This window comes from Gastrolobium bilobum, unplaced genomic scaffold (genome assembly GCF_033153095.1).
Source record: "Gastrolobium bilobum isolate Gb01-03AN ecotype WA unplaced genomic scaffold, APGP_CSIRO_Gbil_v1 utg6608, whole genome shotgun sequence".
NCBI classification, from domain to species: Eukaryota; Viridiplantae; Streptophyta; class Magnoliopsida; order Fabales; family Fabaceae; genus Gastrolobium; species Gastrolobium bilobum.
The window spans coordinates 6209-74362 of record NW_026899137.1 but is presented as its reverse complement, the minus strand read 5'-3'; the positions used below and the strand labels follow the sequence as shown (position 1 = coordinate 74362).

Genomic DNA, 68154 nt, shown 5'->3' with positions numbered 1-68154 from the left:
ACAACATTTAGGATTCGAAAGCGTCCTTCCGTTTTCCTATGCCTCGACTAGAAGCCACAGTCCTGCAGTGTGCTTTTTATTTTTAACTTGTTTTCTATCCAGGTTCTTGCACGTTGCTAGACGTAGGTTTCCAATACCTTGGCTTTATAATATTTGACGTAGGTGTCATTTTTTGACTTCGTCTTGTTTCGTCGTTTTGACTTGTGAGCCATTTCAGATTGAGGTGTGATCCTTTTTCTAGGATCCCATCTCTCCAAACCCGTCTTCATTCTTTACCCCAGATTTTTATCATGGGTCTCTATCCCGGATTGGGGTGTGATCTTTTTTCTAGGATCACATCTCTCCAAACCCGTCTTCATTTTATCGCGGATTGGGGCGTGATCTTTTTTCCCAGGATCCCGTCTCTCCAAATCTGTCTTCATTCCATCGCGGATTGGGGTGTGATCCTATTTCTAGGATCACATCTCTCCAAACCCGTCTTCATTTTATCGCGGGTTGGAGTGTGATCCTTTTTTCCAGGACCCTTTCTCTCCAAACCCATCTTCATATTATCTCGGGTTGGAGTGTGATCCTTTATTCTAGGACCACTTATCTCCAAATTCGTCTTCATTCTATCACGGGTTGGGGTGTGATCCTTTTTTCCAAGATCACATCTCTCCAAATCCTTCTTCATATTATCGCGGGTTGTAGTGTGATTCTTTTTTCCAGGACCCCTTCTCTCCAAACCCGTCTTCATTCTATCGCGGGTAGGGGTGTGATCCTTTTTTCCAGGATCACATCTCTCTAAACCCGTCTTCATTTTATCGCGGTATAGAGTGTGATCCTTTTTTCCAGGACCCCTTCTCTCCAAACCTGTCTTCATTCTATCGCGGGTTGGGGTGTGATCCTTTTTTCCAGGATCACATCTCTCCAAACCCGTCTTCATTTTATCGCGGGATAGAGTGTGATCCTTTTTTCCAGGACCCCTTTTCTCCAAACTCGTCTTCATATTATCGCGGGTTGGAGTGTGATTCTTTTTTCCAGGACCCTTTCTCTCCAAACCCGTCTTCATTCTATCGCGGGTTGGGGTGTGATCCTTTTTCTAGGATCATATCTATCCAAACCCGTCTTCATTTCGTCGCGGGTTGGGGTGTGATCCTTTTTCTAGGATCCCATCTCTCTAAACCCGTTTTCATTCTTTATCCAAATTTTTATCCTGGGTTGTTGCCCCTCAGTCCGAAAGTCTGGGTGTTCGGGATATAGGGTTTCTGTGCGTTACTCTTTATCTCAATTGCGAATATTTTATTATCAATGTCTGGAAGTCGGCCATGTTCATTGTCCGAGCCTTTGTTTTGTGATGTATGGCTTCAACTTTATGTCAAATTCTTTCCTCAGACATCCTTTTTTGCTTTCCTACCCGGTAGTTAGGGTGTCCAAAGCGAAGTCTGTTGAACCATAATCTTGTTGGTCAAACTTCCGTGATCGAGGTCTCTATTGGAAGTAGGAAAGTTTTTCCCTTTGACTTCTTTGCCGAAGTTTTATTGCTGTCGTCGGGATCGTGGCGGTTCATTGATCCATGTTCTGAATTCATGGATTCTTGTCGATCCATTTTTTGGATTTATTTTTTTTATTTCGTTCTTTCTACGGTGTTGGGCCTCATGAGCCGAGTACCGTGTATGCTGTTTCAACATTCCTCCCTCAACCTTTTTAGTCAAGGTACGTAGCTCGGACTAGTTGACCAGTCTTTTTGAATGTCGTATCGAGATCTTGACTTATGAGGATTGTTGCTTTCTTCTTTTAATTTTGGTTGTATTCCTGCACTTGCCCCCCAGTCCGGCAGTCGGGAAATCCGGGTTGTCGGGTTGTATTTCTTTAATTCAAGTTTTTGTATGTCGAAATACTGACTTGCTTTTGGAATTGGCCTTTTTTGCTGATCTGAGGATCTTTGAGATCCCTTTTCACTGATGTTGCGGGGTTTTGTTTCCGGTTCTCTGCATGTTTCGTTTGCAGAGTTGAATTTAGCCCAGTTTTATATACTGTAGCTTTATTCACTTGAGCTCGACTTTTTCAGAATCTCGTTGTGATATCGTCTTCTATTTCAACCCGGCTGTACATACCGTGTGTTTCATAGATTTTGATTTGATCAAAATCATTCACCTTTTTGAGTCCGGCTTGCATTGCTGTGACGTTCAGATAGAACGGGGTGAGACTCCCGCTGAATGATTTTGCCTTTATACTTGCATCTTGAGTTTTATGCCTCCCTGATAACTTGGATATATTTTTCTAAGTATTTCGAGGTTGATAAGATTCCAGAGTTGCCTGAAGTATTCGTTAAATACTTCTAAGGACTTAGCATTCTCTCGATTTTGATAAACAAGCTTGTATACTTGTTATCTAGGTTTTGTAACTTAGGCAATTTTCTAAGAATATCAAACCTTACCCGAGTTGTCCCTCATCCGAGACGGGTTATTTTTACAACTCGAATAAATTCTTATTTTTGCAACTCGTGTATTTTACAAGTTCCGGTATATTGACCTGGCCGAGGTCAAAGTATTATATGGATTCCGCTTTTTGTCACTCTCCATGATGCATGTTTGTTTTAACTTAACGTTTTGTTAAGTCAGCATTGGTGAAGGTGATCATTGTCGCCTTCAATCATGACCTGAGCTTCATAACCCGGTACTATCCAAGGTAAAGGCAGTATTGTCATATGTCTCACTTGGGTCTTTCGACCTTAGTACGGAGCATTTCAACTTGATCAGAGTCAGCATGACAACTTGCGCTTGTATCTCAGATTTATGTTTGATGCATCTGAAATGCAAGGATCCATATTTACGAAGGTATCTACTCGTTCCTTTGATTTACTTTAACCCAGATTCGTATACCGTGGTTTCGTAATATTCAACTCGGCTTCTTGCCTGAGTTTCAATTTCAAAGGTGTCATGATGACTTGATTAGTGTCTCTTCAATCTGCCCTCTTGAATCTTAGTTCAGTTTGGATTACGGAAGTGTCCTCCCTCTTTCCCTGTACCAGGCTTGATGACGTATGCATGCATGATTCTTATATTTGAACCCGGATTGGATCTGTCTTCCAGTTTATATCCTGGATTTATATTTATCACGGATTGGATCTCGCCATATCCTTCTTCATTTTATCTCCGATTTGTATCTCAGATCTTTATTTCTATCTCGGATTGGATCTCGCCATATCCATCTTCGTTTTATTTCTGATTTGTACCTCAGATCTTTATTTCGATCCCGGATTGGATCTCGCCATATCCGTCTTCATTTTATTTCCGATTTGTACCTCAGATCTTTTATTTAACCATTTCTATCCCAGAGGGTCGGTCTTTATTTAATAACCATTTATATCCCGGAGGGCCGGCCTTTATCTCGGATTTAAATGCCATCCTGTCGTAAGGATTGCAATCCGTCTTCATATTTACATTTCATATTGGGGTGTGATCTTTTTGCCAAGATCTCATCTCTCCAATCCAGTCTTTATTCTTTATCTCGGGTCCCGATGTTGTGATCGGAATGCTTTTGATCTTTGAATTTAGTGTCAAAAGCTTTTGGAATTCGACTGTATGGCCAGTTTGCTTATTTATTGGGGGCTATGGCCCTATTGCTGTTTATTTGCTAGAACATCTCAAGGAGGAAAAGAATTTGTTGGATCATCATTTTATGATCTCTATACATAAGGCATGCTGACTGCCCAAATTTCCTTTAGATGTCCTGAAATTATAGAGATAATGCACTTACAAATGGGCTTCGCCCGTTAATTGTTAGTGTGCTCATATCATACATTAATGTATCAATTATGCTGATAAGAATTTAAATGTTGACTATCTGACCGTTGGTGCAAGTTTTTGTTCACCTGGCCTATAATTTTCTACTGGTCAACTTTGTATTTGCTAGCCATCACTTCTGTTTGAATGTTGGTTGGTTGGCCTTGCAGATACCAGGGCCCTTGGTCGGGTTCTTTCTCAATTTATATTTTGAGTATTTGAACTCGGCTCTGTGGTTGAATTGCTTTATTTCTTTCTTTCTTCAACTTTTATCTCGGACTGGGTCTCTCTACATCTGTCTTCACCCTTTATGATGGATTGGCTCCATTTAGTAAACCATTTATATCCCGGAGGGCCGGTCTTCATTCTGACTTGGCATCTTTTGTTGAAGCCTTATATTTAAGGAGACACATTTTGCCTCTTTGAATTGCATTGCTTCTTCTTCTTGCATGGATTTTTAATTTGGGCCCCACTTCTTTTGCGGTGCCATTTTATCTGAACCCGGCTTCATTTGCCGTGGTCTTTTCATTTTTTCGAGCCTAGCTTCTTGTGCCTCGGCTCTTCTCTCAGCTTGGCTTCTTTCGCCCAAGTCTTGCATTCATCTAGGTGGATTTCCTTCTTTATTTGAGTGGATCTGGATCTCCTTCCTTTTTTTAGAGGGGATCTCCACACCACCTATTTGGTTATTCTTTGTAAAAATAAATGCAACATAGTAAAGCATGAAGTAGGCTATTAGCAATAATTTTGCTTCAATCAATAATCAGTAATTATCCGTGTGTAATCAGATAATAATTATAATCAACAAGTAATAGTTGATCAGCATCAATCGATAATTAATATTAGTTGACCGTATTTCATGATATCGGATTTGATTGAGCATCTATCATAAAGTCACGTGTATAAGGCTGTATTAAATACATTATGCTAATCAAGACAAATCTTTGATTTGTCCACAGATTACTCCCAAAGCATTCAATTTAATCAGGTTTTATCAAAAGGTTGTATTAAATATATTATGCCAATCAAGACAAATCTTTTATTTGTACACAGATTACTCCCAAAGCATTCAATTTAATCACGTTTTAATCAAAGGCTGTATTAAATACATTATGCCAATCAAGACAAATCTTTGATCAATTTTATCAGATATCGATATAAAATATTAAAAAGGTAAATCCTTTTATCAGATATCAATATGAAATATCAAAAAGGTGGATCCTTTTTTCCTTTTTCATGCAAATTTAGAATTTAATAGGAAGGAGACTTAGCTTTTGCTCTTTGCTTGATTTGCCCCTTTCTTTTTAACCTCGATCTCGGCCACGATCTTGTCTGGATCTCAGCCACGATTCCGATGACAACGGTGGTCACGACCTTGATCTCGGTTTCATCATGCTCGTTGAGATTGGCTTTCATATCTCGGATTACGAACTCTGGTCCGCCTTGAGCTGTCGATGAACTTCATTTTTGTCTTTTGCGTCCATCGTATTAGGATTTGGTTGGTCAGCAACTTTTACGCCTTTACCACATTTGGGTGGGAATCGAAGTTTATCGTTCCCCACAGACGGCGCCAATGTTACGATTTGATATATCGATATGTCCAATCAGAGATTGGTACGTTAATATAGGATCTGTTTGCCCTCCCTCAAGTACCTATAGGAGAGGTACCCTAAAGATAAGCGGATCACTGTGCACTATAGCATAACGACATAGTCAAGGCGTGGGGGTGTGTGCACAATGACGAGCTAAGAGAAAGGGTTTAGAGAGTGTGTACCTTATTGGTTTAACCCCTTATTTATATATGGGTTACCTGGCAAGAGTGGACTTTTGGGCCTCTCAGGAGCATTGGGGGTCCAATTGTTGATCTATTGCTGCCGTAGTAAGATTAGCATAATTAAAAAATGTTTCCTTAATTCTCTCTTAGCTGTTAGTCCTATTTGGGTCTTCTAGAATGTAGGCCTTTGTCAGGTCCATAACAATAATAAAATAGACTAAAAGTGAGAAAAATAGAAATAGAAAAAAGATCAAACATATCTAAATAAAAAATAATAAATAGATCAAGGACAAAAATAAAACCAAATATTTTTTATTATTTTTTTTGGAGTTACCCAACCCTAATTATCTCTTTGAGACGAGTTGGCTCCCTCCGGTATCCCCACGAGCTTCGACTCTTTGAGCCGGCTATGGGACTAATCCGGAGTGCGGGGGAACAGTGATGGCTAAAGGTTCAGCCCCCTCCCCAAGAATGCATTCAGCGGAAATCGAACACATATCTAACCTCACTAACTCAGCGCCAAGTTACCAACTGTTTTGTTTCATTTTGAAAGCTCGTAATTGTGATTTCTTTTTGTTTCATTTTTTTATTTTATCTTTATCTTAATTTTTGCTTCTATTTTTCGTCTTTAGTGTTTTTTTTTTCATTGGACTATTTTTATTTTTTTGAATTTTAGCTTTTTTTATCACTGTTGTGATTTTTAACATATTTGACCTTATTTTTCTTCTATTTTTTTATTTAGTAACATTTGATTTTTTTTCTATTTTTTCTTTTAGTTTTTTATTAAGTGTTGTAAGTTTTCATAATATTTGGTCTTTTTTCTTTTTTTAGTCACTTTATTTTCTTGAGGGTAAAATATGTATACTTAATTAAGTTTTTAACAGTGTTAAGCATGGATGTGGATGAAAAAAATCATAGGAAATTAAGTGACTAAAACAAAGCATAAGGGTATAAATGATTCAAAGCAATACCATAGGGTGGATTTTTGAACTTTTCCCTATAATTTATTAGGTCACACTTATTAATTAATTATTAATTCTCAATAAATTATAACCGTCAAATTGACAGAAATCAACGGTTAAAATTTGGTATTAAACTAATTTGATACCGGTATCAAATGATCATGTCTCTATATATGTATATAGCTGTAAATTATGACAAAATTGAATTTTAGAAGACTAGAGAGGGATTTAATCAGCACATAATTGAATGACAATATAAAAGAAATAATAAACTCCTAACTTGATATCAATTTAATTCCTGAATCATGGAAAATAACAATGAAACCATTACTTCTGTGCATAATATGCACACGCGCGATTGAAGGACTAAATTGTTGCCATTTCTTAGTATTGGGGTATTATATTGATGTCAAAATTATAGATTAAAGGAAACAATAAAGATGACATAAAACGGTGACCCATCATAATTGAGGGTCCAACTATTGACTGTGTTTTGGGCTTGTTTATTGCTATTCCATATGGTGAATTGTTCCTTCTTCCTATCTATCTTGGTACAAATGGTGGATGACTTCTTGTCTAGGAGCATATGTAGGACCAGGTTACCTTGATTTTATCTTGGGCTATGTTGGGCCTAGTTTTAATCACTACTCAGCTAGCTTAATCGTAAGCACCAAATTTTCTAACAATAGTATTATAATATTTAGGGGAGGTTATATTTATTATTTTTTTTTCTTACTACTTCTTACTATTAAATTTTAACCGTTGATTTTCGTTAATCTAACAATTATAATTTATTAAAAATTAATAGTTAATTAATAAATGTGATCTAATAAATTATAACTGTTAGATTACTCAGAAATCAAGGGTTAAGATTTAATAGTAAGAAATAGTAAGAAAAAAAGGTAGAAAGTATAACATTTCTTTAATATTTAACCTTTTGAAGTATTTTTAAGTAATTAAATAAATTTCAGGTAAAAAGGTTATACTTTTTTTTTCACTTTGGGCTTGTTTATTGCTATTCCATATGGTGAATTGTTCCTTCTTCCTATCTATCTTGGTACAAATGGTGGATGACTTCTTGTCTAGGAGCATATGTAGGACCAGGTTACCTTGATTTTATCTTGGGCTATGTTGGGCCTAGTTTTAATCACTACTCAGCTAGCTTAATCGTAAGCACCAAATTTTCTAACAATAGTATTATAATATTTAGGGGAGGTTATATTTATTTTTTTTTTCTTACTACTTCTTACTATTAAATTTTAACCGTTGATTTTCGTTAATCTAACAATTATAATTTATTAAAAATTAATAGTTAATTAATAAATGTGATCTAATAAATTATAACTGTTAGATTACTCAGAAATCAAGGGTTAAGATTTAATAGTAAGAAATAGTAAGAAAAAAAGGTAGAAAGTATAACCTTTCTTTAATATTTAACCATTTGAAGTATTTTTAAGTAATTAAATAAATTTCAGGTAAAAAGGTTATACTTTTTTTTTCACTTTGGGCTTGTTTATTGCTATTCCATATGGTGAATTGTTCCTTCTTCCTATCTATCTTGGTACAAATGGTGGATGACTTCTTGTCTAGGAGCATATGTAGGACCAGGTTACCTTGATTTTATCTTGGGCTATGTTGGGCCTAGTTTTAATCACTACTCAGCTAGCTTAATCGTAAGCACCAAATTTTCTAACAATAGTATTATAATATTTAGGGGAGGTTATATTTATTATTTTTTTTCTTACTACTTCTTACTATTAAATTTTAACCGTTGATTTTCGTTAATCTAACAATTATAATTTATTAAAAATTAATAGTTAATTAATAAATGTGATCTAATAAATTATAACTGTTAGATTACTCAGAAATCAAGGGTTAAGATTTAATAGTAAGAAATAGTAAGAAAAAAAGGTAGAAAGTATAACCTTTCTTTAATATTTAACCTTTTGAAGTATTTTTAAGTAATTAAATAAATTTCAGGTAAAAAGGTTATACTTTTTTTTCACTTTGGGGTCAATTGGCTTGCCAACAACTCTCGTATATGTTCTAGATTGTAGACTTGTCAAATATATATGTTTAGATTTAAATTTCACAATAAATTTCCTTTCTTCTTTTTCCTTTCAGTGTAGTTTTCTATAGGCTTCTTGTAGAACCCACATCAATGGTGGATCTTTCTTTTTTTTTCTTTTAACTGATACATTTATTTATTTTGTTAAAAAAATTAAATTTTCATAAATAATCGGGTCCAATACCCATCTCCATTCTCAAGTCAAATCCAAACCAAGTTAATTTTGGGCTTTTGTACAGGCAATACGTGCTGGTCACATGACCCCAAGAAAAGATAAAACCAAGAGGATAAGCGAAATATAACCACACGTTACCCTCGGCCATATTCTGCGAAGCCATGGGCACTACCTCGTTCTCTTCAAACTCACCTTCCCTCATCATTCTCACTAGACGTTCACTACCATCAACGAAGCACAACCAAATCTTCCTGCCCCAACGTCATGGTTCTCTCAGTTTCAACATAATCAGCTGCAGTAGTAGGAGTAGTAACACAAACAATGATGAAGCAGACTCGGTTCAAGCACCAACTGCAACACCACCTGGTGCTGGAGAAGTAAGGTTCAGGAGAAGGTCAAGAAAGCAATACAGACAACAGAGAGAGAATGGAGCTGTCTCAAATAGTGTGCAATCCACAAAGGCAAAAAAGGTATCTACTCCTAAGAAATGGGAGGACATGACTTTAACTGAGAAGGCAATAGAACTGTACATGGGAGAAAAGGGTGCTCTCTTTTGGCTCAACAAATTTGCATATGCCTCAATCTTCATCATGATTGGTGCTTGGATAATTTTCAGGTTTGTGGGTCCTGCACTCAATCTTTACCAGCTGGATTCTCCTCCACTCTCCCCTTCTGATGTATTAAAGGGATCTTCATGATCTCAAGTTTTGAACTTGATGAATCATCATCAGTCAAACTTTTAGCTTATGAGATCAGATGCTCACGAATTATGTTACCCTGCTTCCTCAACAAAGAATTCGATTTGCCTTCTTACCATGGTGCTTACAACGATTCTGTGAAATTTGAACGAATATTATATGTATAATTATCCAGGAGCACATAAATCAATCATTTTTGTTAAAAGAGTTGAATGATAGCGCCTTTAAACAACAATTCTTGGGACAGAGGTACTTTTTATGTCGAGGCGGAGCCAGCAAAGTATATACTTTTAGCCGGTGCCAAAAATTTCAGCCGGTGTCAAAATAGCTACGGTTATATAGTTACATGCAAAATGTGGCTGATTTTCACTAAATTTGAAACATGATTTGTTACGTTTATTTAGCTACGCTTGAAACGTTGTTAAATTAGCCCGTGTCAAAGTACCTGCTGGCACCAACGCACAAGGAGTCTTTTTATGACTTATGAAGTACCGGTACTTATGAAGTATAACATGAGTACAACCTAGTAAAGCCCTAGTTACATAAACATGGAAGTTATATTAGTGTTTACGAATTTCATGTAAGATATGCTAACTCTCCAGTTTGCAGTTATTGACAGATGGCATTGAAACTCAGCACACCAATGACTAAATTTGAGCACATGAACTGAGGGGCATCAAGTCAAGAGTACCATCAATATACTAGTGAACCAAAAGGTTATATTAATATTATTGAAATTTCTATTTCAATATATATATATATATATATATATATATATATATATATATATATATATATATGGGCAGGATCCATCGACACCGGTGTCAAATTTTGAAATTTGACACCAAATCTCAACCGTTGATTTCTGCCAATCAACGGTTATCATTTATTAGAGATTGATTGTAATTAATAAGTTTAATTCCCAATAAATGCTAACCGTTGATTGGCAGAAATCAACGGTTGAGATTTGGTGTCAAATTTCAAAATTTAAGGAGAAGAATGAATGACCAAATGAGCTATAGCCTATTGGCGAATAGAATAATCACATCTTACCCAAAATCTATTAAGCATACACCTTTCAGAAACAAAAAAAAAATACAATGCCAGTGAGTATAAATAAATATGTCTTATGCAAATATAATGAGCCTGTCTAGAGTCTCAACTTTTTGCTGGCAAAATACACGCTAGAAGGTCAAGTCAAAACTCAACAAAACTAGGGTAAGCGTCAACAATTTAACTATTGAATTCAACATTACACGACATTGACGGGTTGCATGGATGCTATTCTTTGAGTTTTACACCTGCAAATGATAAGCATTGGTCATTCAGTGAAAGTGTGTAACCGCAAACGTGCACGTGTTTGATGGCTTCATAATAATTAGCATAATTTTGTTTTCAGTTGCAGGGCATTAATTTGTTTTCTCAAAACATAGAGAAAACCATACGAAAGAGAGAATGACCTGTTGCACTGCAGTCTGGAAGCATAATTATGATTGTTGCAATTTGTGCACATCCAATCTCCGCTACGCCATTGCTTTGCTCTAATAGGTAAATGGGTAAAAGTATTTAAATTGTGAGCCTAGGAAACTATAATAAAACCAATCAATATATATGAAGCTCAGGGTAGAGGAATTAGTTACCCTTTTCCAAGGAGTGCAGAAACTTGAGGCGGAAACAGTGTGGGCATTGGTAAACTTGGAGCCGTACTTGAGTTTATGCTGGGATAAGAGGGGAAGACTCCAGGTTTTGGATCTGCACTGGTCCCAACCACTTCCTCTAAACTTGTATATGTTTGCTGCTGATCATTTGTCTGTAAAATAAGTAAGAGTGTAAGACTGTAAGAGCAGGAATTAAAAAAAAAGAAAGAAAAAGAAGAAAGAAAGTTAGCGCAGGTATACAGAACAAAATTTCAAAATAACAGCAGTGGATTAGAAATTAACAAAAAATCCTTACAGGTCCTACATTCAGTCTCTTGTTGTCCCAGTCATAAACCAACTCTTCAGAAGCTAACCGTTTTGTCCCAAGTGCTTTACACCAAAAAAGTCGAATAGGCATGAAGTTTACAATCAATTGCTAAAGAAAATAAATATAAAATATTCTGAATATTAAATAACCACAAATATTCATATGAGTGCAATGAGTCTCAGGAAGATTGGGGATTAACAATAGGACAACAGAGCAACCACAAGAGGGTATATTCTGAGACTTGTGCGCACATAGTATCTGTTGATAGAAGACAGTGCTTATGCATTTTGCACCTAAAATCTATACCAAGGAAGGAAACCATACCAGGTGGAAAAGCATTACATTTTTTGCACTGCAAATAATTTCGACATTGAATCAGAAAAATAATGAATACTTCAATGCTTGTATAGCTCAACATCATTTAGAAGTAGCATTCAAGAGCATACCTGTGAGCGTGATGAGTAATTATGGAAGCCGCAGTTACAGAGCCAGTCCCCATTACGCCATCCCTTTGGAACAGATAAGTTCTGGCTGGTGGGATTTTCATAAGGATGTCCAGAACTATAATTTCCACCTGGTATCCACATGGAAACTGGCTGGACGCCATACTTATCTGCTCCTGTAACAGGCCAATTGGAGTTCAAATGCAGTGTCTGTGGCGGCACACCATTACCAATCAACCCAATATTCATCTTTTGTTCCGGTCCTCCTGGAGCCCTGGAAAAATAATGTGAATAAGTGGGGAAAGATGCTCCAGTCATTGCAATAGCCGGCATGGCTGCTACCTCCTTTGGTTGTCCGCACTTCTTGCACTTCTCTCTTGATGCATAATTGTTGTTAGTGCAACCTATTGTTCCATTGCATACACAAACCCAGCCCCACAAAGCAGCCAGAGGGAAAGGAAGCCAAGCATACGCACACCAACACGTCCCACGCACACCAACCCGTCCATCCCACACAAAATACACATACAAAAAGCACAAACATCTCAACCTAGTTGATATCAAGTTCTTCATCTCAATTTGAAACAGAAGACCACAAACCAAAATCAAATGCCACGCTTAAGTTGACAGTCGTTTTATTATCAACAAATGGGAAAACCAATACATGTATGAAATAAATAGAGCACAATGCATAGCAGCATACCCGTCCTTGAGAGTAATTAGGTTTTAAAACAAAATACATAAAGCTGGAATACTAATGAAATTACAACAAACAAACTTTCACTATGTCGTAGTAAACAGCCCTGAACCACACGGAGCATGTGAATATGTGGCTGTCTCAGAGGCACGCTAGGAACTAGTATCTATCCCTTTTGCAAAAGAATGCTCATTGTGAGTTCGACATATGAGCCAAAAGGAAAGAACCATATTGGGGTCATCTGGGAAGATATGACTCAAGGCTAACTTCGTAATTCCATTTTATTCCTTCATTTTTTCACACATACCAGCTTAACATTGAATATAAATATACCTCAAGTCAAGATTATGAAAAACTAAACCACCCTTTTCTTGTTAAATAAATAAATAAACACCCATTTCACAAACATGACCTAATACCCAATTCACAAACAATATCCATAAGCATGAAGAACTAATCCAAAGAATTATACCAAAAAATTAAAACAAAAACAGAGAATTGATGAGAGAGGTGGGAGGGGGCTAACCGGTGCAGATCCAATCGCCGATACGAGGGAGCCACTTGGAATCAGCAGGGGTTTTGGTATCGACGAGAAGACGAGGTTGCTTGCATCGATTGCAGAATGATCTGAAAGCATAGTTCCTGTTGTTGCAGCTACTACACTCCCAATCCCCTTCTCTCCCTTCCCCCATTCTTGTTCTTCTTCTCTCAATTGGGTTTATATATGGATAAAGAAGGGGTTTCAGAGTCAATTGGGTTTGTGTGTAGGGATGAAGAGAACACAGACTCTGGTTTTGATTTTGGGGATATGTATATAAGAGAGGCAGGGGACGACGAAGAAGGGAAAATGAAAGTTGCTGAAAGTGGGCCTCAACCTATTGTTTTTTGATTGGAAACCCAAACTAATGTTTCTCTTTCTCCACTTATTTACCATTTTACCATGGGTAATATATATGTTATGTTACACGAAAACAAAAATGGTTACCAAAATTGATGTGGGGCCCAATGATAGCTTTTCTCTCTTTCAATTTTTTGTTTCTGCAAGAACTTCTTTCATTTTTATGTGACATTACACATGTATTACCCATTTACTATTTAGTTTAAGGGATTGGTATTTGTTATTTTCATTTAAATGACATAAAAGTTATATTATTTTAAAGGGGATTTCATATGTCATTTTTGAAATGGGTTTAAATATTTTTATTTTTGACCCACATTGCATTCTAGATTAGTCTCAAAATCGATTCAAAGAATCGAAACTTGTGGAGATATTGGGAGAGCCAACTCATCTCAAAAAAGTAATTAGGATTGAGTTAACTAAAAAAAAAAGATAGACAATGAAAATCATGGGACAGAGAGTGAGAGTTTATTTTAATTTAAATTTTAAATAAAAAATATTACTTTTAACTAAAATGATCATCCTTTAAAAGGACAAATATTTTTTCTTTAGTTTAACGTTTGCTTTATTAAAGTAGGGTTCGGTTTTTCTACAGTTAATGTAGATAAGTTATTTACATTGAGCCCAAAATGACGTCGTTTTGAGACGAAAATCATGATATTTTTGTTATTATAATTTATTTTAGGGTTATAATAGTCTTTTTCATTATAATTTTTTAATTTTTCAACCCAAAACGATGTCGTTTTGGGAGCGAATGTAGATAACTTATCTACATTCACGGTAGAAACATTAAAGCCTTTAAAGTATTATGAAATATGTTTAGTTTATTTTGATATTTATTGTTTATTCTTTTTGGGAAAAAATAAATATTAAAAAATAATATTATATTCATTACATTATTTATTAAAAAAATAGGATGTGAATATAAAATGATTTCTATTTGTTAAATACAACTAAAACCGTAAAATAAAAAGATGGGATTAATGTTTCTCTGGTAAGATAACTCATATGGAAGTAGGTGAGATCCACTGTTTCACTTTCTTTATCCTCTTCTTATAAGTAAAGTGTAACAGCCCGTTACTTATCGGTATTGTTAACATTGATTATGATATTAGGCACAGCTACAATCACAGCAATTCATTTATAAAAATACGAGTAAACTTTTTCCTTTTTATTACGCGAGCATTTAAAATAATAATAAAGCGTAATAAATAAAAGTTGTGACCGTAACTGATAACTCTTTGCGGAATAATAATTTAACATGCCTAGACATCCTACAACACTCCTCTCAAGTCACTAAGGGGTTCCCATAAACCCACTTAGCCTAAATTTCACTTTTACGTTTTCTACCTATCTGAACATGGTTCGGTATTTTAATTACTGCGGAAAATCTGCAAGTCGCGCACTTCTCATCTTTTAGTATGATATTCTACACTTAATTATATTTCTAAAAAGTTATCACATGAGTCATAAAGTTCTCGTTTGCTCCGGTTATCACCGTTTGAAGTTGGACAAGCAAATCTGTCAGCCAACCTCAAACAGGGCTCTAAACAGCCCACTCTCTCTCAGCGATTATGGAAAATCCACTCAATAAATTGCACTCAAATTCTTATAAAGTAAACTAGACACCTCAAGCTTTAATTTTACATATCATGCACCTAATTTGACCAAGAAACGATGCGGGAATAAATTTCCCAAAAACTGCCAGAGACAGCCCCATGTGCAGGGGCGTATTGAGCAGTTCGTGCTCTCTGGATTCTACAGGGCAGCGTGATGTTCCTTTGGTTCTCAAATTTTGACACGAGGTAGTTGACATCCCAATCTTTACAATGGCGTATGACATGTCCCTATTGGACTTTTGTGGAGGGAGATATGCTCTCCCAAAGTTCACCTAAATTATGTCAATTTCTAAAAATTTCGTCAGAGTCTCTTTTGTTTTTCCAACATATCCCACCTTTGAAGGTGTGTTATCTAATCTCAATTTGTATCTAATAAACATGGGTGGCACTCAAGGACCAGCAATGCCTTGGTGCTTTACAATTTATATCAATGAGTTCACTTTACAACTTAGCAATTACATTATCAACTCTTAAACTATTTCAATCACATTAATTCCTTTGCATACATTTCTTCGAATAAAACATAAATCAAATCCTAGAATAGACCTATTGTCCTTTCATCATATACATGCTTCAATATTACACAATGTCTCCAAATTACAAATTACCAACTTCTTTTCAACTATTACAATTGTCCTTCATAGATACATAATAAATTCTCCAAAATAAATCATGACAATAAAAGACTAAACTTATATAAAATACATCATGAACAAAGATGACAACAATAATCCTGAATCACATGCATTGTTCATGACCTAAGTCTAGCCTAGGCCCAACGGCCACAAAATGCAAAACAAGCCTATGTCCAAGCTCATCCTACGGGCCTCTTGCCCGCCGCTCCAACACCATTGGCACTACCTGAAATAAAATCCCCAAAGCGGGGTGGGATATACGAATATATCTCAGTAACCCAGAGGTTCTACAGATTACTTCGCCCAATGGCTCACTTCGATGCATATCAATAATATAATACAACATTAAAACCTATGAAGCACCGACACTTCAAAAACCCTGACGTGTCGTGTTCGACACTTTCTGACACTCTCTGACACTTCGACACTCTAACACGCGTTATAGAAATTCAAAAAAAGGTTGCGTTGCGTTGAGTTTTTAGTTCCAACTATTAGATTCATTGGATTACGATTACCATTTTATTGAGTTTAATATAAATATTTGGAATATCTTATGTTTCTTTGCAAAATTGATGAATATTATAAGTTTAGTTTCATTTTTTGTTAAATTATTGAACATTAAATATAATATACACTACATAAATTAAAATATTATTTAATATCAAAATGTGTCCTAACGTGTCGAAATCTAACATTTTTTAGAATTGACGTGTCGGAGTGTCGTGTCGTATCGTGTCACGTGTTCCGTGTCAGTATCGGTGCTGCATAGATTAAAACAAGATAAAGCAAGGAATTTAGTGAAGTAGGGAAGCATAGGGAACAAAATACGATGAAGCTGGAATGGTCGATGCCAATACCACGCAACATCCGGCCTAGTGGCCTCAGCATATAGCCTGCGAGTTCCAAAGCAAAAAAGTATTCCCGGAACATCAACCAAGGCACCCTTCATCCATATACACCCGAGACTTCCTAGTGTGCTCCTCTACGGATGACACACCATGATCCCAGGTCAACTGGAACTCCCTCATGGAGACCTATCCAGTGGAAGTCCGTAACGCCCGAAGGCAGACTATCTACTGGTCAGAGACTCGATACATCCTATGTACCACTATACATACAATATGCATGATCATGTTATACTATACTACTAATATACACCTTCAACCACTACCTTCAAGAGGCATGGTGGAGCACACACAGGGATCAAACCCCAGTACCAAGGGATTACCTGAATAATCTCCTTCGCTTGATAGCTCCAATTCACTGTATCACCGAGCTTGGTTCACACGAAATGCCTAAACATATGCCATTTCCATTTCAATTACAACCAACCAAGATATATGCAAGTTTTTCAATTATACATGCATAGGTTCAAGCCAACTTACCAAAATCCCTTTGGTCAGGGACCAAAGGCGACCCACCAAGCTCAAGGTTTCGAGTTCAATTCCGCGGGAGGCAACCTACAATGATCACACAAGGATCATCAATATAAGGTGCAATCAACATGATTACAAAGCACCAAAATCCCCCCTTCCACTATCTAGGTTCAGCCACCATAGGCAAATTTTACAAAATATTTTTCTTAATTTTATTTTAATTTTTCCTTAGCATCCTAAGGCTACCACAACCCCATTTCAAGTCTCATTTTCCATCCTACACCATCACAACACCATTTTTCCCATTATTACGTTCTAGGCTCAAATGCACATCACACACACTCCAAGTATTTTTTCTTTAATTTTCCATGCATCAATTCATCACACAACGCCTCCAAATACCATTTAACACTACAACACGTCAATTACATAATTTTTTTTCATCATCCAACCCCTATATCCCTCTCTTGGCCGAATGTATCATGCTCCCCAACCAAAGGTTATTCAATTCAATTCAACATTTCCACACATCATACAATCCTACTATTAACTCATACAAACTCTCAACAACTCAATTACACAATCACATAACATCTCAATTCCACAAAGTCATGGCATTTCAACCCAAATTTTCCTAAGTTATAACTCAAATTTCACCAATAATTTTTATAACATCAATCACTCTAAAATATCATTCTAAGCCACTTTTATCTAATACACAATTTCAATTTGAGCTCTCTAACTACATCAATCACACAACACATGCTCTAGGTTTCAAAATTAAAATTCATGATTCACTCCATGAAATGTGTTGAAATATACTCACAAGCTTGGCCTAGGACTCCTCCAAGTGCTCCCCAAGCAATGGCTTGAACACACAACTCCAAAAACCTTGAAAACCTCCTCAAATTCGCGGCTTAAATTGCCCCTTTTCTCCCAATCTAGCAAGTTTCAAGACTCAATAATACCATGTTGTGTTTGGATGATGATTTCCAACAACTTTGATGATAAACTTTGTTGAATTTGAGTGAGTATGGATGAAGTTATGAGGAAAGGAAGATTTGGAAGCAAATTTCCCCTTCCATGGAGGTAGGGCTCGGTTTTTGTGAGGGAGTAGGAGAGAGAAAGAGGTTGATTGGTGATGTGGTGCAAGGTGGCAAGTCCACTTAAGTGAGGTGGGCCCCACCGCCACCTCACGCGATTTCAAACTAATTCAAATCTCTCGCCTATTCCACTAAACGTCCATAATTTCATAAACTATTTAGAAACTCTAATTTTAACATAACCATTTTCCTTTAATTTCCCTTGATCAGATGAATCTAGAGTTTTCCGGTCGTTCGGAGAAATCACAGTTTTAAGTTGTTATGCGCGTCGTGGACACGCTTCCCTAAACACACTAATTTTCATCAATTTTCACCAGAAATCATATTTCCTAGTCCTAAGTACCATTTATAACTTATAACCAACTGTAGAGCTCAAAATTCATTCGACACGTTTTACGGTACAACTATACCGCAATATTTTACCCGATAAAAATACTACTCACCAAATTTTCAAAAAATTGCCTAACCACTCAATTTTTCGTTCTAAATCCATTTTCAGGGTTAGTTTCCTCATTCGAGACCTCCTACTCAATTTTACCTTCCTAGGGTTACGTGGTTGGCTAATTATCGTTTTACCCTTTCTTTGTATTTTAACCCTAATTTCAGGATTTTCACTAAGCCTACCCTTTAATTCTTATTTTCATATATAATTATATGTTTTAGAAATATGAGGTGTTATATAAAGAGTTGAAGGTTAGAGAAATTGTAAACAAGATGTATCCTGATTCGGTCATCACAACCGTGACCTACGTCCAGACTGAAGTCGCTCGATCAATCTTTCACTAACTATCAAATTTGAGGTTGCTTGACAAATCACTATAATCTTCCAAGACTTCAAGCTCTTGGATGCCTTTACACTTAACTCCAAATTTCTTAAGGTATTTGGTAACCTCTTAACTACCAAGGGTTCACTCCCCTCTCTATTCAAGAAATTAATTGCAGGCGTTTAATAATGGCTAAGTACTCTCAAAGTACAGATTATACAAGTTGAAGAACAATAGGTGTTGACACTTTCACAAGAATAAAGCTCAAAGAGTGTATATGATCAAGATGAATGAGAATTAGCAAGTAATGTGTTTCGAATCAAGAATGATGATCAAGTTTTGTTTTAAGATCCATGTAACAGAGATCCCAATCAAGAATCGATTCCCTTGTTGTGGGAATTGATTCCCAACTTTTCCAGAGAGGGGGAATCAATTTTCATATGGAGGGAACTGATTCTCAACCTGTTGGAAAGGCTGGAATTTCGTTCTAAAGTGACTTTCTTAGTTTCAAATCAATTTCAATCACTTTTAATTATTTGAAAAATATTTAAAAATATGCTTTCATGAATGACAGATGCTGAGAATGTTTCTCAACAATAAATGATGGTTTAATGCATGTGTTTTGGAAAAATCCTTTGAGCTTTTTCATGCAAGTTATCAATCACCCTCACATTTAACTCTAAGTCCTGAAATAAATTACTTATGGACACTTTGGACTTAGATTCTTTTCTTGAAGCTTGAGGCTTGATCTTCTTTAAGCTTTGTCAATTTTCATGATGGACTTCATAATTCTTGGTTGATTCTTTAGACTTTTTTTTATTGTTGCAGGTTGTAAAGCTTGAAGTCTTCTTTCTATGTTTGTTTGTAATCATCAAAATCCTTGAATCTCTATATTCTTCGTTTTGAGTGCATTGATTCCACAATCTCCCTCTTTTTGATGATGACAAACATAAATTGAGAAAAAAATTAGCACAACATGTATTTTGTCAAAAATGGTATTAGGACTCCCCCTAAATTCATGAATGATATAAAAAGTAGAAAAAGTGGAGCTCTAGGATTTATATATGTACCATATGTCCCATTTTTACTGTAAAGAAGGAATGGCTGAATCATAACCAAGAGGGGGTGAATTGTGTTTTAAACTTTTTTTTCGAAAGAAACAAAGAAAAACAAAATCCCTTTTTCAAAAACATATGCAAGAGTGAATTTTAACAATTAACAAAAATTCTCAACATTTAAACAGATTCAAAACATCATAAACAATGAATCAAAAAGAGTTATATGTAACGAAAAATAAAAATGATAGGGAAAAGAGAAGTTAACACCAAAATTTATTCTGGTTCACTCTCTAACCACTTGAGAGCTACATTTAGACTGACATCGATCGTTCCACTATCATCAAGCTTCCAACCGGTGCTTGAAGAAACCATTTTATAAGAGAAATTTTACAAGACCAGCGATCTCCCTAGATCATGCTTAACCCAAAGCCCCTTGGGATCACTCAACTCGTACACAAACCAATCACAATTACTCAATCTGTCTAGAACCTGTACAGCAACCTCCATACGTATACAATTACACAGAAAATCAAAAGAAAACAGAAGAAGAAGAAGATTAAAGAGCTTTCTCTCTCCAAATATCAAAATATAGCATAATCCTTAATCTTAGGTGTTTTTCTCTCTAATGTATGTATTCCTACGCTTTCTTCTATTTTAAAAGATATGCTTATATAACAATTTAAGTCAATTTTTAGAAGATATAAAGAGATTTGACTAAGAATTTAAAAAATATCACGTGATTCTCGATAAATATCCGAATATTTGGATTTATATATCCGGACATTCTGGGTTCAATATCCGGATATCATATCTGGATATTCAATATTCATACTCGGATACTTGGTGACAACAACCCAAAATATATCCGAATTTGATCCAATTGACTTTTAATTGATTTTTTCTTTCTTCTCACACGTGAATGCATGATTATAGCATTAATGTAACAGTGGTCCACGTGTGTGAGACTTGTATGTCATGATATTATCAATGCATGAGTTTATGCTTCAAAATGTAATGTAGAGAGATATGGCTCAATAAATTCAACTTCAAAACTTCCTAGGACTCTAAAAGTACAAGACACACAATATAAACATAAGTCTTCATTTATCTTCAAGTGTCTTCATGATTTGAGTCTTTTAGGTCCTTTCTTCACTTGTATCTTTGACTTTGGTGTTGAATTTGCACTTCTAAGTTAATCTTTCACTTTTGCAAATTGTCTTGGTCTTCTAGTGTCATGTGGGACTTGTTGCACTGTCTTCTAAGTTGTGCATCCATGTTGAGCTTGTCGGTGCTTTGTAATCATGAAAACTTCAAATGCATAGTCTCCAAAACCTATGGTTCAACAATCTCCCCCATTTTGATGATGACAAACACTTCATTGAGAAATTTGATTAGTAGCATTGTGGAATGGTGTAGAGAGCTCCAAGATCACTTATTTTCTCTATTTTGGAAGCTTGGGTATATGCTTCAACTTTTCCTCTTGAGTTTCTATGTAAAAGATCGAGTCTTGGCATGTTAAATGAGGAAACTAAATAACCAAGATGGTCACTAGCTTAAATATGTTTAAAAATACATGCTTGGACCTCTGTAAGTGTTAAAAATGGAACCTTGAATAGATATCTTCACGAAAATGTAAAACTGCATTCTGTCGTGAAATTTTTGGATATAATATCAGGATATGGATATCCGGATATTGGGTCTGGGATATCTGGATATGGATATCCGGATATTGATCCTGGAATATCCAGATATTGATATCCGGATATGTCCCCAAGGAATATTCGAATATTCTGGAAAATTCATGTTTTGAGCTTTCTGTCCAAACAGAAGCGTGGGTTAAGTTCTGGACCCTTAATTGGTTAGATAGAACCTCTATAATAAATTAACTAAGTTAGAACCCTTGATATTGAATGCTTATGGCTTTGAGAGAAGCCTACGGTCATTAAACGAAAAAAGGAAACATTGTCCTAATGCAATGAGATTCTAGACTTTGAATATTGATAATATTTCTGGTATAAACAGACTGTGACTGTGCTGTTTGGTGACCCTCGGGCTTTGTGTGGACTTCTAGTTGATATTACTAGCATGACAGGTAAGCTTTCGTGTCTTCGATTTTACCATTGATGGTTCCACCTTACCTCATGGAGGGATAGTTTATATGCATGATGTATTCTCTGAAAATATGTGAAGAATATTTGATATGCTATTGAGCTATTTTGTGAGTGCAGATGCCATATGTTATGTATGTGGGGTGTTCCACCCTAGACGGTAATTCCTGAGTATGTGAGGCACGTACAAGATGGTAACTTCATGCGTGATGTACAGGGGAAGAGCCTCATACTATGGGCTGCAAATGTGCGTAATCCCTACTTTTATTCTCTGGCCAGTAGGATGCATACACATATGACATAGACATATGTTACATTGCATGGATATTTTCCATCATACTACTACTATCTTTTTGAACTTATATTGCACATGTAAGTGAGCTTGGGGTGGAGAGATTCTTAAGGACCCTTGTCTTACTGAGATTTCTTGTTAGAGAAATCACCTCGTGTGGGGCACATTTTCAGGTACAGGTACTTTTGAGGTTGAGACCTCTGGTGGCAGGAGGCCGGAGTTGAGCTTATATTATGCATGCTTCTTTATTACCTGATTTGGATATGATTCTGCCTAGTAATTATTATATGGCTATTGTACTTGAGACATGATATGACTATTGTCTTATTTGGTGAGTATGGGGATTGTCCATGCCATATTGAATAAGCTGCGTTTATTTCAGACTGGAGTTGTATTATTGTATCAGGATTTGTCTGGTCTACGTGTTGTAGTTCCATGACTTGATACTTATTTATGTTATGAGGTTATTCGGTGTAGTTACCTATTGCAATTTACATACAGGCGATTATTGAAAAAGATTCACTGAGTTAATATGATAAGGTACGTAATTGGAAATATTAGCTTCCGCATTTATTGAGCTACACTTATTACCATTATATGTTTAATACATCGGGTGCACACAGGGTGTTACAATTTAGGCTACCAAACGTATGCTCTCCAGTAAGTTTGACATGAAAGTCATCTATGTTGTAGATGTTATTCTTAGATTAAAATCCATAGAACATATGAAGGATTAGCACTATTGCAATCTTATTACATCACCAAGATACTTGAAATTTTATTGAAAAATTTCAAGAATCTAAGTGTCATGTTGGGAAAGACTCTTTGCAAATTGGATAGTAGACCAAGCTAATGAACATATGGAGTGTGCTAGTATACTCAAGAATTCAATGTATGAAATGAACTGCAACAAACAAGCAACCCAAATGGGAATTATTAGAAAGAAATGATTTGTATTTCGGGTCACATGAAATTACAAGAAATAGAGGGCCGCTTCTACGATAATATTCCAAGGCCGTATTCTCTAACACACTCACAGAATTAGGTGTTCAGGGTCAAAATGGACACATACAAAGGACCAACCATGTCTGAGGAATAATTGTATGTTTCCTACTATCCTGGTTTACACCCAAGGTTAACGATTACAAGTCATCATGTTCACTGAATGATATAGTAAATCTGATAAGTTTTAATAGGGATGGTTACAAGGCATTGCATCTATAACAACCCTAAATATTGTATCATGATTAATGAAGAATTATGATAATTAATAAACGAGACATTTCAGATGAAATAGTTTATGATTAAGTAAATTAGAAGTATGGGTCCAATGGACCAAAGACATAGGCATTAGGGATCCAATGAATTCATGGATCAAAGTATAACCCAACAAAGGAAGTTTTAATTCCATTTAATGTGGACAAGTCCAAGTGATACAAAGAAAGCTCTATATGATAAAGTAAAGTCCAATAAGGTAAATGAAACCCAAATCAAGTTAAAGCCCAAAGTAAGGCCATGACATAATAAACCTAAAGAAGTACTATATGACTAGGAATTAAATTAGAATTCTTTCCCTACAAGCAAGAAGCCCACGGTTTTACTAGAGAAAACAAGCTCTAAGAAGTCAATTTAAAGTGTCATAAAATCATGGAAAAATAGGCACAAATTAGATCAGGTTAATAGGTTAAAGGTCCATAATCTTAAGGAATAAATCATGGTCCAAAATTAAAGGAAATCTTTTCCTTCCAAGCATTTAAAATCCGCGGCCTAGGTGTAGGAAATGAATTTGATTTTATTTGATTTTCAAGCCATTAAATGCAAATCGAATTTCCTTAAGTCAAGCCAGTCAAATTCCTTTAAACAAGGAAGTTAGGATTATGATGATTAGTAGTCAATCACTTTCCCTAAATCAAGCAAATTGATGACAATATGTCAATCAATCAAATAATTCTGTTTCTTAAATCAAGGAAGCAACCTTTATGACGATTAGTCACACCTCATCAATCCCTTAAATCAAGGGAGCAACTTTTAATGACGATTAGTCACACATCATCAATTCCTTAAATCAAGCAATCACTAAATTTCCTTAATCAAGGAAATTGACATCATGTTCTTGTCCCTAAATTAAGCAATCTAACCTATGACAACAAATCACCACCTTACTCTCATTTAATGTGATCGAAACCTACCAGCAATCAAGTAATGGCAAGGCTTCTAGGTTGCCTATTTGAACAAGCTTTAGTCTCTCCTTTTTCCCTCTATAGCCGCGGCACTACCAAAGGAAAGAACAAAGAGTTTAGTTCATTTTGTGAAGTCCATGAATGCTTCGAAATGGTGAGTGTGTTAGTGAGAAATACCTAATTGTTCCAAGATCAAATACAAGCCTGGATCTTAGTCCTTCTTCCTAATAATTCCACCAAAGAACCCTTCATCTCTAAGCAAGAAAATCCCTCTTCTCCTCTCTTTAAGCTTGCGGCCTTGTATGTTCAAGGAGGAAGGAAGTTCATTCAAGAAGATTCAAAGTAGTCAAAGGTCAAGAAGTGTTTCCTTAAGTCGTTGATCATCATCAAAGGTAAGCCTATGAACCTTCTTGGTTAGGAATGACATGTAAAAGCATGAAAGTGATATCCTAAGTATATGATCCCTAGAAGGCCGAACCATGTATGATAATTATAAGCATGAAGAGATGTTTAAATGATATGAAAGATGATGAAATGATGATGTTAGATTAGCATGTTTAGTAGCCTAGGTTCTAAATCAATTTTGCATGATCATAACCTTAGTTGGCCGAATATATAAGATGATGTTTTGAATGATGCTCTAGGATTTAAATATGATAAATTATCAATAATGTTAGAAGCATGTTTTAGAAGTAATCCCTTAGGTATTTTAGGGCAATAAGGCCGAATGGTATGTAGCTAAAAGAGGTTTTATTTGATTAATGTTGAAAGGATCTAACCATGTTAAGTTAATAATATAATTGAAAGCATGTTTTAAAAATTATATTCCTAGATGTTTATCTATGGTGGCCGAACCTATACATGCCTAGAATGAAATCTTTAATAATTCTATTAAGTGTTATGATGACCTAGTAATGTCCTAAAACCTACACAAGTGGGTAAGTAAGCAAAACAACTCCTCTAGGTAATTAAACCTGCAAAGCCGAGACCTATACATGGATAAAACACAAATGTTGAATGTTATATAAGTTACTAAAAGATGATATGATGATGTTAGGGAGTCAAGGGAGCAAACAGGCAAGTAAAGAGATCAAAAGTTGAAAGTATACAAGTAAAGAACGACAAGTACTGTAAGTGTTTACAGTTGTTGAAGTAATCTCTCTATGTATGCCACCATTATGAAACTATGATAAGTTATGGTCTGACTGCAATATGTTTATAGTGCTTTACATTATGTGATTATGATATTTTTGAAACTTAAAACCATGCTATTAAATGTTGGCCTGTGCACTGATACTCCAGTTGCAACCTGACGAGGACTCTGGGTATCTCCGTAAGTCCGTAAAAGCCGGCAAGAATATGATGATGATGATGATGATGGCATGATATTTTTATATGATGATGTTAAATGTTCCATTTTGTATTGTTATTATAAACTGTTGCAGGAGTAAGCGTCATAGTTGGAGAATGCTCCAGCTGTGAAAGAGATTTTCCCCAAAATCTCACCCCCCTTGACCACCCATTTCAGGAAAAGATGAAAGAAAGTAATAAGAAAGTTATGTGGGAAAGAAAGGGTAAGAGACTGGTACGTAAAGAAGAAGAAACTCCACCTACCTGGGAAGAGAAACTAAAGGATCTAACAGATAGAGGCCTACGGACTGAGGCTATGAAATTATTAATAGAAGCTTTTCCACATTATGATTTCGATGAAGCACTAAGTACACAATGGCTAGAGGAACCACAACCACATTATGACTGGGCTTATGATGCGGCATAAATTATGTTTTTATTTACGATTAGTTAATCTTTTTGGGATTACATTAAATAATGTTTAGTGTTATTTATTTTGTATTGACGTTTTAACGCTTTTAATTTTATATGGAATAAGTATGGTTATGTGTTTCCATTCCGCACTCTGATATTTGCATTCGTAAAGTTTAAATTTAGACTTCCGCGCGTTGAATGCATGATGAAGGTGCACCCTATATGTATTTACATTTGGGGTGTTACAGCATCCACCGAACCCAATTCAATTGTGTTTCATTAAACAATATCACATTGCATTGAGTCTTATATGCACATGGTCATGATAGTTGAACTTCTTATTCATGTGGGCATTTATTAAAATTAATTTTGAATCTATTATGTTTATGAATAAGAAATTTGATTTGGAAAAGATGTGTCATTTCATCGCTGAACACATATGTTGTTTTGCTATTGAACGAGTGTTGTTCAAATTGTGACCTTTTGTTTTTAATAAATAAATGGGGAATCAAAATTTTAGTACACAAGTTTTTCCCTTTGTACATTCTTTTTCATTTGCATCCTTTATCTCCATTGCGATTGGTCAAACATAGGTTGAGTTTGATGAGGTTGTTCTATGTGGAAGTGCCACCACTAGGACAGAGTAATCTGTCCTATCCCGGTAGACAACTGTCCACGAATCTTAGGCACCATAAAGAGGAAAAATTATCTTAAGGACATAATATCAAACATTATACTCAAATTTTTCTTTTTTGCATTCATTTGATTTTGTATGTTACTCTTTAACTTGGTTTTATTGCATATTTCTATTTCTTCCATGCATTTCGTGGAATTGCATTTGTTATTGAAGGAATTTCTCTAACATTGATTATCCTTTCATAATTATTTGACAATATTTTTTCCAACACATTCACTAGGTGAAGATGCTTGCTTCACACCTAGTGGGACCTATAAAGGCGGAAATGGTTATTGTAACGCGCCAATTTAATAATCGGATTGTTAACTAACACATGGTCACGCTATTGCATATCTAACTAAATTAAAGTAGCGGAAACTTAATAAAATTTCTAATAACCCGATGTAATTTCACTGTATAACTTTTCTTTTCAATTAATTTCTTCTATTTATAATAATTAGTCTAATCAACTTCCAATGGATAGGAACACAATTAACCAATAAAACAGTCCATGGAAACATCAATTTTCCAGCATGAATAGTTTGTACTAATAAATACACGAAAAATTCATTTCTGATTCAATTGCCTTGAATTTTTTTATGTGTTATACTAGACATATGTAGTTTTAATTAACAACAAAACACACTCAATTTGGAGTTATATAACTCCAGATATAAATTTTGCAAAAAGAGGTCTGATTTGCCTCTCTAGGGTTTCACGAATTTTATGCAACTTTCATTGATTCAACCTTAATTCAATCAACTACATAAACATCAAAGACCATAATTACACATCAAAATTAAACACATGATTTAACATCATCCATGTTCAGCCATATTCAACAAGAAAATCTAAAATTATAACTTAAAAACTAACCGTTTAAACTTGAGTTTCTTGACACCAATGAACTCCAAATTACCTAGAGATCCTTCTCCAAGCTTCAATCCATGAAAAAACTCATCTTTATACCCATTAACAGTATATAGGTCGCAACCTTCATGAAGAGAAATCAGGAGATTGAAGATTTCAAAGAAGAATCTAAAACCATAGAAAGGTTCCTAAGGTATCAAAGAAGATTTCTTGTGAAATAGTCTTGATATTTTTGTGAGGTTTTCTAAGAGATATGAGCTTTCAATGCTCTTGAGTGGTGGCTGGTCTATGAGGAAGAAAATGTTCAGAATTTTAGTGCAAGATGAAGAGAATAAGAAAGAAAACAACCTAGAAACACTTAAAAGATATTCTAGCCACTTTTGTTGAATTTTGAACCTAAAGATTAATTCCTATTGGTTCTTTTTCTTCACACTCACCTTGTCATCACTTATACAACATTCTAAAATCCTTCCAAGTAACTTAGCCACCTCACATGAATGAAAATGACTAGGATTTCTTACTTGGACATTTAACAACTTTTGAATATTCAAACTTAACATCCATTGGTCCATTCTATCAAGACTTGTCAAACTTAATTCTAATTGGTTGGTCTTCATCCAACTTTGACCTTCTTGAATATAAATCATTCAAGGTTACATAGAATCACTTACACATAAAAAATTATGCAAAGAATTCACAAAGTTAAGTTATGTTACTAACTTGACAACTTTGTATACATCTTTGACTTAAACCAATTTCCATTGGTTTCTAATTAATCTTTCTTTGACACAATTTTAGAAATTAATCTAACTATTATTTGATCATAATAAGATCACTTTAAACCCATAAAATTTCCTATAGAATTCAATTACATCATCTAATTAAAGTTTAGACTAAGTTTTTGCTTATTTGCAAAATGGTCCCTATACTTATACATATTTGTACTTTGACCCATAAACTTTTAAATATCCCCCTTTGAATCCTAATTGACTTGCTTGGCATGAATTGTATCCTTGTATATCTTATCATCTCAATTTCATGATCAATTGATCATTATTTGACACAACTTGTCACAATTCCCTTGAACATACACTACTTGATTCCTTGTAACTTGACTTGATCTTTCGAACACTTGCTTGATTTTCTTGTTTAACCTAACTTGATATTGAGGGTTGTTATAGTTATGATTCTTCTCTTACTCATGATTGATGTTGCGATCATGACAAGTATATCAGTAGTACAAGTAATAAAATGATCGTTACCACGAGGATTGATCTATCAAGCACTAATTTTACTACTCTACCAAATTTGGATCAACCGAAATAAATTTTAAGAATATGATTCAAATATAAAAACAGATTCTAAGACTACCAAATAATTATTATCAAAAACAAGAACAAGAACTCAAACTAAAAACAAGAATAAAGATTGATGACTTAAAGCACAACTAGGGTTTTGACTTTCCCAATTTCCTTCTAATCAATCTACCCATTTCCCTCAATTAATACTCAAAATCATGTTGTTGAACAGTTCATTACAAATTGATTAAAACCTAATCCCTTGGTATTTCAATTCTTTGACCTATTAAGAATCCTAATCCCTTAGTGATCCCGCTTAGGGCAAGCATTAAGAACGATGAATTAACACAGTCATAGATTTCATTAGTCTATCGTTAGATCAAACAAAACCTAACAATTAATCAAATCGAAATTTCACACCAACATCCCGAGTGTCATGCAAAATTCATGTGCTTATTTAAGATTGGCCAAATCATAAACGAAACTAGGAATGAATAACATATTAATTGCATAACATGAAAGATTGAACATTAGATTAAAAGGAAAGAGTAAATAACATCAATAATCCGTTGGTTCAATCTAGCCTTAACTATAAAAGAACCTAGCCTGACACAGTCAAGAAAACTAAGACAATATATCAGAAACTAGTGAAATCCATAAAAAGAACTAAGTTGTCGATCTCCACGGTGAAACTTTGATCCTTTCCTCCGCTCCTCAGGTCCATAAAATAGCTTTTCTCCTCTCCAAGTTGCGAAAAATTGAATACCAATTGCCCCCTTTTGTTCTCTTTTTAATAACAAGATCCATGGGCTTTTTTTACGAAAAGCTCACCAGTGAGCAGAATACTGAAAATTACGTAATTCTGGTGCCCTTCTTACTAGGTTGCTCGCTGAAGCGAGCAATATAGCGAGAAAAAACTATATGCTCACTGGACAAGCCAACGAGGAGGCTTGAAAAACAACACATCTATGATGTTTGCTAGCTAAAGCGAGCAACTCAGTGAGATGCAGCATGAAATAACATTTATTTGGCTTTTTCTTGACTCGAGTCTTGTCTTCCTCCGGCTCTTTTGATCCATTAATGCTCTATCATAGCAATTTTAATCTGAAACCGATATGATTTTAAGTCCGTAGCATATCAAGCATGAAAACTCCAAAATATTTTGCATTTGATAATATTTTCCATGTCTTTGATCGTATTAAACAATATTCAGCATATTTTTGGCCCTAAAGCATGATTTAATTGACACTTAACAATTGAAGAATCTTTTTCACTTATACATACATTTCTTCTTTATTGAAGAGACACCTTTGACACACCAATTCGCTCTGTTGTTACATTATAGAAATATAGAGCCATCATGTCAAACATTTACCCTTGATTATGAGTCTTCGCCTGAGATACACCTACAGTAACTCACCATTAATTGAACTTAAATTCTTACTTCTACCTCACTAGATCACTGTTATATCAACATACTATACCCCTAAAGAAAAATCGATTCATTTCCACCACGTAAAAAATTCACAGCTTATTAATGCTTAGGACCATTTTCGAAGCTCTCAAATTTCTGTATAGCTCGTATAATTAAGTGGTGTTTCTCACTTTTAATCCCACATAACATTTTTTTATCATTTACTCTTGTTATCCCTTTTACTTTCCTATTTATTTCAATAGAATTTCTTTTCAAAATCATTTTCTAACTTAAATTGTCTACAGAGAGCTCAAACTCAGTGGCAGAGCCAATTGTTTTTTGTTTTCTTTAAAAATTGGTATTGGTTAGGTTTTTATTGGTACTAACTAGATTTTATTAGTTGGTTATTTTGGCACTAGTTGAGTCTTTTCCCTCCCTCCGCCACTCCTCATTAATTAGTTTATAGTGATTTTCTTCGTATGAATTCTCACTTTCTCGGTATTTCACTCGGTCTTTGAGCATTGATCCAGCTAATTGCATCAACATAACAAAACTACCAGAAAAAAAAGAAAAGAAAGGAGGTCGTGGCTTGCTTAATTTTATGGCCTGGTTGTAAAACTATTTGTGTGTCATGTGTAACGCGTGTCAATTGATTTAATTAATAATAAAAGAGGTTTTATGGTAATTGACGTTTTGCATTAATGGTAATTGACGTTTTGACGTTTCGCACTAATGGAAAGTTACAGGGAGTTATTTGAAACTCTGTAACTGGTGACATGGTTCAGTTATATAAAAAGAAAAATGGTGAGTCTCTGATTATGATTATCTCTCAGAATTCTCTCCTTCATAGTCTGCCCATAAAAGTTGTATCAGATCCCTGTCATAGACGATACATAGTCTGCCCATAAAAGTTGTATCAGACCCCTGTCATAGACGATACAAGGAAAGCAGAGGGTAAAGACTCTGAGAAACAATCTCTGAGAAACAATCTTAGATCATCAAAGTTCTTCCGCACTAATGGAGAAAGGTACGCTCTTATGTGAAAATCATGATCTCTAAAGATCCTGTATCATGTTCTTGCATATAAAATATTGAACATGAATTATTGAATTGTTGATGATTAACTTACGGTGGTTGCCATAGTATTAAGAAATGAAGGTAAAACAAGGGACAAGGGTAAAACCAAAATCTCCGCTGCAGTTGCATCATTGTTACTGTTGGCCATGCCACGCCACACACAGAAACAAGCAGCAAACGGTGAACACGAGACAACGGCACAAAACTTCCGCACTAGTCTTCCATTCACCCGCCTTAAGATAAAACAAGAAGCCGTCTAATGCATTTTGTCTTTTTATAGTTTACATGCCAACAGTATTTTTTATTTTTTATTTTTTAAATTATCTTATGAAAGTGTATCAAACTTATATAAAAAGAAGAGAGAGAAAAAAATATAGACCCTATACATTTTTATGTGTATATAGAAAATAAAATTCTCCTACAACATGATAAACATTAAATCATTTTTATTTAGTATAAAACATGAACATAACATTTAATTTTATGATTATAAATATAATCAAGGGCAGATGATGATAGTTACGTTTGGAGTGGTGCTCACAATTTTATCGAACATGACAGTTTTATATAAATGTGGCTCCCTTGAGAAAAATCTTTTAGCTAGGTTCATGTATATAATAAACTGATCGTTTTCTATTTGAAAATAATTTGGACTAAAATTTTTATTTTATTTTTAAAAGACATTTTTTTCTACACCTTTCATACATGAATAAATGGTAGATGATGGATTAATAACATATATAATTTAGTTAGTAAAATAATAAAGTTTACTATAAGTTGAAAATAAATTACACATTTAGTAAAGAATTATTACGAGTTAACTAATAATTTAATTTTTATTTACCGATGTATAAGGAGCGTGGAATCTAAGTTTAAGAATAATCGAGCTGATAAATAATTTTTAGATATGTTTATATGTTTATTGTTAAAATTACATTCAACACTAAAAAAAAAAAAAAATTACATTAATTCAACACTTTTTATATGAAACAAATATTTGTTAAGTTTACTTTTGTAATATATGAATCGAATATTAAAAAAATCTTTTCAAGAATTTAAGTGAAGAACAATCTTATAAAAATCGGACCGACCCGGCCGGGTCGACTCGACTCGAAAACCGATGAATCGATCATGTAACCGATCCGATTTTCATATTGGACCGGCCATGTTATAGATCTGGTATACGACCCGGCCGGTTTTCGTAAAAACAGGCGACTCGGTCGGTTCAACTGGTGACCCGACCTGGTCTATAAAAAAAATTAATTTATTTTCATAAATTAATGTCTTCTTCTTTTTTTTACTCTCAAACACAAATGATTTGTTTTCTTTTGAAATATTTGAGTGATTTGTAACTTATTAACTTACATAGATTATGTACCTACATCACTAATATTATCTTGATTATGCAATATGTAGGAAATTTTGATTTGATTTATAGTTAGAGATGTCGTTCACTGAACCTGAAATGCCAGTATCACAAATATTATATGTTTGAATGATCTTTTGTTGGACAATGATGTGTAATTTATTATTTTCATATTAAAATATGTGAAATTGGTATATTTTTTTACAAGTATTTAAGTATATTTATAGTTTTTTTAATATAAATTATAGATTTACGTATACTTACCGGGTCAAGCGGTTGAACCAGTGACCCATGACCCAGTACTTCGACCGGGTCAATAATCGGGCCTAATTTAATAACATTGGTTAAGAAAATATTTATTAATATGATTTACAAACCTTAAAATCAACTCGCATTACATTTTTTTTGGTAAACAGCTCGTATTACATTTTAAAAACTACTAATATCATTTATATATATATATATATATATATATATATATATATATATATATATATATATATATATAGGTAGAGGTTTTAATAACTTTATATATCTAATTAATAATTAGAATATACCAAATAAAATATTTAATTTCCTTTTTATAGGTAGAGGTTTTATACAGCTCGTAATTTCCTTTTTATATTTTTTTTTTTGAATAAGAATATTAAAAAATAAAATAAATATCATATTTATGGAGTGTAAATTAATAACTAATGCAAAAGATTAATACGTTTTAGATATAACAGTTTTATATAACTTTTTTCTTAATGGATAAAAAAGATGTTTGCTTCATTTTAAGTTATATTGAAAAAAATATAATTAATAAATTAAATAGATATTTTAATTTAAGAATTTAATATTTTTCCTATAAATACAAGATAATTTATCTCTTGCACACATTCATGAAATTGGTGTGGAGCTTTAGAGAAGAAGAAAGAGAAATAAAAAATTAGATTCCACGTATAACCCCTAATATTTAATATTTCTAATACAAACAAGCATTTAAAAATTTAAAAAATTATTAAAAAGTAAGAATAAATTATTAAACCCACAATTTTAAAGTAAATTATTGAACAACTAAATTATTAAAAAATCATTTAAAGCAATCAAAGTCCTACATAGTAACATGCTAACAGCATCGTCCAAAAAGAAATATATATTTCAAGCAGAGGAAAAGAACATAGCTTACCTACCAAAAGCAGAACCTCAAATTCTTGTCTGGATCTTCTCAGTGGCACCATTCTCCGGCGCAATAATCACCAACTGCTATTGCGCCTTGGATTTTCCTATTATTTAATAATTTACAATTGCTACTTATGTTGTATCACTATCGTGATTACAAAAACAAAGTAGTAATTAACATTCCCTCTAATTTGTTTCCCTCTCCACTATCCCTTACCTTCCAAACACCACCATTTTCCAATTGCCCCTGACCTTAAAAAAAAGGGGGTTATTTAATCAACGTGACTTTAACTTACAAATCATAATTACCTTATTTCCAGTTTCCCAGTTGCACTAAGAATTGAATGGAGCTCAAGGTTGGTGAACCCAACAAAAAGTACTACGTTGGTGCCTTGTGTTGTAGGTTAACAGTGTCCTTTATCGCAATCCTCTTACTAGGTGGTGTTGTTTTTTCTATACTAACTAAGTTTCGTCACTCTGATTCGGCTCAACCCTCTACTCGCCCCACCAACGTTGTTCAGAAATATGCCTCTTCTCTTGAATTGGCTCTGCAATTTTTTGACGTCCAGAAATGTAATCTAATAGATTAGTACTACTTCTCTTCATTTACCCTTTAAGCTTATTTGATTTTTGTTGTGGTGAATTCTATGCGTTTGATTGAAAAATAACGTGCATGGGGTGTTGCATGCAGCTGGTAAGCTGAATAATAACAGGGTTTCATGGAGAGGGGATTCAGGGCTACGAGATGGGAGTGAAGCGAATTTGGATTTATCCAAAGGAATGTATGATGCTGGTGACCTCATGAAATTTGGGTTTCCCATGGCTTTCACTGCTACTGTGTTGTCTTGGGCGATTCTTGAATATGGAGATCACATGGATGCGGTGCAGCAGTTACAATATGCATTGGACTCGCTTAAGTGGATCACAGATTATCTTATTAATGCACACCCTTTTGAAGATGTGCTCTACATTCAGGTGAACTATTTGTTTCGACTTTGTCCTTCCCGTTATTTTTGGTTCAGAGTTATAATATTCTAGCATGAAATAGGAAGATGCATAATGGGAAACAATAACAAAGTCTTAGATTTAATTTTAATCCTTATTCATCTACTTATATCTAGGGATGTAAATAAGTTAAATTAAAGGATCTACTGCTTGACTTATGTTATGTTGGCCTTAGCATATTCTGTAAATTAAATCAAGTTAATTTTTTTTGAAAAAGCTCATTTAAAAAATAGGTCATATACTTCCTTTTACACGACCTGAACTATAAATTTATACATCGACTTATATGATACTATTTATTTTAATTAAAATAAAATAAAATAATTATTTAAATAATTTTAATTAATAAAATAATATTATTTGATTTTTTTTTTAATTCTTGACAAATATAGAAGATTTAATAGGTTGAAATAGTCTAATAGACCTAAGTCATGCCTTTTATTTTTAAATATACATCATATCATACCTATAATTTAAGTTACCCTAAACTAGTATATTAGGTTAGTTTCAAAATATTTGTATTCCAATATATATATATATATATATATATATATATATATATATATATATATATATATATATATATATATATTACGTAATCCTTGTTGGGCAAGTGGCTTCTTACCCAGGATGCTTACAGAACACCTAGAGGGAGGTGAATAGGTGATCTAAATTTTTTCAAAAACTTTTTACATTCAGTAAACAATTACACAATTTTTCTTCAGTCCCTATATGCCCAAAATAATTTTTCACAATGCTAAGAACAATGTAGTAACAGAATGCGTACCTTAGCAATTTATAGAGTATAAACGCAGCAATGTAATTTTCTTAAACAAAACAGAAAATGATTAATTTCCAAATACCAGAAAACAGTTTAAGTGCTACAACAATTATAATAGAATCAGTAAGGTGCTACAACACTCTAAAACCAGAATCAATGTAACTGTCAGTCTCTAAAAAAATTATTCAGAAATTAAATCAGAGAGACAAGGGACACACGATATATCTTGGTTCACACTCACCAAGCCTAAGTAGGGTGCTACGTCCAGACTGAAGTAGCTGCAGATATTTTATTTATCACAAGTGTACCTGTTTTACAAACACGCGTCACACAGGCAATCAAACAAAATATCAAAAACAATTCCTACTGCCTACACTGCTCCAAGCTCTGAGAATACTCTCAAGTCGAACCTACGGAGTTCACCAACTCCTCTCACACAAGACCTCCACTCTCCCTAGTGGATTCTTGAGGCTCCAGGCCTTGAGACACACTCTCAAGCCAAGCACAAGGTCGCCAACCCACACGTTTGCACTCACACACCTAGGACAAATTTACAGCACACAACTACTCCACTTTAACAATCAATACAAAACTTTTCAGAACTGTAACAAGTGAAATAATCCAAAAATACAGTGTCCTATCACACCAAATATATCAAGGTAATATCAAACTAAGCACCACAAATTTGTGCCGTATGCAGAAAATTAAACCAATGAGATATGTATCAAAATCTCTAAAATTAATGTACCAAGGAGCTTGGATATTACACAATTAATTTTCTAAACAATGGACACCAAGAAATCTGATTTAAAAGAAAATATAACAATTTGAATAGAAAAATCAGATTCCAATTTTAACAGAAAATCTCTAAATCAATGAACAACTCAAGAGATTTAATATTCAGATTATACCACTCAAAATCCTTAAAGCATAGGAATAATAGATCTGGAAATTTCAGATTAAATGCTTCAAATCAAAAATTCATAAAAGATTTGAGTTTCTTGAATATACCGTAAAAAGACCCAAAATATGATATGTTTTGTTCTTACAAGAACCCCAAATATTCAGCATGCGCGTGCAAGAAATACCAGTGTAGTGCGCATCTAAGGAACAAAATCAGAATAGAGCGCATCTAGAAATTCAGCAATAATCGCATAAAAAGAGCCAGCAGTAAGCGCATCCAAAGAACCCAATCTACCTAAAATGGTTTTCTTTAATGTCTTGTGTGCGAGATTGTGTGAGATAGAATCTTGAAACACTTGCAACTCACTAAGAAGACATCTCACTAAGAAAAAAAAAAAAAAAAAAATATATATATATATATATATATATATATATATATATATATATATATATATATATATATATATATATATATATATATTTTTACGTAATCCTGAACTATTTAGACCAAAATCTAGTTTGGGTTGGCTACACCCCTACTTACATCTAATAAATCTTATTTATTAGTTACACAAGATATAACAACGAATAAGATTAAAAATGTAATTTGCCATGATAAAATGATGCTGCCCGTTATACAACTTTTTGCTATTTGTTTCTTGTTTAAACGAGGAATAAGAACTTGATATTTAGGTTTTTGAGATAGTGGCTTTTTGTGATTGAAGGTGGGGGATCCCGAGGTGGACCACAATTGCTGGGAAAGGCCTGAAGACATGACTGAGGAAAGGCCACTCATTCAAGTTAACTCATCCTTTCCAGGAACAGAAGTTGCTGCAGAAACTGCTGCTGCTTTGGCCTCAGCATCTCTAGTTTTTAAGGAGATCAATCTCACTTATTCTCAGATTCTCTTAGGACATGCTAAGCAGCTATTTACATTTGCTGATACTTACAGAGCTTCCTACAGTGTCAGCATCCCTCAAGTGGCGAAATATTATAACTCATCTGGTTATGGGGATGAACTCTTATGGGCAAGTACCTGGCTCTATCATGCAACTAAGGATCCATCATACCTAAGTTATGTGACAGAGCAGAATGAGAATGCATTTGGTGATTTAGGAAGTTTATCATGGTTTAGTTGGGATGATAAGCATGCTGCAACTCAGGTATGAAGTATGATGAAGTGTTTTATTTTTACATCTCAAGGTGATCCTTTACTTTTTTGCTCTTTATTATATGTTCAATTTGGTAGTTCTTGAATGGACTGGGCATATCCATTTTTAATTGTGATGGATCTTCTCATGCATTTTGTGATGTTGAACTAGGTTCTTTTATCCAGAGTAAATTTCTTTGGTGCAAGAGACATCCCAGATGCGGAGAACCTTGACCTTCAAATGTATAGAGAAACTGCTGAAATCCTCATCTGCAAGTTTCTACCAGATTCACCAACAGCCACAACCAACAGGACTGAAAGTAGGATTGATTTTTTTCCCTGCAGCATTTCTATAGTCTCTCTGTGTGTGTTCTTTTTGTTATTTCAGGCAAAAAGGCCTGCATTTTATGTTTATTATGCTAAAAAATATGATTTAAAAAAGAAAGATATATATTAAATTGAAATATTCCCTTTGGTTGCATATTAGCTGTTACTTATATACATGACTATCATTACAAAACAGGTGGGCTGATATGGGTGGTGCCATGGAACTCTTTGCAACATTCAGTGGCTTCTGCATTCTTAGCTGTTCTTTATAGTGATTACATGCTTACATCTCAAACTGAAACTCTATATTGTAGTGGGAAATTGTATAAGCCAGTAGATCTTCGCAAATTTTCCATTTCTCAGGTATGCATGTCTTTTTTTCTTGGAGTTACTCAACCTTAATTACCTCTTTGAGGCGAGTTGACTCCCTCCGGTATCCCCACAAGCTTTGACTCTTTGAGCCGGCTATGGGACTAATCCAGGTATGCATGTCTTAGAAAATGAGATCAATAACTTTCCATCCTTACTAGTTGGAGTTATTTCAACTTCAAAATTTCTTTGTCAAATCAGCTACCATACATTTTTTAGGACAATTTTTGATCCACTCATGTATTGGGGTGGGCATGGTTTTATTTTTCTCGATCCGGTTCATTGTTCAAAACCAGTTTATGATTTATACCAGGTTTTGAATCAGTTCGGGTATGCAAATCAATTGTGAACTGGTTTTCCAAATCTATTCTTTTGGTTCAGTTCAATTTTTAATTGTTTATAAAACCGGTTTGATTCTCAAAACTATTTCAAAAAAATGCTATTTCGTTCTTTGCACTAATGTGATTATATAAATAGCAGTTTGGCTTTGCATTTATGCTTGAATTGCTTCTAATATTATTGTGTTTTCTTTCCTCCTGACAACGGCTAATACAAACAATTTTAGGCAGAGTATGTGTTGGGAGAAAATCCTATGATGATGAGCTATGTTGTTGGATATGGAAGTAATTACCCAAAATATGTACATCATAGAGGATCTTCCATTCCAGTTGATGCTAAAACAGGATGCAGGAATGGATTCATCAAGTGGTTTGACTCACCTCAACCAAATCCTAACATAGCATTTGGAGCTCTAGTTGGTGGCCCCTTCTTTAATGAGACATATAATGATTTTCGGAACAACTCAATGCAGGCTGAACCAACTACTTATAGTAGTGCCCTTCTGGTTGCTCTCCTCTCTGGCTTGCTTGCAAGTTCCTCCCTAGAATGGTCTTTCTAGAATCCATATATATATATATATACGATCATATATACATATATGATCCAATTTTGTAAATACTACCTCATTTTCCCTTCCCATGTACCAATAATTTTGCTATAGCCCTTTCAAAAAGCTTTTCTATATTTGGCATCAACAACTCTTTTATCAGTGTCTGTTTCGATTTTTTTTTTTTTTTTTTAACTTCTCTTCTCTTTTATAAGCAGAAGTTAAACTAATTAGATTTTTACAAAAGCTATTATGATAAAAAGAACCTTTTTTATAATAAAAAAAAAAAGTCAAAAGTCAAAAGCTTCTAGGAGGAATTTTTTTATAAGCTCTTATCAATTTTTTTTGAAATGAAGTTTGAACTTTTAGGTAACTTTTAATTTAAAATTTTTATGTAATCACCAAATAACTTTTAATTTTTTTTAAACTCTTTTTTTTAGTTTTAGCTTAAAATTAATTTTTAGCTTAAAAAAGAAAATATCCAAATAGACTTAATGAGATGCGCTTAGTATATCAAAAAAAGCAAGAGATTGTGTCTTAAGAAAAGCAAGAAATCCAACAAAAGCTTGTAAAATAACTTTTTATTTTTAACTTTTCTTTATTTTATTTTTATAATGAAACATACAAATGATAAGTTTTAGTTGTGAATACACGGTAGATACGGGTACCTTTTTATATCTTTAAGCTTCATTTTTATTTTAGCTTTCGAACCGATAAAAAATTATTATTACTATTATTATTATTTTGGAGTTGTTACAGAACTTGTCAACTTGATATGATCATTATTCATTGCTAAATAATTTTATGAAAATCCAATTAATAAATAATAAATAATTAATAACTCACGTTTACTGTTACTTTTTTCAAGATGTGTACACAAATCATATTTATTTTTCTATATTTTATTAAAAAGTAGATATTTGACAAGCTAGCAAAAAGACAATAAAAAATGAATTTGAATTGTTAAAAACTGTTACAGTGAAAATTAATTATAGTACGATTTGAAGACATGTTGAACAAAAACTATTCAAATTAAGGGGTGTATTGGATTGAAATTTCAAAGGATTTTAATGGATTATTTTTGGACAAAAAAATCCGTTGGTATTCAATTAGAATTTTAATGGAATGAAAAAAAGTCTCGTGGACCGTGGTATTCGATTAGGATTTTAAAAGATTATTTTAGAATCCGTCCAAATCCGTTGATTTTCAATCAGGATTTTAAATAATGGAATCACAATCTCATGGTATTCAAAAATCTGACAATTTTAATGGATTTTCTATTGGTGTGGATTTCGTGAGACTTTTTAGTGAAAAATATAAATAGGATGCCTCTCTCACAATCTTACCCTAACTCCTAGGATTTCTTGAGATTCTTCTATTGCAGTATTTTCTTCTTCCTTTGGCAGGTTGACTGCTCGAAATTGGGTTCTGCCATGGGAGCTTCGTAGAAACTAAAAAAAGACATATTTTTAAGCGATTTTTATCACAAAACAACCCAAGAACAACAAACCAACAAGATTTTAATATAATTTATCTAAAAAATAACATATGTTTGAGCCATTTTTTAAGAAATTTTAGAAGTTTAAAAAGTAATTTTTCAAGCTATGGGTCGCGGTTTTTCTTGACACGAAAACATGTGATTTTTGTATTAAAAACAGCATAAAACAGTGAAAAAATAACAGGGAAACTAAAACCCTCAAACCAATTTTCGTTTTACATCAATGAAATAATATCAATTTAAAGAAAGATTGAAACTTTCATAATACGAACCCTATATTTCGTAACAATACATTTATGAACGAAATTCCTTCACTATAGAAAATGATTTCAAACAATTTTTTATGTAAATAGATAACTAAAAGCTTGTTTCTCAAAAGCCCCAAAGCAATTTAAGGTTTCAATCTATCGATTGAAAAAAAGTTTGCGTTAAACTTTCATGTAATTAAACCCAAAATTTCAGATTCAAAATTTTCATAGAATATTCAATGAAAATATGCATATGATATATGGTTAGAAAACTCTCATAATGTAAAACAAAAACTCCAAGATTTTCAAGATCAATTGCAAAAAATTCCAAACGAAATTTTATCATAAACTTTAGGTTCTATATGCAAGTTTAGAATTATTTTTATAATTAAAAAAATTGGGTCTTATAATCATATAACCATAGCTTTGATACCAAATGAAGAAGATAATTTTTAACCCATTAGATATGTGAAAAGTTGTTGTTTAGTAATTTTGAATTTTTGTTAAAAATTATATTATGTTTTACTGATTGAGAAAATTATATTAGGTTTTACTTTTTTTTACTAATTTCATTACATTTCTTTGTTATTTTTTTATGAGGAAGATTATACTTAAAACATATTTTTGTTTACAACTTTTTACAACCATATCTTAACCGTTGATTTCCGTCAATCAATGGTTATTATTTTCACAAATCAAACTCATTAATTAATATTTAATTTGCAATGAATGATAACCGTTGATTGATGGAAATCAACGGTTAAGATATGATTAAATGTTGTAAACAAAAATAAGTTGTAAGTATAAATTTTCCCTTTTTTATTGACTCTTGTAATTTTGAATATTTTTTAAAAATTCATATGATTTTTTAAAATCTTATAAATCCATATTATCCTTTCAAATCTTATAAATTCTATTAAAATTATTTAAAATCCTTTAAAATCCAATCTTATGAAATCTTGATTGTAAAAAAAGTCTTTTAAAAAATCTTTAAATTCTCTCTAATTCTAAATAATCTTTTAAAATATATAAGATTTTTTATCTCAAAAAAATCTTTTAAAATCCTAATCAAATACACCCTAAGTATGACTTTGAGATAATGTTAAGGAAGATTCCCTTTGTATGTTTTATTTTTATTAGGATATATAGCGGCACCCTTGGTTATTGGTGGCTAGTCATATTTTTAATTTAATTTATATTTTTAGTAAGTGATAGCATCTCATCTAAAAAAGGGACAATAAAACTTATTTTTGGAATATGGGCTGAGAAGATAATGAAATTAGAATTGATTTGGAATGTGTTTTGTTGTGCATTATTTTTTATTTTTAGTTTTTTTAATAATAATATCGTAGTTTAGTATTTATATTTTAATAATAATTTAGGATTATTTATCATCATATAAAAGATTATTTAAGACTCCAATTATGGTTATTAATTTTTTTTGATATTTTGATGCTTGATTTGAGAATAAGGATTTTTCTTTATCAGTTTGTCAACTTGCTATTTATTTTTTAAAATGATGAGTTGGTGAGCTAGATGACTTAATCTACTTTAATTTAGCAGGTCAATTTAGCAAATATATGCTCAGATTGAAACAACACTTCTTAAAATACTAATTATAAAAGGATTTTGTATTTGTCATGTTGCATGACAAATGCAAAGTTTCCTACATATACATCGATATTTGTGCTACATTTTTTTTTTATATTTTAAACATGGTGGACCCCACACTTATTGTCTCTATAGCATGACAAGAAAATTGTCCTACAACATTATACTTGTTTTTCCCATAAAATGCAACTTAACATATAATTTTTGGAAATGGATTCTCTAATGTGGCAAAAAAACATGATATGGTCATGTGGGAAGATCACAACCATACAAAGGTAAATCAACGGTTATGATTTCGTAACTACCTATTTTATCATTTTTTCTCTCTCCTCCTTTTTTACCATTGATCCACCTTTGTATGGTTATGATTCCCCACATTACATGGTCGTGTGAATTTTCGCATTAGAGGATCCAAATCCATAATTTTTAGTGAATTAAGAAGGTTGGTTTATTGGGTTTAATCCTTTTTGTGTCATGTTTAATAAGGGAGACATGTGTTTAATTATTAACCCCCATAAGGATTAAACTATGTAAAAACAACAAAATTACAATCGGGCGATTGCCGGTGAATGAAATCCAAAATCATAATTCTTAATAAAGTTAGTTTATTTTGAGTGGGTGGTCATTTATATCAGATTTAACGGCAGAAATACAAAACTTACGTCAAATTTAATATATTAGAAAAAAGAGAGTAGAAAGATTGATATTCCATTAAGGGGAAGGATCCATCTATAAATTTTTACAAATTACACTATCTTCTCTCGGGAGAACATAGTGAAACCTAGTGTTCCCTCGAGAGAAGATAGTTAATTTGTAAACAAAAAAGTTTGTAAATATAACCTACCTCTACCATTAATACTAGTATTCTCGAAATTGAGTTTATGAAAATATAATTGTGTTAAAATTTGATAGGGAGATTTTTATTGTTTAATAATACTCTATTTGAATCAAATTAGTCGAGTAATTAATGTAATCAATGGAATATATATATATATATATATATATATATATATATATATATATATATATATAGGGAAAAATGTTTCTGCAGTTAATGCAGATAAATTATCTGCATTTATTTCCAAAACGACGTCGTTTTGATATTGAAATCTTAAAAAATTATAAATATAAAGACTATTATAACCCTAAAATAAATTAAAATTACAAAAAAACCATGATTTTCGTCCCAAAACGACGTCGTATTGGGCTTACTGCAGATAACTTATCTGTAGTAACTGCAGAAAAAACGAACCCATATATATATATATATGGAAAAAATATTTCTGCATCCACTTTAGATAAGATTGTCTACAGCTATTCCATTTTAACTAAGTATGACCGGTCATACTTAGTTATAACAATAAAGTTGTTTTTTTTTCTTTCCTTAGACACTGTCAGTTTTATTGTTCTTTTTTTTTTCTTTCCTCAGACACTGTCGGCTGACGTAGCGGAGAGAGAAAATACAATTTTAATGTATGACCAGTCATACTTAGTTAAAAAGGGATAGCTGTAGATAACCTTATCTAAAGTGGCTGTAGAAATACTTTTCCCTATATATATATATATATATATATATATATATATATATATATATATATATATATATATATATAGTCAAGATCATTTTACACCAGTGTAAGTTACACTCTCATTCTTATCCGTTAATTTCATTTATATCTAACGGCTCAAATTTTTTAGTAATGTGAGGCATAGGATACAAGTGGATCAATGGTCAAGATTGAGTGTAAGACTTCTAACTCTTACACCGATGTAAGAATATCCTGCCCCATATATATACATAGATATATATATATATATATATATATATATATATATGGGAGGGTTATATTTACAACCCAAATATAGTTTACAAACTTTTACAATCATATCTTAACCGTTGATTTCTGTCAATCAACAGTTGTCTTTTATTGTGAATTAATAATTAATTACTAAATTTGATTTGCGAAAATCTTAACCGTTGATTGACAGAAATCAACGGTTAAAATATGGTTGTAAGAAGTTGTAAACAAAAATAGGTTGTAAATATAACCTTCCCCTATATATATGTGTGTGTGTGTCATCTTAAAATATACAACTTTGTATTATTTATAATATATATATATATATATAGAAATATTTATCATATTAAATTACATAACTTTGCATTATTTCAAATAAAATTATAATATTTTGATGGATTTTTATCTTTTTCCTTTTCTTTTCTCCTGATTTTGTGGAGGAGAAAGAAGGTAAAAATCTATCAAAATACTGTAATTTCACTTAAAATGATAAAGTTGTGTAATTTAAGGTGACAAATATTTGTATTAAAAAAATGACAAATATTTTTCCATTATATATATATATATATATATATATATATATATATATATATATATATATATATATATAGGAATGTAGAATATTCATACTAGTTAATTGAATAAAGGAAATAAGTTATTTTTTTATTACCACTCTAATTATTATTGGTTTAAAGGAAAAATTGAATAAAGAGAGAAAAAATAACTTTTAGAGTAAACACCCTTTTTGGTCCCTGGCAATATCTACGAAATCGTTTTTAGTCCCTGGCAATAAAAAAGGACCAAATTGGTCCCTAAAATTATGAAAAAAGGGCCACGTTAGTCCTTATGTCAACTCCTCCGTCACTAACGTGGCCCTTTTTACATACTGTTAGGGACTAATTTGGTCCTTTTTTATTGCCAGGGACTAAAAAAGATTTTCGTAGATATTGCCAGGGACCAAAAAGGATTTTTACTCTAACTTTTAAATCCAATGATAATTAGATTGGTAATAGATAAAAATGATAATATGAATATCCTACTATCCCTAAATATATATAAAATTAAGGTTTTATATCTCTTATTAGGGGTGAAAGTGGGTTGGGTTAGGTTGGACTGGGCCAAGCTTTACTCCGAAAAGTCCAAGCCTACATCAAAAAATTTTTAATTTGCCCTGACCCAAGCCTAGTACGAGTCTAATTGTTAGCCTGACTTGGCTCGTTTATAAAAAAATAAATGGCCCGACCAAGCCTGTTAATTTTTAACTTCCAAGCAGATCCACGAAACAACTTTACAAAATACTAAAATTCTATTGCTAAACCAAAAATCATAATTTTAACATTCAAACAGAATCATGAATCACAACAAAACTCATACAATCTACAATTAAGTCACTTTCAAAAGTAAAATGCTCAAACTAAATAACATATATTTCATCATATCCAACAAACAAATCCATACTGTGTGAATTAAAATAACTACATGAATCCAACAAACACATCATAATGCTTGTAGTAAGTATAACCTCACCCAAAAATCTTTTAATATATTCATATACACCATCTAACATACTGAGATATTGGTTCCTCTATATAAGAAATAAAGTCATATTTCTATTAAAATATAATCGAATATAATTAAGTTATAAATAATTGCAATTGATTAAATTTATATCTTTTGTTTTTCTTCAAGGCATACTTTATTTTTTTATTTAAAATAAATAGTACAATATAGGCCGGCCTATAGGCTTATTGGCCAGGTCTTCTGAAAGTGAGCTTACAGCCTTTTTATTAAACAAGCTTTTTTAAGGTCCAAGCTTGACCTATTTTACAAAATATACTAGGTCAGGTCTGGCCTGACGTAGGCCGAGCCGTGGGCCCCCGTAGGTCGGCCCGACGTAATTTCACCCTTATCCCTTATATTGTAAGAAATAATAAGAATGTAGAATATTCATACTAGTTAATTGAATAAAGGAAAAAAGTTATTTTTTATTACCACTCTAATTATTATTGGTTTAAAGGAAAAATTGAATAAAGAGAGAAAAAATAACTTTTAAATTCAATAATAATTAGATTGGTAATAGATAAAATGATAATATGAATATCCTATTATTCCTAAATATATATATATATATATATATATATATATATATATATATAATTAAAGTTTTATATCAATATAAGAAATATTTTTATTTTTTATATATACGTGAAAATATAAGCTGCTGATATTAATATTTTTTCTTCTCTCGTGAACGCACTCAATTAATTAATTAATGTATGACAAACTTGTGCATCAATTTTTAAATTGGAGAAAAAGAAAAAGAAAGGCAAAGGAACAAACTGGGAGACAAACGATAAAGCACTTTGTGTTCGTCTCAGATATTCGTTGTTGTTGCCTTTCGTTTCTTTTTCTTTGTCAAGAAAGGGAAAGATAGGCACAGTTTTGCTGTAAGACCAAGATCCAATTCAGAGCCTTCTTCATCTTGTTCTTCTTCTTTACCCTATCATCGCTTTTCATTCAACCAGGTTCTCTCTCCTTTCCTTCTTCTTTGTTATATTCTCTTTTAGTTGATTGCTTTTACAATTTTCTTTGTATATTTCTGGCTTTTGTTACCTTTAAAATTGCAATTTTTTTTTATCTTTTCCATGGTTTTGGTGGATATTACAGTTTCAGCTTTGTCCATTTGATTCTGGGTCTGGGTTCAATTTCGTTTCCTCTCCTCCTCCTTCTTCTTCCAGATCAGTATAATTTTCTTTTTTCTTTTCCTTTTTTTTTGGGGGGAAATCTCAGTTGATACTCTTCCTACCCGTGATATTATTTAGAGTTGTTTTAGCTCATATTCTCGAGATAACCATTTTGTGCATATTTTTTTATTGTCGGTTCTGGTTGGGTTGCTTCCAAATCTAAACAACCTTGAACTAGTAAATGGAATAATTAAAGCATGAGTTTTTTTTTTTGAATAAAAATAAAATAAAATAAAAGAATAACTATTGTAGAGGTTGTTCATGATGGGTATAGCTTACAAGAATTAGCATCTAGATGAATTAGTGTTAATTCTAGCTGAGTATGGATTAATTCATATATGTGCTGTGAAGGGTTCAAGTGCTAACCAGACAAGGTTTGATGTAGAAGTTCAGTTGCACACTTGCATGAAATTTGAAATCTAGAGGACATGAAATTTGCCTTACCATTTGTCTAATGTCAGCATGTACTTCTCCAGTGTTAGTACAAGTGGATGTTATAAACTTCATATTTTCTGGCTTCAAAAGGAAGCCGGGCCAGAAAATATGTGATGTACTTATTGTTGTTTATAAAAATAAAAATGTTGGAATCTGATTATTTCTCCGGTCTATTTCTGATGTATGAATTTAAAATATGCAAATTTTGTAAATTATATCATAGGACTCTACCCATCATAAGGGTGTATAGTAGGAAGGGCCACAGTGGATTGGGCTCTCCCACTTGTTAGAAATGTGTGACACCCCTTAGGTGGGGAAATAGCTGTTAAGCCGTTACTAACAGCATGGTGAGTGGGGTGTGGGGATAAGAAGGGAGAGAGAGGAAGGTTCAGATCATCAGATTGGTCGAGAGTAGAATTGGGAGAGTCCTGAGCCTCTCGAAAGATCAGGGATATATTTTCTTGCTGTTTTTCTATGCTGCTATCAAGCTATTATGCATATATCTTGTTGAGATCTGTTATATCAATATTAAATCTCAGTTGCTTCTTATTTTCTTCCTCAAATCTGGTTCAAATACTATCAGTATGTCAGATTAAAGTGTAGTTGAATTTTCTTTCTTGTAAAGTGTGATTTCATATTAGTTTTATTGCAGTATGTGGCATCCAGCTTACTAAGCTTCGTCCTTTTAGAGTTTTATTTTTGGAATTGATTGTTACAAATGAAGCCCAGTTTCAGATACCTTATATCTACTTGCTTACTCTTTGTTGGAGCTTTACTGTGCGTTTCTAATTGCAATGGGCTTGTTAAGGATTTTCGTATTTGGAACTTTTTGCTTATGTGCTTATCTGTATCTTGATGCATATGTTTTATAATTACACTTTGACTTTGGTATTGTTTTCTCATATTTCTATTTAACATTGGACAGGACATGGCGGCAGATGAAGATATTGGCATGTCAGCTTTGGAGTCTCAGTTGAGTCAATCACCCGAAACATGGAAGCAGGACATGGAAAGAAACCAATCTCAAGTGGATGTATTGCAAGCAAAGCTTATGGACATAAAGGCTTGCGTACAGGGTTCAGAGGAAGATGCAAAAAAGGAGTTGGAGGTTCTTTGGCGAAGAGTGAAGACTACTGCTACCTTGTTGACCTACTTAAAATCAAGAGCAAGAATCATGGCTGTTCCTCATCTAGCCCAAACATCTTGTGGCATCAAAAAATTAGACGGGGTAGGGCTTGTTGACAAAGATGGGATTCCATTATCGGGTTGGTCTAGGAATGTTGACCTTTCTTCATTTGATGGCCCAGATGAAGAATCTTGGATAGGAATTAGCCATCAGCATGGTGATGCAGTTTATATTGGTGAGATACTCAAGTCTGTCCAGATGGTGACAGATGTGATGGAAGCCCTAGTCAAAAGGGTGTTATTGGCAGAATCAGAAACTACAATTGAGAAGGAAAAAGTAAGTTTAGGTCGGGAAGAAATTATGCGAAAGTCTGCTCAGTTAGAAAACATGTCTTTGAAATTAGAGGAGATGGAGCGTTTTGCATTGGGTACAAATAGTATTTTGAATGAAATGCGGCAAAAAGTTGCAGATTTGGTAGAGGAAACAAGTAGACAAAGACAACGAGCTGCTGAAAATGAAGAAGAGCTTTGTAGAGTGAAACAGGAATTTGAGTCTCTAAAGTCATATGTTAGTAGTCTAATCACAGTAAGAGAAACCCTAATTTCTTCAGAGAAGCAATTCCAAACACTTGAGAGGCTGTTTGAACGGTAAAATATATTCATTATACACGCTATATGCAATATGCTTCTGATAAATGTCTTAAAAATTATTTGGTATTTGATATGCATCAAATTGTTTGACTTATATGCGATGGTACACTTCTCTTAGCACAACAAGTCCCAATTAGGAAAGTCTATGTTAGAAGAGATAAAGTCAGGCCCAATGAACCAAATGGGCCTCCACAATCAGTTAAAGTAGTTAGAATTAGTTAATGCTGGTTGTTAAACTTCTAATTGAATAGTTAGAGGTAGTTTATAAGGAGAGGGAGAGGTTAGCATGGAGTTTATTTTTGCGAGACAGTTAGTTTTGGTGGGAAAGAGTTGGCCCTCGAACTCTTGATAGAATAACATTTTGTACACCATTCTTTCTTTTCTTGAATCTGGATTCTCCATTGATCCAGGGTAGTGAAGATACTCCTAATAAAAAATCTATTTTGTTCCCTCCTTTCTCCTTGCTTCTTGGAGAGAGGCATGAAACAGATGGATGAGGGCCAACAATAAGCAAGGAGAGATTGGGAGCTCCAAGAAGCTCAGCTGAAGAAATCTTAAGACTTACGCAAAGGACTAATTTGAACTGACCCAAGACAGAAGAACCCAATGAGTTTATCCAGAGGAAGCAATGCCATTGGAACTGGACATGAAGAAGGATTTATATTACCATATTAAGGGGTTAATAGTTTTATATTATATTTCTCAAACAAGTTGAAAGGGGTTTTAGAGGATGACAAATTACAAGTTCCCATGATAGCCATGGAGGACAAGTCCTATCATGGTTTCAGTGGTGGGAATTTTGTGCCTAAAACCTGTCATGGGTTCAAAGAGCAGTGATTAGGAGGTTTCAGGCCATGATGATGCAGAACCCTTATGAGCTATTATTGGCGTTGAAATGGACAACTACAGTAGAGGGATACAGGGAGCACATTGAGTTGTGCAGGAGCCCCTTGCGGGGTATAGATCTGCAATACCTCAGGCATATTCTTGAATAGATTGGAGGATGAGATCAGAACAGAATTGGGGTTAGAGTTGGTTAGGGCGTTGTTGGAGTTACATGGTGAGACGCTCCTGAGTCTGGAAACCACTCCAGAGCTTGAACATTCTGAGGAGTTGGTAGGAGACCTTGACCAATTTGCACCGAGGAATTAGATTATGTTAGAATGCGACAAGTGCAATAGCAGTAAGCATGGCTTGTGGTTGGGAAGCACCATTAGATGGAGGTCTGATATACTGAAAGGATCTTTGAGCTGCTGGAGTGAAGTATTGAGGGGAGTTAGGTGGAGGAAGAGTAAGAACAAAGTTCTTATCAAAGCGATGCTAGTAATTGTGGACTTCATGTCCAAGTTTATAGCAAAGATGACATTGCTAGTCGTTGCGACCACCTCTACCACTTTTTCCACGACTGTTGCGACTAAAAGACCTCCCTTTGCCTCTGCCAGAGGTGTTTTTAGCTATGTTAGGATTGTAGAGTTTAGTTCATTCTTTTGATTATCAGGCACTAATGGCTTCTGGCTACATTGACAGACATAGATTTAGATAAAATATTCTCATTCTGCTTCGTCAGCATCATCTTATGAGCCATTAGCTCAACCCTTAAGTCATCAATTGCATGCAGATTTTCTTGTGCTCTCCCAGACGTGACAAAGGCGTTGAACTCTATCGACAGGTCATTAAGAATCAGTTCTTTTTACTCATGCACTAGAATAAGACTTGTAATAGCTTTCAGCTCATCACAAACTCTTGATTTATCTTAGATATTCAGCAATGGAGCTTCCACCCTTTTTGATGGTACGAAGTTCAAAACAAAGCTGACGTGCCTTAGATTTTATCTTTCAATTGAAAAATTTGAGTACCTGTTCCCAAGCTTTGCATGCATGTTGAACTCCTAGTATTTCATTTACTATTCCTTTTGAAATAGTTGAAAGCAACTTGGATAGCAGCATTTGATCTTGGCGAAGCCACTACGTGTAGGCTGGATTGACGATTCCGTCCAATCGATCTTGCTCTGAAGAATATTGTAGTGGTATCTTAGGTTTAATGAGGAAATGATGGAGCTGATGCGATGTGATGATAGGATCCACGATCTGGTTCCATAGTAGATAGTTACTGGCAATGAGCTTCATGCAAATTTGATGATTGAAAAGTAACGGAGCTTTGCTCTTTGTCGTAGATCTATTCTCTGTTGCAAATCTACTCTCTGTTGTGGCTCTGTTCTCCATCGTTGCATTATTGGTTTGTTGAGTCGAAGCAGAAGACATGGAAGATCAGATACATGTTAGGCCCTCAGAGAGATTTCTGATACCATCAAATAGTTTGAGAAGAAAGACGAAGAGAAAGTTAAAGAGAAAATGAAAGAGAGAAGAAAGTATGAAACAATTGATTTCATTGAATGAGACAAAAAATGTGGTACAATTGTTAATATACACTTAAAAGAGAAGATGACTCAGCTACTAAGTCAGTTACAACCAACTTAACCGTAACCAAATAGTAACTTAAAAGGGGTAACAATCCCCTGTAGTAAACCACATAGTGACACATATATACCTGCTAATCCACATGGCGGGAAACTAGTAGGAGACTCAACGTATAACAAATCCAATCGAAATGTTAGAAGCAACGGGGGATTCAAGAGGCTCTCAGAGACAAAATGGCAGGACAAAATCAAGAAGCGGTTGTCTTTTACATGTGATGAGAAGTTTGGGCCGAGTTATGTTTGTAAGAACAACCAGTATGGGGTTATGTTGTTAGATGAGGATCTGGAGAAAGAAGATAAAGAAGGAGCATCGCTAGATTGAGGGGAACTAGCCTATAAGGCTCTACTGTTATCCTAGTGTAGCATTTACGGATTGACTTCTAAGAAACCCAATAAAATACGTGGAGAGGTTGCAGGAAGAAGAGTTATAGTTTTGATTGTTTTTGGGGACCTATAACTTCATTTCCTGTGCTTTAATAGAAGAGTTGAAGCTGCTAATCACAGCTACAAGCCTACAACCACATATCACATGGAGGTAGGAGATGGGTGTAAAATACAGAGTTGAGGGGTTTGCTTTCGAATGATATTGATGCTGCAAGGCTGGAAGGTATGGTAGAATTTTTTTTATATTTACTTAGGGGAAGCAGAAGTGGTACTACAATTAGACTTGTTGGCTAATTTAGTCGAGATGATAATTTCAAGGAACTAACCATGAAGATACCAGTGGGAAAAAAGACACTAATCTTAAAAGGAGATCCAACTTTATCTAGGTTAGTTGCCTTCCTTTAGTCCCTAATGAAAGCATTCAAGATTAAAGGGAAAATTTTATTTGGAATACATTGGGATGTGTGGAGTGTTTCCAAAACACAGGGAATACCAGTCGCTGTGCATGAAGTTTTAGGAAATTTTTCTTATCTTCGGTGTGCCACAAGGCTTACCACCCCCAAGAAGGCATAGTCATGCCATTGTGCGGAAGAAACCCAATTTAAGGCCTTACAGATATCCTCATTACTGTAAGGCTGAGATAGAAAATAGGTACATGACATGCTGGTAGCAGGGATTATGAGACTTGGTGTAGTTCCTATCCAAGCCCATAATGGAGGTTTTGTGTGGACTATCAGACTTTGAACAAGATCATAGTCCGGATAAATTCTGAATTCCTATCATCAATGAGCTACAGTATGAACTAGAGGGAGCTATTGTTTTTTCTAAATTAGACCTTAAATCTGGCTACCGCCAAATAAGAATGAAGGAAGATTCTTAAAACCTCCTTTCGTGCTTATTAAGGGCTGAGTTTTTCGTGATGCCTTTTGGATTAATCAATGCCCCCTCCACTTTCCAATCCCTCATGAATGAGATGCTGCAGCCCTTCTTAAGGAAGTTTGTTTTGGTATTTTTTGATGGCATTTTCGAGTATAGTAGGAATGTAGAGGATCATCTAGGATTCTAGGCCATTTGAGATAGGTATTGCAGCATTTAAGAGAGCCCAACTTACTTGTTAATAGAAAGAAATGCAGCTTTGGCCAAAGGCCGTTGGAGTATCTTGGTTAGGTTATCTTTACTTAAGGGGTAGCTGCAAACCCAAGCTGGAAGTTATGGCAGCCAGGCAACCACCCATAGACGTGAAGGAATTGAGGGGATTCCTTGGCCTAACTGGGTATTGCGGAAGGTTTGTTACCGATAATAGTAAAGTGGCCAAGCCATTGACCCCATTTGTTGAGGGGACAATTTCAATTGGGGAAAGGAGGCCTAAGACACTTTTGAGGCATTAAAGAGAGCTGTGTCTACTTTTCCCACTCTGACAAGCTCAGATTTCTCAAAAACCTTTTATCATTGCGTCAGATGCTTCAAGTAAAAGGTTTAGGAGCTGTTGTACTTCAAGAGGGCAGACCTGTAGCCTTTGTCGGTCAGGAATTATCCAGTTGAGCTGATCAGAAATCAGTTTATGAAAAGGGAGATTATGGCTATTTTCATGGCAGAGCTGAAGTGGTGTCACTATGTCATGGGCAGACATTTCATTATTCATACAGATCAATACAGTTTGAAATTTCTGAATGATGAATGCCTTATGAGTGAAGGGAAACTTAAATGGGCCTTTAAGTTGACAGGGTTGGATTTTGAAATCAAGTATAAGTCGGCCTGTGACAATGGAGTGGCTGATGCACTATCGAGTAAGAGTTGCATGATATATGCTACCCTTTCTGTGGTTCAGCTTGATGATCTAGAAAATTTGGTGGCAGTTCAGTCAGATGAAAAATTGAAGATTGCATGATCTTTTGACTGTTCCAAACTCATCCTGGATACTCCATGCAAGGCAGCCACATGTCTCAGCTTGTGTTGTGTGCCAAAGGAATAAACAAGATTTTATCCCCTGCAGGTCTCCTGCAACCCTTGCCCATTCCCACTCATATTTGGTCCAATATTTCTATGGACTTAGAGAGGGATTCCGTAGGGCTTAAGGCACAGAAAAACTATTCTAGTAGTGATGGATAGACTTACCAAGTTGTTCATTTTATACCACTTGGCAATCCTTTTATTGCACTTGGTGTAGCGGGTCCGGTTACATGGGTTTCAGCCACAAGTGTATGAGACAGAGACGAGATTTGTCAATCATTTCTAGACTGAGATATTCCAGGTGGCTGGAACTAGGTTCAAATTTAGCCTCGCCATTCCATTTGCAATCAGATGGGCAAACTAAGGTGTAGAATAGCTGTTTGGAGACTTGTTTGTGGTGTGTGATGGAAGCAAACCCAAACAGCAGCCGAAGTGGTTATGCTGGGCTTAGTTTTGGTTTAATACGAATTATAGTAGCTCCACACAACTCACCACTCCTTTCAAAGCCTTAAATGGTCAGGACTCCATGCCATTACTTAAAGGTTTAACAATTCCCTCAGGGGTTGAGGAGGTAATGGAATTGGAGATTCATTTAATTATATGGGCCGGGGAAAGAATGATGGGGGACACGAGTGAGGGAATTCTGGGGAATCCTGAAGGTTCTCGGTATTAGACCTTTAGGAAGGTCTTTTTTTTCCTTTTCCTTTGTGTGATCACAGCACTGTTGCTGATCCTTTCTTCTTGTTTAAGTATCTATTTTCAGTCGTTCTCTGTTTTGTTGAGTTGACTGTTCTGGGAGAAGCTTGTCTCCGTTTCCTTTACCAATAAGAAGTTGAGGTTCCATCAACACCTATAATTATATTCTTTTAAAGGTATTTTAAGAGCTAACTTCTTTCTCACTTAATAGTTTTCTTTAATATGATTTGGTTAACCATAATGCTTCTATTTGAACAAAATCTCATCCTTTGATGAGTTATATAACCTTGCTGTTTTTTGCCCCAGATCATCCTAAAGAGTTACTTGTTTTATATATAAAAATAAAAGTATCACCTTATTGGCATGTTTGTTTATCATTTGTGCTGATGTGCCTACTCTCATTTGTTTGCCGTTTTGGACATAGTTTTGGTATGCATTTTTCCTGCCATTCTCTGCACAGTGGCAAATTCAGGCTACCGTTTCCCTTTCTTTTGCATTTAGATAATTATATTCTTCGAAAGTTATTGTATTTGTTGGTTTTTCTTGGGGAGTATACAAATGAAGGCAAGTTCTAGCCAGAGACAGAAATGATTTGTTTTGAAATTACTATGGAGTGGTTTAACTGTTATTATTAAGCCAATTGAAGCCCAAGTTTTAGGTTCAAAAGCCTGTTAATATATCAATATAACTTGGGTGGGGTGGGATGGTATTGCGTTGTGTGAACCTGTTCATACATGCTTGTGTAACATGTCGGTGTTAAAATCTATGTTGAATTTGTCTTACTGCTTTTTCCCTGGAGCAGGCTAGTTGGAAAGACTACCCAATTGGAGGGTGAGAAAATGCAGAAAGAGGCTGAAGTTCAGAAACTTATGGAAGAGAATGTAAGGTTGAATGCTCTACTTGACAAGAAAGAGGCTCAACTTCTGGCTTTGAATGAACAATGTAAGATGATGGCCTTGAGCGCTTCAAACATGTAAATACCATTGCACTCTACTCATTGCTTGCTGACCACTGGAGGCTTCTAGATAAAGAACTTGATTGAGATCATCTAATCCAGAAAAAAGGGCTCCATAAACATCATTTATGACTTCCTTTTATTTTCTGATTTCATTATGCCTTTTTCAAAATTGAACGCAGAAAACAATTTTCCTTAGAATGTAAACTTGGCGTGCTCTTTCATGAGAAAAACAAGATTTGAGGTGTCTCTACACTGTATATGGTGGAGACCGAATCATCAACCTCACATAATATATACCCATTAGAGAGATCAGCAAACGATTTCTCTTGTTCTGTACTGGGAAATTCTTAGGTGCTGTCGCTGCAAAATTCAACATGTATCGTTTCAGCTATAGCATTAAAATGTAGTTTCAGTGATAGTTATTGGTGGCTAACAAAATTGAGATCATACAGATTTAATTAAAAAAAGTAACAGATTTCTCTTGTTCGGGTATTATTTAAAGAGTTTCTCATTCTATTGAATGTGTACCATCTTAGTTATGTGAGTCATATTTTTTACTTCAATTATATTTTTAATGTTATGTATGACATTCCATGATCTATAACAAGAAATTTTTTATGTTCCACGAGCACCAAAAATTTCACTTGCTAGCTTGAGGGCAATGTTCTATCTCCTTATACTTTCAACGCGGGAATTAACTCATTTTTTTTGTATTGATATATCACCACGAGGTTAATCGTTGAGCTCTGTACTTAAAAGTACTTTCAGCATGGAAAACAATACCTTGTATTTCGCTCCTCTCCTGACCTGACATACGCTTAAATAGCCTAAAGAAAAGCTTGTATGTCAAGGATTTTGACATGACTGATGCTGACACAATTGCTTGGCTGGTTATGAGAGAGTTGAGAGGTGTTGATTGGTCTAACTGGGTGTTCCTCATATTGAAAAGATGTATGTGTGACCCTAGTGTCTGCTTGTTTTTATTTTTATATAGGATTTGTGAAAACGAGTAACATGGCATCACATGTTTATTCTTTGGTAGACGCAAACACCACCTGTTTATTACCTATTCTCTGTCTGTTTCTGACAATGACGAGCAATCATTGTATATACCAATTTTTGTTAGTGACTGCTCCCCTCTCTTGATGCGGACTTGAAAGGTTGTTTTTGGTGATGAATTTGAACAAGAACAAGGGGTAAAAAAAAAGGCCACGTTTTGGATGAAAAATTATTGAAATGCCACCTCGAATAAAATTTATCAAAATATCATGTGGTGTTTGGTTGGGAGCTTTTCAGCGGATATCTATCTTTCTCAAGTGAGGCTTTTAGAAACACCATGTTTGTTTCAACGTTTTTCACCAAAAACCCATCTATCCAATTTGTCTGGATTTATGAGAAACATAGATATCCGTACTGTTTAGAAACCCAATTTGAAAGTGGGATTTTTCGGAAAACCGGTTATCTGGCTTTTAATGCACTGTTGATTTCATAAAGTTACCTAATTTTTACAGTAAAGTTTTTCCCCACCAAACAACTTTTTTTTATATTTTTCTACCTATCTCACTTTATCTATCTTTTTAATCATTTCTCTATCTATTTTATTTCCCTACTATTCCAAAAAAATTTCCTGAACCAAACGCCCCTTCATTGTAAGTCCCCTTGACCCTGTTAGTGGATATATTTTTGGGGGGGGGGGACGTGACCTAGACAGGCAGCCTTGCTGGCTCAGTTTGTAAAACTGGTGATCTACCATTGGTCCACGTGACATAATGCCACTGGACCGACACCTCAGGACCAGTTATGCATGTGGGATCAGCGATATCAGCATGCAAACTGAGCCAACAGGATTACTTGACTGGGTCAAATAGGATTATCTGACTGAGCCACATGGCGAAAAAGCAATCCCGCTGGTGGAGTCAATGGAACTTTGGTATTATTTTACCCAAACCGCGATATTTTGGTTTTTGTCCCAAAAAAAAATGCAACATTTAATTTTATCATGGTTATAAAATTCAATTGATCCAATTTGAAGAGACTATGCAATTCCAAGCATGGACTGTAGTAGGTTATTGTAGATATCCTTTTTTATTTTTTTTGGTTAGCTGCATATATCTATGGTCCAGCCAATGCTACAGAAAATAAAAGTTGAAAGCGAGAATGGTTGAGATAGTTTAAAGAGAAAAATTATTTTTATACTACATGAGATAAGTTTTTCTTCCTACACGATAATTGTGCCACCTTTTTTTTTTCCAAATGGTGGAACCCACAAGTTTATCTCTATAACATAATATTAATAAAATCCTAGTTTAAATTATCAATTTTCCCTTGAATTTCATGCAAAAAGTGGTTACTCCCGGATCCGCGCACATTAAACGCAGAAGGAATGAAAGAAGCATAGATAAGCTAAGCTGGCCTTGGTGGTATCAAAACGTATCTTTTTAGGGCCTTGGAACATGATTAATAGAACTGTTACTATAAAGTTAGAGGTACTAGTGGTTCTTATTTTAGAATCCATTGATTTTTGTTGGTGGTTCTTTTCTAGTTTGAATATGTACTTGTTTGATAAACGTTCTAGTCTTTCAGCAGCACCACATGGGCAGTCTGCTTAGGTGAGACATTTCTCGGAACTAGCAAGAAAATGACAATCTCAATTTGAACCTTCACGTTTAGAGATTCATTATTTTATATTGATCATGGTTGAAGTAACGGTTAGATAGATAGGGATATTTCTGTTAATCTTACTGTTTTAGTTCTGTATCTTAATCTTTATTTGTCATTATTTTATGTTATTTTGTATAACTCTGAATCTTGTAAGACAAGACCATTCTACTTGATAAAATTCACAGCATAGTGTCTGAACAAGAGAGGGAGCTCCATTCGTTTTATCTTTTTCTGTTAATATGACATTTAGAGCTTAGTTGAGCTTTGAACAATGATAAAGTTGTTTTTGTTACTGAAATGTCATAAGTTTGAATCTGAGAAATAATCTATTTATAATTATGTAAAGGTAAGGGTACATATAAGGATTGCCCTCCTTGACTAGTTGGGGTTTAATCACAAGTGTTGGGATTGTGATCCATGATGGACCCGACCCAAGTTAATAGGTGCCCTAATCTCTTATTTATAAGAGTGCTTAAACGTCGAGCCATCATATAGAGAATAAGAAAAAGAGAGAGAAACGCGCACGAGAAAAACGCAAGTTAGAGATGAAAATTCTATGAGAAAGAAACCCAGCGCCAAAGCTGAAGAAGAAGAATACCCTATAGAGTAGGATTCATTATCCCCTTTACAGACAAAAATACTTGTGTAAGTCACTTATGAGTAGATCCATCCTTAAGAGGGTAAAGTCTTTTGGTTATTGAGTCAGAGTGAATCCTTTTGTAAATCCCATTATTCATAGTGGAGTTTTTCTGGATTTGGTCTCGTGATTTTTACTCTTCACATCAAAGAGGTTTTTCGCGTTAAAATTGTTGGTGTTTTCTCTTCCTCTTTATCTCTATTTTAATTTGATTTGTTATTACTATTCACCAACGCTTTAGCAAACCGATCTGAAGAAAGCCGAGCAAATTGATATCGAGGCTTGGCTCAGAATAGCTGGGCTTTGTGACATAATAGTGGTATCAAAGCTCTTAGATCAAGGGCTCTATGAGGTCAGAGATGGAGGATGCCGTAGCGTATGAAAATGATTTGTTCAAGCTCACCGCGGAGAACTACTCATATTGGAAACCCATGATGGAGGATCATCTTTATTGCAAGAATTTATATGAACCCATTCTGAGCGCGGACAAGTCAGAAGGGAAGAGCGATAAAGAGTGGGATCTCATCAATAGGAAGTAGTCGCTATGATCCGCAAATACATCGACAAGAGCTTGTTCGATCATGTGTCGACATAAACAAACGCTCACGACGAAGCTAGAGTCCTTAATCTAGAAGAAGACACCACGCAACAAAGCATACTTGGTGCGCCGACTTGTGAAACTAGACTACAAGGACGAACAAAGCATGATTGAGACCTGAATAGATACAAGGGGATCATCAATCAGTTGACAAAGATTGACATAGAGATTGATGACGAGTTGCAAGCCCTTTTGCTACTCAGCTTGTCGCTTAAGAGCTGGGATACTTTGGTTGTGACTGTAACGCCCCGTCGGCCGCCAGTGTATTAACATACGAATAGTAAAAGGCGCAAGATGTTTACATAATTAAACGAGGAAGCTATCTAACATGTTATTCATTTATTTTTAGTTCTTAAAGTGAATAAACCTTTTTCTTTTATCCTGTATGTATTACAATTCAAAAAATAACGTCTCATCATTTCCAGTGTGGAAATGCCATAGATAATCATATCAATAAATACATGTCCTGTCTCACATAGCTAAACTACATAAATAATCATGTTCACATAACAGATAATCCTGGTAGCATCCATATACACATGGTGCAATTGTACATATACTCAAGTAAACAATAAAATAGATTGTTCAATAATGGCATAGACATGCTCACATCGAATAAAACATACATAGTCTGGCATATAATAATCATGTACAAGTAGATACAGGCATATAAAATAAAATCCTTGCATGTCATGATAAAATATTTACTCCGGCCTCTTGCCTCAAGAAGCATCCAACTCATGGATATCAGCACTTGAGAAATGTTTCTCAAACAAGGAGAGATAGCAATCTTAATAAATTGGGGTTCTCGAAGGATCACTCTGCCCCAAATTCACTTACAGGTATAACAAGTTCAACAAAATAATAAAATACATAATGCTGGATATATAACATGTAATATGTGCATTATCAATATCTACTGGCCAAAGATAAGTAAGCATTACGCATATCTGCAACATACTAAAAATATACGAGGATTCCCCCATACCCTACACCCTGGGACACCACCTGCACATGTAGGATACACTATCACATTTGCATATATATCAACACATTATGCCACAAATCATTTCCAAATGTATCATATATACACACATATATATATATACATACACACACACACACACACACACACACACACACACACACACACACATATATATATATATCAGTGCATAAATCATTTTTCAAAAATCTACCATGCGCGTAAACCAACCTCCCATGGAGTTTGGTGGAACAAACGAGGGATTAACCCTGAGAACCGAAAGCTTACTTGTCGCTGATTAGTTCTCCAACCAAGTCTTGCTATCTAAGAGATAACAATCACAAGCTCTAGAAATATCACAACCTATTTCAGAATTGTAAGGAAAATTAGAATATGTGCTAGTCTACTACATTGATGTCAACATTGTCTTTTGCAAGTTACGACACTTAAGGCTTTTTCTAAAGCCATTAGCGTAATTGTTCAATTTCTATCTCACACTCATTTTACAAGGGTTTACATTGGTTTCTTAAGGTTCCATAACCTTACAACATCTCTTATTAACACAATAGAGTCAACAAGTCATTTCCTTAAAGAACAATCCGCAAGAACTGACTCTGTTGGCGAATTCGACATTAAACCGTGTTTACCATTTTTAGAATTGGTATTGCAAATCTTTACCAAAAATTATAATATTTTAATATGTTAAACTAGACATCTCAAGCTTTCTAATGCCATATTATATGTCTCAATTGGAGTTGTACAACTTCAATTACGTCTTTCGCAAAGTGACTGCTGTAAACTGGATTTCCAACAGCAAGGTCACGACTTCAAACTTATACTGTGATCAATTCACTTATTTAATGGATCTAAAATTTTACAGGGTTGTATCTCTATGTGTTATCTTTACATAAGTCCCAACTACACTCAATTTGGAGCTCTGTAGCTCAAGATATCGCGATTTCACTAAACTAGTTTGTTGTTGTCAGAATTACATTTAATAATCGATTACCTATTGTTGGGTAATCGATACTCTTATGCAGAATGCAGAAAGATGCATTTTTTTATGATTTGAAGGTGTTTCAATGGCTTCCAACTCGTTTTTAGTCCTCAAAACAAAAGTTTAACATATTCTACACACAATACAACTTAAAGAATCATTCTTTATTATAAATCATAGCATTTAACATCAAAATCAAGGAAAAAGTGGTGTCTTTATCACCCAAAAACTCCAACTCCACAAGGTGAAGACTTCTCTAGCTTCAACCACCAAAGGCTCACCTTGAAGCCCCGAACTCAGAAATGGCAGTAGCTACAACCTCCCAATATGAGGTTTTTCTCCTCCCAAATACCTTGTTCTAAGTGGACCCCGTGGAGTTTGGCAAAGTAGAAGGATTGGTAAGTGTTTTGGCTTTGGTTCTTGGGGAAGAAGATGAGGTTTATGGAGAGTGTATCTCTCACAAAGTCAGTGCCCTATATTCCTAAAGATGGAGTCTTTCTCTTCCAAAGCTCCTAGCTTTATGTGGGTTTCATGGAGGAGTAAATAGAGGTGATGAGTGATGAGTGTTTTCTTGCTTGGTGAGTAAGAAGAATGGAACCATAAGAGCTTGCTAGTAGATCGGCCAATAGAGGAAAGGTTGTTGTAATCCCCTTGTAAAAGATTCGCACTTTCTTGCCATTAGACAATACGTAGTGTGGACATCTCCTCATCACTTGTTTACATCTCCCCCAACCAACAGACAAAGATTCTCCCTCGAGCTACTTGAAGTTGTCAATTTGTTCCTTCAGCTCGAAAAATCAGGAAAGTGGGAAGAATTTCTTTTGATATTTAGCGACAAGGTCGTCCCATGTGGTTATACTACCCGTAGGTTGAAGATCTAGTTAACCTTTTGGTTGCCCTTTCAAAGAGAGAGAAATAAAGTAAGGTGAATCGTCTTAGGAGGTACTCCATTAGCTTTACTTAGATGACATAACTGCAAGAATGTTGTGATATGCTGACTCAGATTTTCTAACGGGTCTCCCTCAAATTGATTTCGTTGAATTATATTCAGGAAAGGGCCTTTGATCTCAAAGTTATTTGCCTGAATCTAAGGCCTCACTATGTCGCAACAAGATGCGAAAAATTTGGGTTCAAGTATTGACCCATCAACTCCTCAGGAGGATTTTGATTATTTTCAGCCATGTCTAAGTATTTTATAAGGTTAAAACCATTTGCTTCTTATAACCTCCTAGCGTGAGCACGATTCCTATTAGTTCTGTCTAGTCTACCTGTAACACCCCGTATATATCCGGTAGTGTTATCATTACATCGTATTAAGCGGTGCTTAATTAAAAATGCGGAATATTCTTTTTCTTTTCAATTATGACGTCATTATCAATTACCATCTTGATTACTTAATCAATTTCATAAAAACCAATGCCTGTATGTAAATTGCAAGACAACTAACTAAAATACCTCAATATATAAATATAAAGTGAGTATCTAAGTCACGGATCTACATCAAGTAGTCCAGACAACATCCTGATACATTATTACAACTCCAACTAAAACAAGACATAAACAAGACTATGTGTAATGGACAATCTCCATGCTCACCAAATAAACAGCGTAAACAACAAGTCTTAACATAAAACTCCATAAACATGAACTGAAGCTATAAGCATATAATCAGCATACAAATCCAGCATCCAACAAGTCAGCATATAATATCATGAATATCTAACTCAGCTCCGGCCTCCTGCCGCCTAAGGTCTCAACATTACCTGATCCTGAAATATGCATTCCCCAAACGTGGGGTGAGATCTCTAAACAAGAAATCTCAGTAAGACAAGGGGTCCTCAAGGATCTTACACCCCAAGCTCACTTACATGTGCAATATAAGTTCTTAAAGCATTTATATCATTATCAGTTCCAAAACTATGCAGTGCAACAGATATTCATGTCATGTGTGTTATCACTATTCTACTGACCAGAGAAATGTAGGAATACGTCTATTACCCACACGTAGTACAAGGAACACCGCTTGCACCTCACCCACAGCCTCACCATCTTGTATGTACCACATACTCAGGCTTACCGTATAGGTGGAACACCACATGCATATCATAAAGGCACCAGCATATAACAGCTCAACAACATTTCCAAAACAGCAAAAGCATGTAACACAACATGCATATAACCATACCCCTGTGGGACATGGTGGAACCACAACATGGCTAAACCGAGGATACAAAAGCTTACCTTGCAAGCTCACTATCCAAAGCCAAGAGTCCTCACAGCTCAATTCCAACACACAACAGATCACAATCTGATTTAGGACCAGCAAGTGTATCGACATACATAACTCAAAATCATTAACATAAAGACTACGTTTTCCTTAACGATTTACGTCTTAAGGCTCCCAACAAAGCCATAAGCCCTTAGTCACATGCTTCTGACTTAGTCCATTAATTAGAGAAGTTCAACTTCATCAATCTAGGGTCCACAAACCCCCAATAGCCTACTGTACACACAGCACATCCACTGTTCTACGAAATCCCAGAATATCCGGATATTCCTCGGGTACATATCCGGATATGCAATATGCGGATATCCCACTGTGCATATCCGGATATCAATATCCGGATATCCAGAATTCCATATCCGGATATCCAAATCCCATATCCGGATATCACATATCCGGATATTTCTCGGGCAGATATTCGGATATTTCACGACAGAATGCAGAAACTGCATTTCGTGAAGATATCCTTCCAAGGTTGGGTTTTTACCGATTTTAAACACTTAAACATGCATTTCTAGGTGTGTTTGACATTACCAATGTTAAGTTATCATCTTTTAGCCTTAACATGCATCAAGCTTCCATTTTTAAGCATAAAACTCAAGTTCAAAGGTCACAAGGCTTACCAAAGCTTAAAACAGAGCAAGAATGGCTCTTAGAGCTCACAAATCAGATGCTAAGGTACTGTCCCTCAAGGTGCACGAAAATAGCAACACAAAGGTTGGTTCTTTAACACCAAAGGTCACCACTTGGACCTCCAAAAGCCAAGACAAGGCTTCTCTACACCCAAAACCAACAAATCAGCAACCAAACCTCCCCCACACTGACTTCAAAACTCAGAAACAAGACCACCAACACACTCCCAATGATGATCCTCACTCACACCAAGTGTTTAGGAAAAGAATTTGTGAAGGAAATGGCCACAAGCTCAAGAAATGATGAAGGGAAGGCAATGGAACAGTAGCCAACACTCAGCCACCAAGTGAGTCACGTAGAGAATTTTGGTCCTAGGGTTTTGTGCCCATAATGGGAGTGTTTATAGCCAAAACTCACTTAAGCACACAGTATTAACTTTAATTGCTATGCTTAGCATTTTAATCCCAAACTTTGGATTCTTAACCTACTCAATTTTACAAGAATTATCATATTTTTATTATATTTTTCTGAGCACCTTTCCGGTACGCGCTTTTCACAGCCAGTACCAGTTTCTGGCACCAGTTCTCATTATTTGGACTTGAAACTCGTTTTACAAGTCCTACATATTATTCTAGTAATTATCATGCACTTACATTAATTTTCTGGGATACTTTTTCGGTACGCATTTATACTGACTAGCAGAACCAGTATCTGCACTTTTCTTCCGAAAAACGACTTTCAGCGTTCTTAATCACTTATCATAATCATTAGAGCCTCATAATAATTATTAGAGTCAATTATGGAATCATTTCCTATTTTCTCAAAATTAATTAATTAAATACCTTAATTAACGGTGCGGGTTCTTACACTACCTAACTTAGGTTAAGCGCAAGTGTCCATAGTACCTTGCAGTTGATAGTTTTGCATAAATTAGAGAAACTAAGACAAGTGGGTCCAACTAACGGATTCCACTAAACTAACAGAAATTCAAATAAAATAAATAAATATAAAAAATGATTAAACTAATAAAAATAAAATAAAACAAAATAATAACAAAAAAATGATCCAATCTATGATTTAATAGATATGGTAATAAATAAATATAAAAAATGACTAAACTAATAAAAATAAAATAAAACAAAATAATAACAAAAAATGATCCAATCTATGATTTAATAGATATGGTTAATGTTGATAAAAATCAATCCCCGGCAACAGTGCCAAAAACTTGTTGCGGCTTTGGCAAGTGCACCAGTCGTACAAATAATATAGTAAAAAAAGAGTGGGTTGTCATTCCAACGAGGATTGATGTACTAAGCACTAAATTATCTATGAAGCCAAAGTTGGATTGATCTTTAAGTTTTTCTTGAGAATATGATTTTAAATTAATTTAAATAGAATTATAAAACCAACAAGACCAATAATCAAGAACGAGTTGAAACCAAATAAAGCAAGCATAGCTAGAGTGTTGATTTCCCCAATTTTTTCATAATAAATCTATCTTTTCTTGTAACTAATATTCAAGAATATGTTATTGACGATTCTTTCTAAATTAATAAGCCCTAATCCTTTGATAATTTAATCTTTTACTTTATTCAAAACTTTAATCCCTTAGTGATCTTTCCTAGAGCAAGCATTAAGAGCAAGAATCACACGTCATAGAATTCGTAAGCTTATGCCTAGATCAGACAAACCCTAGCAATTAATCAATCGAAATCAAGACACCAACATTTCTATTGTCATGTACGATTCACGTGTTTATCTATGAGTGATCAGTTCATTAACAAAGCTAGTCGTGGGGAAACAAATTAGTTGCATAACATATAATTAAATATCAAATTACAAGAAAGGAATAAATCAAATTAGGAATCTAGTGGTTTCATCTAACCCTAACTACAAAGAAACCTAGCCTGGCATAGTCATGAAATTTGAGAAAGCCGATAAGAAATGAATGAAAAGCATAACAAGAACTCATAACTCGATACCCATAGCCAAGCTTTGACCGTTCTTCCGCCTCCTTCGCTTCAGAACTGAGCTCCTTTGCCTTTCCCCTCTTTTTTGTTGTCCAAGAATTATAAGTTTTCTCTGAAAATTAGATTAAATATGTGTAGGAACCCTAACTTTCGGTGAAAATCTCATAATGGGCCTAAATAAGGTTGCAATTGGGCTTTAAAACAGGATGGAGTGCGTAAAATGTGCTATTTTGGCAGCAAAAATATGATTTCATATTTTGGCTTAACCCGAGCTATACGCATCCAATTGATGTGATCTTGGTCTCGTTGGAAATATAAAAGAGAGATCTACAACGTCTATGAAGAACACGAGATCCAAATCCATCATCTTGGATACTAAAAATTGGCCTGAAGATAGCTTTAGGGAGATTTTAACTAAATGGCTTCTCCTCATTTATCGCTATAATTCCTTCTAGCTTAACCATTGCTTCAATACTCAATTTAACAATTTAAACCTGAAATGAATATATTTTTAAGTCACTATCTCATCAAATCATAAAAACCTAATATCATAGTGTGTTTGACACCTAATAGTGGTTGATCTCACAATAATTGATTTCTATTAATATTACTTTCTCATTTTCCTCTATCGACACTATCTTTTCTAATGAATAACTAGTTTATTGACTTAATACTTTCATACCACTGTTATATACTTTTGAACCAACTATCATAGATGCCACTGAGACAATATTTTAAAACTCGGCTCGGACTAGTCGGGTCAACTCGAATATCGGTAAACTGGTCCTTTGGCCGGTTGGAGTTACATATTTGATAGGATATGCATTCAAACCATTTTGGCCCAGTCACAACTGGGTTCGACTGGCCGATTTTTAAAAAAATTGGAGACTCACTGGGTCATTATTTACCTAGTCGATGTGGAACATAAAGCTTCCCATGGTCATAGAAACCATTATGCTCATCATAAGTAATCAAAATTTCCATCTCCTTCCACTGAGGACTCTTCTTCAAAATCTCATAAACCTCATTCACGAACCTCTGCCCCACTACCATGTCATGCGAAATAGGTGGTCATAGTTCACCGGAGAAACCATAATATCAAAGTAACATCACCACCACATAATTCGGAAGCTTCCCCTTCTTAGCGTGCCTTTTGAACTTCAAATCGTAGCTGTGGAACTT

The 68154-nt window shown here is 34.4% G+C and overlaps 4 protein-coding genes across 7 annotated transcripts; 3 read left to right on the top strand and 1 right to left on the bottom strand.

Annotated features, from left to right (window-relative positions):
- The first annotated feature begins 8843 nt into the window (after positions 1 to 8843).
- LOC133287548 (uncharacterized) lies at positions 8844 to 10152 on the top strand. 2 transcript variants are annotated; one of them, XM_061485180.1, is made up of 2 exons: positions 8844 to 9359; positions 10051 to 10152. In XM_061485180.1, exons 1-2 carry the CDS (start codon positions 8905 to 8907, stop codon positions 10055 to 10057), a joined length of 462 nt encoding a protein of 153 aa, XP_061341164.1. In that variant the 5' UTR covers positions 8844 to 8904; the 3' UTR covers positions 10058 to 10152. The 2 variants fall into 2 exon arrangements, with proteins under 2 accessions (XP_061341164.1, XP_061341163.1); XM_061485179.1 differs by lacking the exon at positions 10051 to 10152 and having other exon boundaries at positions 8848 to 9977.
- Positions 10153 to 10467: 315 nt separating this feature from the next.
- Positions 10468 to 13480, bottom strand: LOC133287547 (uncharacterized). Of its 3 annotated transcripts, none has more exons than XM_061485177.1 (7): positions 13073 to 13480; positions 11853 to 12253; positions 11731 to 11758; positions 11395 to 11468; positions 11082 to 11251; positions 10902 to 10982; positions 10468 to 10742 (listed from the first exon to the last, which is right to left on the bottom strand). In XM_061485177.1, exons 1-7 carry the CDS (start codon positions 13236 to 13238, stop codon positions 10694 to 10696), a joined length of 969 nt encoding a protein of 322 aa, XP_061341161.1. In that variant the 5' UTR covers positions 13239 to 13480; the 3' UTR covers positions 10468 to 10693. The 3 variants fall into 3 exon arrangements, with proteins under 3 accessions (XP_061341161.1, XP_061341162.1, XP_061341160.1); XM_061485178.1 differs by having other exon boundaries at positions 11853 to 12225; positions 13073 to 13205; XM_061485176.1 differs by lacking the exon at positions 13073 to 13480 and having other exon boundaries at positions 11853 to 13047.
- Positions 13481 to 34552: 21072 nt separating this feature from the next.
- LOC133287551 (endoglucanase 2-like) lies at positions 34553 to 39641 on the top strand. The gene is made up of 6 exons (XM_061485182.1): positions 34553 to 34781; positions 34900 to 35183; positions 37623 to 38060; positions 38220 to 38367; positions 38571 to 38737; positions 39309 to 39641. The coding sequence occupies exons 1-6, from the start codon at positions 34553 to 34555 to the stop codon at positions 39639 to 39641; spliced, it is 1599 nt and encodes a 532-aa protein (XP_061341166.1).
- Positions 39642 to 47138: 7497 nt separating this feature from the next.
- Positions 47139 to 56743, top strand: LOC133287549 (uncharacterized). The gene is made up of 3 exons (XM_061485181.1): positions 47139 to 47310; positions 48890 to 49737; positions 56049 to 56743. The coding sequence occupies exons 2-3, from the start codon at positions 48893 to 48895 to the stop codon at positions 56221 to 56223; spliced, it is 1020 nt and encodes a 339-aa protein (XP_061341165.1). The 5' UTR covers positions 47139 to 47310; positions 48890 to 48892; the 3' UTR covers positions 56224 to 56743.
- Positions 56744 to 68154: the final 11411 nt, after the last annotated feature.

What these genes read in the sequence shown, in the direction of transcription:
- LOC133287548 (XM_061485179.1), top strand. Translation starts at nt 8,905, where the DNA reads ATGGGCACTACCTCGTTCTCTTCAAACTCACCTTCCCTCATCATTCTC.
- LOC133287547 (XM_061485176.1), bottom strand. Translation starts at nt 12,422, where the DNA reads ATGAAGAACTTGATATCAACTAGGTTGAGATGTTTGTGCTTTTTGTAT. An exon ending in ATTACTCATCACGCTCACAG is followed by an intron (nt 11,759 to 11,852) that starts GTATGCTCTTGA and finishes AATTATTTGCAG; the next exon opens with TGCAAAAAATGTAATGCTTT. An exon ending in TCCAGACTGCAGTGCAACAG is followed by an intron (nt 10,743 to 10,901) that starts GTCATTCTCTCT and finishes TATCATTTGCAG; the next exon opens with GTGTAAAACTCAAAGAATAG.
- LOC133287551 (XM_061485182.1), top strand. Translation starts at nt 34,553, where the DNA reads ATGGAGCTCAAGGTTGGTGAACCCAACAAAAAGTACTACGTTGGTGCC. An exon ending in AAGATGTGCTCTACATTCAG is followed by an intron (nt 35,184 to 37,622) that starts GTGAACTATTTG and finishes TTGTGATTGAAG; the next exon opens with GTGGGGGATCCCGAGGTGGA. An exon ending in GCAAATTTTCCATTTCTCAG is followed by an intron (nt 38,738 to 39,308) that starts GTATGCATGTCT and finishes AAACAATTTTAG; the next exon opens with GCAGAGTATGTGTTGGGAGA.
- LOC133287549 (XM_061485181.1), top strand. Translation starts at nt 48,893, where the DNA reads ATGGCGGCAGATGAAGATATTGGCATGTCAGCTTTGGAGTCTCAGTTG. An exon ending in CTTGAGAGGCTGTTTGAACG is followed by an intron (nt 49,738 to 56,048) that starts GTAAAATATATT and finishes TCCCTGGAGCAG; the next exon opens with GCTAGTTGGAAAGACTACCC.